This window comes from Coptis chinensis, chromosome 8 (genome assembly GCF_015680905.1).
Source record: "Coptis chinensis isolate HL-2020 chromosome 8, ASM1568090v1, whole genome shotgun sequence".
Classification (NCBI taxonomy): Eukaryota; Viridiplantae; Streptophyta; class Magnoliopsida; order Ranunculales; family Ranunculaceae; genus Coptis; species Coptis chinensis.
The window spans coordinates 19,444,055-19,516,143 of record NC_141463.1 but is presented as its reverse complement, the minus strand read 5'-3'; the positions used below and the strand labels follow the sequence as shown (position 1 = coordinate 19,516,143).

General features: G+C 38.9%; 2 protein-coding genes and 2 pseudogenes across 11 annotated transcripts; 3 read left to right on the top strand and 1 right to left on the bottom strand.

Moving 5' to 3' along the window:
* The first annotated feature begins 15,905 nt into the window (after positions 1 to 15,905).
* LOC147480387 (putative pentatricopeptide repeat-containing protein At3g15930 pseudogene) lies at positions 15,906 to 30,314 on the top strand (annotated as a pseudogene). Of its 2 annotated transcripts, none has more exons than XR_015203897.1 (3): positions 15,906 to 17,659; positions 18,835 to 19,060; positions 30,092 to 30,314. The product of XR_015203897.1 is annotated as a putative pentatricopeptide repeat-containing protein At3g15930 pseudogene, transcript variant X2 (transcript). The 2 variants fall into 2 exon arrangements; XR_015203896.1 differs by having other exon boundaries at positions 15,906 to 18,602.
* Positions 30,315 to 30,437: 123 nt separating this feature from the next.
* On the top strand, positions 30,438 to 35,692 carry LOC147480386 (protease Do-like 8, chloroplastic). 8 transcript variants are annotated; one of them, XR_015203899.1, is made up of 10 exons: positions 30,438 to 30,833; positions 31,157 to 31,686; positions 32,241 to 32,356; positions 33,337 to 33,407; positions 33,532 to 33,630; positions 33,803 to 33,869; positions 34,031 to 34,106; positions 34,240 to 34,306; positions 34,477 to 34,628; positions 34,833 to 35,692. XR_015203899.1 is itself a non-coding variant. In XM_086576113.1 (10 exons), the coding sequence occupies exons 2-9, from the start codon at positions 31,529 to 31,531 to the stop codon at positions 34,711 to 34,713; spliced, it is 738 nt and encodes a 245-aa protein (XP_086432239.1). In that variant the 5' UTR covers positions 30,438 to 30,833; positions 31,157 to 31,528; the 3' UTR covers positions 34,833 to 35,692. The 8 variants fall into 8 exon arrangements, 5 of the variants coding, with proteins under 5 accessions (XP_086432239.1, XP_086432237.1, XP_086432241.1 ...); XR_015203898.1 differs by having other exon boundaries at positions 34,774 to 34,904; XR_015203900.1 differs by having other exon boundaries at positions 34,518 to 34,628; positions 34,774 to 34,842.
* A 3,635-nt stretch (positions 35,693 to 39,327) lies between these two features.
* LINC1 (little nuclei1) lies at positions 39,328 to 48,973 on the top strand. The gene is made up of 8 exons (XM_086575553.1): positions 39,328 to 39,901; positions 41,703 to 41,912; positions 43,384 to 43,637; positions 43,733 to 44,003; positions 44,098 to 44,181; positions 45,294 to 47,398; positions 47,827 to 47,995; positions 48,363 to 48,973. Exons 1-8 carry the CDS (start codon positions 39,593 to 39,595, stop codon positions 48,597 to 48,599), a joined length of 3,639 nt encoding a protein of 1,212 aa, XP_086431679.1. The 5' UTR covers positions 39,328 to 39,592; the 3' UTR covers positions 48,600 to 48,973.
* Positions 48,974 to 49,847: 874 nt separating this feature from the next.
* LOC147480384 (carbon catabolite repressor protein 4 homolog 4 pseudogene) lies at positions 49,848 to 51,216 on the bottom strand (annotated as a pseudogene).
* Positions 51,217 to 72,089: the final 20,873 nt, after the last annotated feature.

The following is a 72,089-nucleotide window of genomic DNA, read 5'->3' as shown; positions in this document are numbered from 1 at the left end:
AACAACACGTTCACGATAATCATATGCCAAACATTCTTTCCTTTGGAAAGTCGGACTCAACATTTCCATTCCTACACTAGTCAATACACATATTAGTGATGAGGCCGGGATAGATGACTTTCTCAAAGATGTAGAGGACTACCATAGTAATGTGGATATGACCAATCTTGATGAGGAATTTGATGAGTTTCTTCGAGTAGGTGACAATTCACCCTATCAAGAACTAACTTGCACAACATCCACCTCGATTCCCCTCCTTCCACCCTTTCAAAGGAATCTCGAGTTTGCACTCGATCCTTTTGTTTCTCTGTGCTTCATAATTTTTTAAATCCTCCTAGCAAGCGGATACTTGGAAGGACAAACTACTTGACACCTTCATTTTCAGAATTGAGGAGTCCCTACACACACAATGAATGAGTTCAGTGCTAAAACCACATCCTCGATTATTATGCGGGCTGTCTTTCTACAACTTATCCATATCCACCATATTCTCCACACCCATTCATTTTTCCACACTTATTTACTAGAACACCCACTCATTCAAAAATTAAAAAGAAGGTGCATGATAGGTTACACAATAGGGTAATCCGACTTCCCTTTCATATCACTAGGTTGAGTCATAGGGAAAATTGGTGTTTGATTGTGTTTGGATATGTTTTTGTGATATTTATTTATGGAATGATCCACAACTATTTAGGTTGTTGATATATGATCAACTGCATGTTCATACATATGTTTTAGATAAAGTCTTGAGTATCGACTATAAACGACTCAAATTTCTGTGTTGGTGCATTTCCTTTCATTCCAATATATTGGTGAGTGCACCATTAAGGTAACCGGCCCTCCCTATGGAGTGTGTGGGCTGTAAGTACGGATCCTAAGTCCACGGTTCACATAGTTCACGTTTTCCACTCTTGCATGTTTTTTTCGGTTTTTTTGAGTCATGTTTCTCTATGGTGTGAATTATGTCTTTATTGCTTATTGTTTTTCTTTCTAAAAATAAATAAAAATAAAAATAAAAATAAACATAGTAATCTAGGAAGTCTCGAATCGACTCTAAAAGACCCATCGCTAAAACAAATTTTCTAAGCCGTTGTAAAAATTTGTTTGGGGGGGGGGGTGTTAAATATTTCGCATACTAAAATGTTTATGTGCCATTAGAGTTGCTTAGGCCGTTTTATTGTATTACGATTTGGATTGACATAATCTATTAATTTAGATTTCATTCGTTAAGCTTAACTTACGTCATGCGCGACTTCGAGGCGTTTTCCACTATCTCGTATGTCATCCGAAGTCGGAATAGAGTGTTTTATGGATCATTGGATAGGAAATTCTCTCCCGATCATTTCCATATCTCATTCGCAAAAATCGGACATGTAACTAAGCGGGGAATTTTGATTTGAAATTAGCGAAAAAATCAAAAATCAAAAATTTCGATTTTGGGCTTGGGCCCAACCACCAGCCCATGGGGCGCTTCAGCTCTTACATTCTCACGAACAGTTCATCGTTTTTTTTCTTCCACCGCCATTAACACCAAGCTTAAAGCTTAAACCTAAAACAAAATCAAAATAAAAGAAAACTAAAACAACCCACGCCAAAAATCAAATCCCAACCCCAATCGACTTCAAACACCAATCAAAACAAACTCCACCAATTTAACCCAAGAAAACCACCGAAAAAATCAAAAATTGGTCTTTGCGCCGCGCCACCACCACGCCACCACCACTGTTCTTTCAGTCGGTCAAGCTAAACCACCACCACCACATCATATTTAAACCCTCACTCCATTCCAAACACTAGATGGCTCAACGCCCGAATTATCCGAGCACAAGTTTTCGCTGCAGACCATTTTCGCCGTTTTTACGGTGTGACGAATGGCTAGTAGAGACTGGAATAGTCTCGGTACTTTCGACGAAGCCTTCTACCACGAAGACTTGGTCCGACGCGTTTCTACAACACCGGGGAGTTGAGGGGAGTAGGATTTTTGATGGTATGGGAAGAAGAGAAGGGAGTTGACTATCTGGTTGTTGGTCGAGATTCTAGGCATTCGCCTAGAATCCATCTGGATGTCACTCTACGGGAACCCCGGTTTGACGGGTGGAGCCATTGATGGGCGCACGTCATCAATGGGAGCTACAATACAAACTCCCATTGTGTTCGCCATGCATCCTCGGGACCAAACCGGGCTACTGACCCGTGGATTGGTCGGAATGTCCTAGGGAAGGACAAGGTCGGCGACATCGGTCTGACCTGCCTCCACGTCCTATGGATACTCCAGGAGCAGAAGTACGATTTCTGTATCCTGGAGTTTTTGCTGAGCATGATTAGGGGGGTCGGAAGGTCTTTGGCACCTCTTCCTGTGTTAATCACCAAGATCATGCTGAAGATGAAAGCAGCTCCAGCCAGCGTCTGAGAGGATTTACATTACCCTGCACCGGAACACGCGTATCTATAGGGAGTGTGTCCAACAAGTTTGGAGGAGGGCGGAGGATAGAGAGGAAGAAGAAGAGGATGGTGGGGCTGGGAATGAAGAGGAGGAGGATGAGGATGCCTCCGAGGATGAGGAGGACGTGACCTGCTTTGATGTAGATGCCTTCAGAGGTGTTGGTTACGATGCGTAACGCATGGCTATGCTTCATAGGGGCATCGTTCACTAAACACTATCTCGAGACAGACCTCGGACTCGACAGGCGACTATTCATCACAACCGAGATCCGCACCCGGAGGGGGAGGATGAGAGATGGGGAGCGAGGGGCTGAGATGGAAGCCAGCGCCGGTTTAGAGTGGATATATGCTAGACGCTTCCCACCTCATCTGGGACTCGCCTCGAGGACACAGCTTACGAGACATGGCGTCGTCGGCCGAAGGAAGGACGACTGCTTTGGACCTCTTCCGGAGCCCGAGGAGCCACCACTAGAGAGGTTGTGCCCCACCACCATCGGCGCGCAGGTGTTTAGAGAGGATGAGGAGTGATAGTAAGAAGTTATTTTGTTTTATAAGTTGTTGTTTTATTTATTTTTGTTGTTTTATTGTAATGTAATTTTTATTCTCGTAATTTGAATTTTGTAAGTGAAAGGACCTCCAGAATGAAAATTATAATATAAAGGGTTATTTTCGGTATGTGTGCTTGTTTCATATTGATCCCACCTTCCCAACTTGTTTGGGGGTGGTTTTATCATTTCAAAGTGTATTTTTATAAAACCCTAGTGTTAGAATTCTTTGCGTAGTAAGGTGAAAATATGGAGTTTAGGCCTATCTATGATTGAGAATCATTGTAGGATGAAATCTAGATTAAATAGGTACATTCAATCATAAAATCCAAATAAGAGATACTGGGTTTGAATCAGAATCCAGGATATGAGTTGTTTCCGTTTTCGAGTTTGGAAATTTTAGGATTTCCGGAAACTGCCGTAATTAGTTTTGGCAACTTTCCGATCCATTCTAGCAACTTTAAACCTATATAAACTTGATACAATCTACCCTCACAACTCACACTACACCTAAACCCCATCACTCACCCTTCACACCCGCGATTCCCACGTTTCGTCTCCATTTTCACAAAATCGCAACTTCGGGCGGCCTAGTTGAGCTTCTAGTTGAGCGCCCTACACTACACTGTCGGAAAAATTTGCTCAGCGGCCAGCCCGCTTCAAGTCAAAAGCGCAACCCGCTAAGTTACTGGAATTTAAAATACAAAAAGCGCGCTATTTGAGCGCTATTTGAGCACCAGCGCCGACTTCTCGGACCAGAAAAATTCCGGTTTTCGATGCGTTGTGCCGGTCGTTTTGCAACTATTCCGAGCGTAGTTTTGAGATGACATCTCCCATAATAATACCGAAACAGTCTTTCGAAGATTTGTTCCAAAGCACTACTTTACGGTGCTTGGTTGGTTTGTGAGGTGATCACATCACGTTGCTTTGGGAACCTCTTATGGTAAGACCGGTGAACTTTATTCTCCAACACTTGCATCTTATTTTTATAATAACTGCATTTTCTTTGAGAGACCGGATGGAGAACAAGTGTTCTCCATCATCACCATTGACGATGAACCAATGGAAATTACCGTGTTCTTGCTAGCATTTGTTCTTGGACTTGCTATGCCCATTTTGAGATACAAGACCCATGGTGCTATTAGGGTCGATAATATGCATGTCTATACTTATGAGTCTTTGCACGAGGCTTATGGGGCAGGCATTTTCCGTATTGAGGACCAAGGGGACTATAACGTTGCCCCTTGGTAGCCCTCGGTCCATGAACATAGAACTGTTATGTTTTGGATTATGCTAAACATTTTAGGGAATGGCGTTTTTTTTCTTTTGTGAATGGCGCCACTTGCAGCGTTTTCCTTGCTTTTAGCCAATGGGCGCCGGTTCTATGACCTTCGGGACTTTGATGTCTAGTTTAGCACGAGCCCATACCATGAGGCATAAGTACCTTCTTATGCCCGTTCTAATTTCACGTATTATGCTATGTTTCTTTCCTATTTTTTTGTACACGCGTTTCACGGATTGAATTAAGGTAGACACGGGTGCGACCCACCAATAGTATTATTCGATCTTTCCGTGCAATGACTTGGCATGGGTGGCGGATACAACCTCACCAAAGTTGCACCCTACACCCCATCGACCAAGTGGCACTTAATAGGTTAGCAACCATAGATGATAAATGGCGTGAAGCCCGGCAAATTATCATAGCATGGCAGATCGCGAAGGAACCTCACTTCTTTATAGAAGTAGAGGATGGCGAAGATGACGAATAACAACGGAGTGGAGGTAAGTTTTAGTTCGGTTAGTGTCCGCTTATGTCCCAAGCAATTTAATTATATTAACCCCATAATGGGTGGAACTCTTATAGAGTTGCGTCGGTTTTATTTCCTATATTACTACGTTTCTAACCTTGTTTTGCGGATGTTTTGAATTTCCACGCTTCAATGGTATTTTTCCTACCCTCTTTATTTACAATGCTTTGAGGACAAAGCATGCTTTTTGTTTGGGGGGGGGGGGGCATAGAAACACGTGTAATTAAGACATCTGCTAGGATATAAATATATAATATGCATTCGTTTTCTAGTTAAAATTTCAAAAATTTAAAAATATAAATAAATAAGTCATGCTATACACTTAGGAATATTGGTATTGTTTCTTTCTCCATGCTCTTAACAATCTAGAAGTCTCACATAGCTTTTGCATCAGAATAATTGTTAGAAACTTAGGTTAATACGTAGGTAATAATCTTTGCATCTATCTATAAATATATATTACATGAGTATCTATGATTGTTAGCAGTAAGTTTCTGAAATCTAGGCTAGAGTACTTATTCTACAAATCCTCGTGAAAATATAGCCTAAAGCCTTATATGAAATAAACATTTGAGAAATGACACAAGGGAGAAGTAAAAATCTGGATAGAGAAATCACACGTCCACTTGCTTGATCACTAAACCATATCCTAAGTGAGAATTTAGGCGCTCTTTGGATCGATATAGCCAGAAATTCAAACCTATGAATTATTTTCCGCTAGTCGCCACTCTCGAGCCTTTCATTAGCCCTTCCATAAACCACAATTCCTTTACCCTGTTACAAAACAAAAAAAAAAAAAAAAAAAAAAAAAAAAAATATATATATATATATATATATATATATATATATATATATATATATATATATATAATAAATCAACCTACCCAATGAAGATAAGTCCGAGAATAAAATGAGTGAAGAAAGAAGAAGAGAAAACACGTGTAAACAAAAATTAGTTAGTTGCTTGAGGAAAAAGAAAAGAAGTTTCCATCCAAGGAAAAAAAAAAAAAAAATAAAAAAATAAAAAAACTCCAAAAAAAAGGAAAAAAAAAAAAAGAAAAAAAAAAAAAATATATATATATATATATATATATATATATATATATAAAAAAATATATATATATATATATATATATATATAAATTGTGTAAGGAAAAAACAAAATAAACAAAAGGTAAATAACAAGGTTTTCTAGTTACATAATATGAAGACTCTATTATCTCGGACTTGTCCTTAGAATATCCATTTCCTTCCTTCTTAAACCATCTCCTAATCCCCGTAACACCTAATAAAGACCTCTAGCTCAATTAGGAATAGGTTAGTGTGATAGTAAGTGGCAGATGTGTGTTTGATCGACCCGGCTTCCTTGTTGTCATTGAGATTGTAAGGTAAAGTGTGCCCAATTGTACCTTTGGAGTAAATAAAACTGAGTGGAAAAATCAGTGTTGTTTCTTTACTATTATTGTGAGAACCTACTTAAGGGCGCTATTCCGAAGTTCTCTAAACAAACCCGCTAAACATTTGATAAGTACTACTCATTGTATATATGTTTATTGTAGATGATTGATTATTATGCATATATTAACTTAGGGTTTTGACTGGTTATTCTTATGTAATTACTAGAGAGATGTATAGATAGTTGAGCATGAATAAGGAAACAATAGTTTTATTTTCTTAGTCGTTGTAGTATAGATGAAGTTTGTGAGTACCTTCACTTTGGAAAACTCTCACGAGGTTATAACTCGTCCACTAGGGAATTCCTAGTGGTTTAAGGCCTTGTTGCATATGGTCAATGCAATTTCACTTTCAAAAAACGAGAGTAGTTAGAACTTCATTTTTGGTCACTTATTCTAATTTCTCATCTTTGCTTGAGGACAAGCAAAATCTTTGTTTGGGGGTGGTTTGATAAGAGCCCAAAACTGTAGTTTTAACCCCTTAATAATCATATCTTGTTAGACCAATTATGTGAATAATAAGTAAGAGTTAATACCGATTACGCGTTTTTATGCATTTCGGGCTTCAAAGTCCATTATGCGTAAATGTGCCACTTTAGCGAGATAAAGGAGCAAAAGTCGTGAGAACTTCGAATGCCATATCTTTGGACTCAGACCTCGGAATGAGGCCTACCTTATGTCAAAAGGACCGGCTCGGAAAGAGCTTTGCAATGGTCCAAGCCTTGACCCAATCAGAGGAGCAGAAGTGGACGAAAAGTCTGTGGAAGACAGCTGCAGCTGAAGAGGCCTTTTTGGACTGAAAGAATTGGGTTTTGGGCCTGATTCTCTGGCCCAAAACATGGCTCCAAGCCCAAGCACGATTTTTGGATCTGAATGTATAAGAACGAAAGCTTAACTCAGTGTTGATGGCAGTCAATGGCAGTAAATGGCAGTTAGGTTAGGTAGATAGCTTAGAATAGAAAGTAGCCATTAAAATAGCTTCTAGATCTAGATTTAATTGTTTTATTTAATTAGTTTCAAATCCTTTATTAGATTAAACCTTTGGATCTTGTTCTTCATTTGATTAAATCAATAAAGTAGTGTCCTTTATCAATTTCGTTTTTGTCATTTACAATTTATTAGATCTAAATTCAATTCTTGTTACCATTAAATTCTTAGTTATTAATTAGATTCCATTATTGTTTAATTAAGTAAATTTCAATGCTTTTTATTATGTTTAGTTTTAATCTCAATGGAAATGATTGGAATGATTCAAGGCTAAACCTCCATTAGAGGGGTTGAGAAGCCTTGATGAAAGCTTGATTCCGTTTATCGTAGAGTCGCCGTAATTTCTATTCCACTTTAAATAATTAGTTCACCATGAGAATGGGTTTAATTGTTCACATGCTAGTTATTAATTGGTAGAAATGCCATGTGTAATTAGGGATTAGGAAGAACCGCTTGTTCTGCGTGGCGATTCAATTCGGATTCTGACGACTTCGCCGTTAGTGGATTAAGTTGAGTTAAGGTGGAATCAATCCCCCTCTAACTCCTTATCATAGAATCACCGTAGCATTCCCATAGTTGTCTGATAATCGACTAGTTGCATCTTGTGGGTAGTTGCATCGTAGTCTAGTCCCCTTTTCGTAAAGCTCTCATTGACTTTAAGTAGAGTATTGAGACTAGAAAACAAGCATACGGAAGGACTAAGAGTGGAACGAATCACTCTACTCCACTATATCGTACTATTGATTGAGAGTAGAAGCTTTGATAATACATAGTAAAAAGTTAGTTGTTAGTTTACTTACGTTGTGAATTCATCACTCATTTCGTAGGTAGACTAATCATTTTAAATGAGTTATCACCTATCCCCGTCATGAATGTAAATTCAAATCCATGTAGTTTCTGTTGGAGTCCTGAGCATCCCGACTCCCACTGTCCTATAGCCTATGAACATTCTTGTTCCATTAATAGTGAACCTAACGCCCCTTGGAGATAAAATCCCAACTTCGGTTGGAGAAATAACCAACAAGTCACACCTACAGGGTACAATAATCAATATGTTAGGCCAACGCACAGTTATAACCAAGCTCCACCACAACAGAGACAGGATCAGGGTAATTATAATAATTATAACAACCAAGCGCAACCTCGACAATGTCAAGCACAAGGTCAATGTAGTTATAATAATTATAATGCTAATAGAGGTATCGTCCAGTAAATAATAACTATCATAATCCGCCCATAAATAATCAACGCGAGATAGTTCACACCCAATCACACCACCAACCCGGATCGACTTGAACTACACCCAACAACTTTTCCAAACCATGGCTCTTGACATTCTATAATCCGTTAATAATTGCCATCACCACCAAAAGGCGTGTTTCCGTGTCAGCGATACCAACCAACCCTAGAACAAAGGAAGAGTGGTTGATAGCGGTAAAAGTACGGAAACTATGCCTATAGTTACCCCATCGGGAAGAGTGGTTGATAACAAAGTAACTATGCCTATAGTTACCCCATACACCGGATATCGAACTAGATACCGAAATAAAAACTGAAGAACCTACCACTGTAGAGGTACCAGTTAAACCACAACCTAAGAAACAGAAAGTCAAGGTTACACATCAAGTCGAGCCATATTCTAAATATAGAGCGAAACCACCGTTCCCTCAGAAATTAGCCATGCTAACCAGGGATACTAACTTTGAGGAGATTAGAAACGTTTTCAAAAATCTAACGATAAACCTTTCTTTTCTCGAAGCTATCAAAAAGCTACCTAACCACGCTAAGTTTCTTAAGGAGTTGTGCACTGCTAGGCATAAGACCAACATACCTAAAGACGCCTTTCTAACTGAACAGTTCCCAACTTTATCCGAAAATAATGGAATTGTTAAGTACAAGGACCCTGGTCGTCCTACTGTACAATGCACCTTAGGAGATTCTCACACGATGACCGCGCTACTAGACCTGGGGGCTAGTGTTAACTTACTCCTGTTTTATTTGTATAAACAAATAGGTCTAGAGGAAATGCAACCTACTAAAATGACATTGCAATTAGCTGATCGGTCTATTAAGTATCCTAAGGGTGTGGTTGAAAACGTGCTGGTTAAAGTCCAAAATTTTTACTACCCAGCCGACTTCGTTATCCTCGACACAGAAGTCACTAACGACTCTATACCTATCATTTTAGGGCGTCTCTTCTTGGCTACTGCCAACGCGCTCATAAACTGCCGCGATGGTTCGATGTCCTTGTCCTTTGGCCATCTTTCTGTTGAGGTAAATGTTTTCAAAATGAGGACACAATATTCCGATTCATCTACAAATGGAGAGCTTAGCATGATCGAGAGCTTAGCTCAAGATTACTTCAAAAACATGTTTCTGGAGAAACAGATTAACAAATTCATTTCCTTCAGAAATTCCGACTTTAACAATGACTCCCTGGTAGTAGACGAAATCGAAGAAGAATTCCTGCAACTCTTTTGCACCGCTTCTTTACCACTTCGCGAGTCCCCCCTTGCCAACAACCATTCATCCCTTGATGCTATGACGGAAGATGAATTTTTCAATCTCTATCCCAGTGATCCTTTTGACCCACCTATTGAGGAATGTCTTGCATATATCAAGATTTCGATGATATGGACTTGAGAGCTCTAGCTGAGAATCATTCACCTTCCATCACCAATATTCCCCACCCTCCACCTTTTCAAAGGAACCTCGAAGTTTGCACTCGATCCTTTAGTTTTTCCCTGTGCTTCATGATTTTTTAAATCCACCTAGTAAACAAATACTTTCCAAGGATAAACCACTTGACACCTTCATTTTCGAGACTTGAGACGGTCCCTAACTACACCATGAATGAGTTTTGTGCTAAACCCACATCCTCATTTTTCCATGCTTTCCCTCTAAAACTTATCCCAATCCACCATATTTTCCACAACCATTCACTTTTCCACACTTATTCACTAGGACACCCTCTCGTTCAAAGATGAAACATAAGGTGTATGCTTTCGGTTATGTTATAGGTCTATCCGACTTGGCTTTCATTCCACTAGGGCGTCGTAGGGAAATCTTGGTGCTTGATTATGTTTGGATATATTTTCTGTGATATTTATTTATGGAACGATCCACAACTATTTCGGTTGTTGATATATGATAAACTGCATATTCATACATATATTTAGATAAAGTCTCGAGTATCTGACTATAAACGACTCAAATTTTGTGTTTGGTGCATTTCCTTTCATTTCCATATATTGGTGAATGCACCATTCAGGTAAACGGGCCCTCCCTATGGAGTGTGTGGTTGTAAGTACGGATCCTAAGTCCACGGTTCACATAATTCACGTTTTCCACTCTTGCATGTTTTCTTGGTTTTGAGTCATGTTTCTATGGTGTGAATTATGTCTTTATCGCTTTTTGTTTTCCTTTATATTAAACCTAATTCATAAAAAAGTAAAAAGTTTAAAGCTATAAAAATAGTAATCTAGCAAGTCTCGAATCGACCTTAAAAGACCCAAGTTTTTCAGACAATACCAACTTTTCGAGTATAGGCCAAACAAAAATTTCAAACTTAAAAAGAGTTTTCCAATTTTGTTTGGGGTGAATGTATTTTGGTATTCATTTCAAATCTTGTTGCCACCCTAAGCCTGTCATGTTTACTCCAAAGTAGAGTTTGTGTTAGTTAGTACGTGAATGAGTTTAATTGTGCTTCATATTATCATATCATCTTTACAATATTTACATGTGTATTGCCAATTTTTGCCACGCTTCTATGGTAAATTCTTTCCTTATCTCTTTACACTTTGAGGACAAAGCGTCGATTGTTTGGGGTGGGATAGAAACATTTGCAAAAATTAGACACTTTTAGGATGTAAATTATGCACTTTTATTTATAAAATGTTAAAAATTATAAAAATTGGTTAGTTACATAATTTAATTGTGCTATTGAATTGTTTCATGAACTCCCTTCTCCCAAATTGTTTGGGGGTGGTATAGAAACACGATGTAAATGTTAAGCACATATTAGGTTGTATATTACGTATTATTTGTCTTAAAAAATAAAAATAAAAATAAAAATAAAAATAAAAAGTTTATGCTATACATTTAGGAATATTGGTATTGTTTCTTTCTCTATGCTCTTAATAATCTAGAAGTCTCAATGTAGCTTTTTGCATTAGAATAGTTTTTAGAAACTTAGGTTAATATGTAGGTAATAATCTTTGCATCTATCTATAAATATATTACATGAGTATCTATGATTGTTTGGCAAGAAGTTTTCAAATCTAGGCTAGAGTACTTATTCTACAAATCCTGTGAGAATATAGCCTAAAGTCTTATATGAGTGAAACATTTGAGAAATGACACAAGGAGAAGTATATTCGAATAGAGAAATCACACGTCCACTTGCTTGACCACTATACCATGTCCTAAGAGAGAATTTAGGCCCTTTTGGATCGATATAGCTAGAAATTCGACCTAAGTATATTTTCCGCTAGTAAGCCTTAATCGAGCCTTTTATTAGCCCTTTCATAAACCACAAATCATTTACCCCTGTTACAAAACAAAACAAAAAAAAAAAAAAAAAAAAAAAAAAAAAAAAAAAAAAAAATCAACCTACCCAATTTAGATAAGTCTGAGAATAGAATAAGGAAGAAAGAAGAAGAGAAAAACCTGTGTAAAATTGCTTCAGAAAATAAAGAAAAGAAGTTTCCATCCAAAGAAAAAAAATATATAAATAAAATAAAATAAAAACTCCAAAAAAATAGAATAAAATGAGTCAAAAGCCAAAAAAAAAAAAAAAAATATGGCTAAGGATGGAAACAAAGTGTAGAAGCAAAGTAAATAACAAGGTTTTCTAGTTACATAATATGAAGACTCATTATTATCTCAGACTTGTCCTTTTGAATATCCATTTCCTTCCTTCTTAAACCATCTCCTAATCCCCCAACACCTAATAAAGACCTCTAGCTCAATTAGGAATAGGTTAGTGGGATAGTAAGTTGCAGTAGATGTGTTTGATCAACTTCGGCTTCCTTGTGTGTCATTGAGATTGTAAGGTAAAGTATGCCCATCGCATTACATCGGAGTAGCAAAACTTGAGTGGAAAAATCGAGTGATTTTTGTCTTGACTTTTATGTGAGAACCTACTTTAGGGACGCTTATTCCAAAGTTTTTAAACGGACTGTTCGCAGATTTCATAGCATTACTCATTGTATATATGTTTATTAAGTAGATGATTGATTATTATGCATATATTAGCTTAGGTTTTAACTTGATTACTCTATATGCATTGCTAGTGAGAGGTATAGTTAATTTAGAGCATGAATAAGGAAACAATAGTTTTATTTCTTAGTCGTTGTAGTATATATGAAGTTTGTGAGTACCTTCATCGAAAACTCTCACGAGACTATAACTCATCCACTAGGGAATTCCTAGTGGTTTAAGCGCCTTGTTGCATATAGTCAATGCAATCGCACTCTCAAACGAGAGTAGATAGATAGAACTCCATTTTTGGTCACTTATTCTAATTTCTCATCTTTGCTTGAGGACAAGCAAAATGCTGTTTGGGGTGGTTTGATAAGAGCCCAAAACTGTAGTTTTAACCCCTTAATAATCATACTTTTAGACCAATTATGTGAGTAATAATTAAGAGTTAACACCGACACGTGTTTTATGCATTCGGGCTTCAAAGTCCATTATGTGCAGAAATGTGCCACTTTAGCTTAGATAAAGGAGCAAAGGTCGGTTACTAAGGAGTTCCGTGATTAAAAGCCAAGATTCAAGAAGATAAAGTTTTTCTAAAGCCCTGGCCAAAAGCTGAAAAGTCGACGGGCGTAAAACAAGACACAAATCAGCACAGAACTTTCGAAGGTCGTATCTTTGGACTCGGGACCTGAATGGGGCCTACCTTATGTCAAAACGACCGCTCGGAAAGAGATTTCCAATGGTCCAAGCCTTGACCCAATTAGAGGAGCAGAAGTGGACAAAAGTGTGTTGAAGCCAACTGCAGCTGGAGAGGCCTTTTTGATTTGAAAAATTGGGGTTTTGGGCCCGATTCTTCGGCCCAAAACATGGCTCCAAGCCCATGCACGATTTTTGGATCTGAAAGTATAAAACAAAAGCTTAGCTCTTTGTTAATGGTAGATAGTTAGACCTAGATTAGAAATTAGATTAGTAGCCTCCATTAATTAGTTTTAGATCTCGTTTTAGAATTTCATTCCCTTTTTTTTAGATTAAAACTTTAAATCATTGTTCTTTATTGATTAGATAAATAAAATAGTTATTCTTGTCAATTTCGATTTTTGTCATTTACAATTTATTAGATCTAATTTCAATTCTTGTTATCATTCAATTCTTAGTTATTAATTAGATTTCGATTATTGTTTAGTTAAATTTCATAAAGTTAGAATCTTTGTTATATGTTGTATTCAATTTCAATGGGAAATGATGGTTTGATGAATCAAGGCTAAAACCTCCATTAGAGGGGTTGATGAAGCCTTGATGAAAACTTAGTTGTATAGTGTAGAAGCGTTGTAGTAGTCTATTCCATTCTAGAAGGTCGTGTTTTAGCCATGAGAATGGGTGGACGACCTCACATGCTAGTTATAATTGGTAGAAATGCCATGTTAATTAGGGATTAGAACGAGCAATTCTTACCGTAAGAACGTAAGAATTGGATTACAACAGTCTATTCTAGGTGATTAAGTTGGATTCGAGGTGGATTCAATTCTCCTCTAATTCTTTATCTAGATTCAAGAACATTAGTATTTCCATATATTTCGTAGTGACATTCAACATATTGCTTTTCATATTGCATCGTAGTATAATTCCCCTTCGTAAAGCTCTCATTAAACTTAAGACCGATTAGTTAACTATGAAATCATTCCATGCTAGAGAACTAGGAGTGGAACGAATTTGTTACTCCACTCTATTTCGATAGAATTGAGAGTAGAAACTTTGATAAATATAGACACGGTTCAAGTTTTAGTTTACTTACGTTTTGAGTTCATCGTTCATTTCGTAGGTAAACTACTATTTTTACATTTATCAATATATCAAATAAATTATGTTTGTTGAGCTATTTTTCCTTTAATTAATATTATAGCCCATGCAGGGTTGTAGAATTTGTGTTTTTATAAAAAAGAACAAACAAATTATTATAATATTCTATAGTTAAAACTTTATATTTAATTCAATTGCTTGACAACAGTCGATGTTGATATTTAGGATATAAACATGAAAACTTTATATCTCATCCACAATACAACCGGTTGTTCAACCAACTTTATTGATTTTTCATGTGATATTTTTATATGTAACCAAATGAACTTGGAGGAGTCCAATTAGTGGACGCGCATGATTTCTAATTTTGTATAAAACACAAACATGAGGGACTCATAAATACAGGATTGAGAATCTTCTATGATAAGTATTGTGCTAATTGTCATTGACACAAGAATTCATAAGGCAAGGTCACTCATTTTGACATACAAGAGTGCACATCATCACTCTCTAACCACTCCATGTTTTTCCATAATTTGCATTTATCAGTGGTTTGGTTATAAATCAAATTAATTATGTTTGTTGAGCTATTTTTTCTTTTATTAATACTATAGATATGCTATTTCAATACATTAGTTCTTCCCTAAATGATAGAGACCATTACTTTTAGTGTTTTCATCAAAATTTAACTTACTACAAAATTCTATAGTTAAAACTTTTTGGTACAAAATATTTCATGAAAATGATCCCCGTTCGTTGAACGGGCTCAAAAACTAGTGAATGAGTTAATACAACCTTAGCGATATGTAAAGCCCCCTCATAAAAAAAGACAACCAAGAACAATGAGTGTTGAATCTTTTGCAATCAATCTTGTGTCAGACCAATAATCAAAGTAACGTAGTCAGCTAAAGCTTGCTTTGAGCTCAAACACTCGAGCGTACTTGTGTTGCTATAGCCACTTTATTATAACCACCACAAAGAATTGTTTTGCCATCAATCCATCAACCTATGCTAGAAAACGTTAAAATTATACCGAAGATTGAAGACAGAGCAAAAACGGAAGACGAAGAAGGAGAACCACACACGGAGAGAAGAATATTCGAAAACGTAGAGATAATACCAAAAAGACCAAAATATCCCCCACAACAGAAAGAGAATTGACGGTTTTGCCTCTGTGACGGACACAAAGGTGACACCAAATCACTATTCCTCAACCCCCATATTTTTCTAATATAGTAAGATAATTATCTCCTATTTTGTTTTAAAAAAATAAATTGATGAGTCTATCTTATATAATTACAATTACCATTTACAATTAGAATCCAAAGAAACCATGCTAACTATCGATATCGAGGAACGAGTTTCAAGACTTAAAAAAACCGATGTTTAGCAAGGTTTGCATACTTGTAACTTTAGTATATAGAGAGTAAAATAGAGATAGAGAGTAAAATCCTTTGACTTTAGCTCTATTTTGTTGATTTTAGCTCTACTTTATTGACTTTAGTAAAATAGAGATAGAGAGTAAAATCCTTTGACTTTAGCTCTATTTTGTTGATTTTAGCTCTACTTTATTGACTTTTAGCTCTATTTTGTTGATTTTAGCTCTACTTTATTGACTTTAAAACTACTTTTAGAGGGATAGGGAGCCATTGGACTCAAGCCTAAGGCTCATCTTCACTCGTTAAACACTTGTTCAAATCTAGGTTTCTACTGATAATGCAAATTTTATAGCTTGTAATTCTTGTTTACATTCTCAACAGTTGATCCATTCTGTATAAATGAATAGAAAAAACAGCCACACGCTACTAAAAAATTGCACAAACTTATCACAACTAAAGAAACTTCATGCCCAAGTCATAACACAAGGACTCCACAATCTCCAACACTTGACTTGCAAAATCTTTAACAGTTACACTAAATTTAATAAACCCATTGAAGCCCAGAAGATGTTTAGTCAGATAACTGACCCTGACATTATTTCATGGACTAGTCTCATTACTCACCACTTGCACATTGATCAACCCTTTGAAGCACTTTGTGTTTTTTCAAAGTTTATATTGTTGGGTATTAGACCTGATAACTTTTCAGTTGTTGGGGCGCTTTCGGCTTGTGGTAGGAATGAGGATTTAAGGCATGGGAAAATGGTTCATGGGATGATTTATAGATATGAGTTAGGGTTGGAGATGATTGTTGGTAATGCGCTTGTTGATATGTATAGTAGGAATGGTGAGATTAGAGTAGCACAGTTGGTTTTTAGGGAGATGGGGATTATTAAAGATGTTGTTTCGTGGACTAGTTTGCTTCATGGTTTTATAAAGTGTAATGATTTGGTATCGGCTAGAGAGTTATTTGATAGAATGCCGAGGAGAAACACAGTTTCATGGACTGCTATGATTACTGGTTATGTCCAAGGGAGGAAACCTATTCAGGGTTTGGAAGTTTTTCAGGAAATGAAAAGTATAGGTAGTGACCTTCCAACTGCTATCACAATCGTGGCTGTTCTTTCGGGTTGTGCTGATATTGGTGCTCTCGATCTTGGCCGGTCTATTCATGGTTATGTTGAGAAAATGAATTTGTATTCAGATGCTACAATGTACAATGCTTTGATAAATATGTACGGAAAGAGCGGAAGCCTTGATACAGCTGAGAAGGTCTTTGCGGAGATTGAAATGAAAGATACATTTTCATGGACAACAATGATTTCAGGGTTCGCCGTTCATGGGAGTGGGATTCGTGCAATTCAGATTTTCTCTGAGATGTTGAGGTCAGGTATGGAACCAAATGAGGTGACATTTGTTGCAGTTCTTTCAGCTTGTAGTCATGCAGGGTTGGTTGATGAAGGTTGGAGATGGTTTGACAGAATGAGGCAATCCTATCATTTGGAACACAAGATTGCGCACTACGGATGTATGGTTGATCTGCTTGGACGTGCTGGGCTCATAGAAGAAGCAAAGGAATTTATTGGGAGAATGCAGATTAAACCGGATGCTGTGCTGTGGAGATCATTATTAAGTGCTAGTCTAGTTCATGGAAATTCAAGAATAGCTGAAACAGCAGGAAAGAAGATAATTGAATTAGAACCTGATGATGATGGAGTATATATACTTCTATGGAACATTTATTGCTCGGAACATCGATGGGTAGAAGCCTCAGAGACAAGAAGGATGATGAAAGATCGGAAAGTCAAGAAGAAACCTGGCTGTAGCTGGGTTGAGGTGAACGGGGTTGTCCATGAATTCGTTGCTGATGATAGGACTCATTGCCTCAGCAGGGAAGTTTACTCTATCTTAGATTGGTTGGCTGAACAGCTGAAGTCGGACTTTGTTCACTCTGGTCTTGAATAAATACCGTTGAAACCTTGATATAATGTTGATCAGTACAAGTTATGAGGTGATCTGAGGATGACTAGCAAGTGCCACAGGTCTGTATTTCGTTATAATTAGTAAGTTTGGTTCTTGTTAGTGGTGGTGGTGCTCATCAATGTGGTGAGTTCAAAGAACTTCTAAATCAGTCCGCAGGCATCGCGATAAACCCTGTGTCCTACTACAGGTGTTGCGACAACCTTTACCAAGTCCGAACGATTGTCAACCACCAGATCCACTCCGTGTTGACAGTATAAAGAAGCATTTAGGGGATATGTTGATGATCCATGATTACACACACAGGAGCACTTTGTCACTTACTTAATTAGAGAAGTGCGGACTAAGCCTCCATCTGAGTAAGTAGTTAGCGGTTGACCTTCCTAAATTATCCTTCCTAGGATACACTGATTATTTTGGTGGAGCTTCAGTCACAGTGGGCAATTCCAGGTTCCAGGAACCTAGTTAACTTCCATACAATCTACAATTTCTTTAATGGCAGTCATATAGGCAATAATGGCAAGTTTGCAAAAGCTAAAGTTTGGTCTTTTGCCTGTTTCAATACTCTCAGCAATGTGTCGCATTAATCGATCTTCAGTACTTGTGTTTTACATGATAGTTTGAATTTCATGTCAATAACGTGTAATTTGATTTTAATTATTCTATTTTCAAACTTAAACATAATATAGATATAATTCTCGTTATTGCTGGTGCTGCTATTTTTGGAAGTGAGGTCGTAAATTAAAGAGAAGCTGACAGAATACCAGTTATCGACTTCTCATTGTACTACAAAATGTTTTTACAGAATTAGTAAATTGGTTTGATCACTATCTTGCATCAGTGAGCCACAACAAGCTTCAATCTTTTTGTTGGTTTCTTAGAAAACCCATAAGCGCATCACCCACTGTGCCGCTATTCCTATCTGAACAGAAAAAAACTTCATTCATGTCTTTGAATGATATATGATAATGTCAATTATTCTCTTCCTGGGCAAGGTTCCTGAAGGTAATGGTTCTGGAGTTGCTTGGCATGGAGATATAGTGTGACTAGTTATCGTGATGATGTTATTTGACAATTTGGGTGAATTTGATAACCGTTGTTTGATGAGGTTTATTCCAATTGACTATGGTTAGAACTCAGATGGATATGGGTTATCTTGTTATGGTTGTTATATTGATGGTGGTACTAGAGTTTCTTACATTTTAAGTTTCTTATTCTATTTCTTCATTTTGTGTAGTTGTTGGTAATATGCTCTTCTAGAAATCCAAAGCCCTGCCAAGTAGTTGCACGCGTTAATATTCTAGCCTCTAAAGGTTGAGTGTATTGGTCATGAGCTGCATAGCTGATGGATGATGCGTCAAACGAAGGTATCTATGGGGATAATTTTCATTTGGTGCAAAGAAAACTTGCTTGAGGGTAGGTTGATTGGTGTAAATCGTGACGAAGACCTGGCAGTCTTGAAGGTATTTGTAGTTTATATACTCTTTATCGTTTCCTGTTTTTAAAGATCTGTTTATTTCTGTTTTACTATAAGCATAGTTATCAACTTTGTCTATATATTCACCAACACCTCACACCTTTTTTTTTACATGAGATTGTGCTAGGACCGTATAGTTTTTGTCTCACATCCTTGTACATATAGGTCCTTCTTATTCATACAGACTCATCTGGATTTTGCATTGTTATTATTTTTCTTTTGCGGAAAATGCACACTAGCTTATCACACACTAATTATAGGGTGTAAAACAGCAGGACTATGTAAAAAGTATAATGTCCAGGACAAGCTAACCCATCTCTTTTGTCATAGTTACATACAATATTTTGCTCAACAAGTACTCACTTGCTGGATCCTCTCTGGCAGTTTTCTGGCGTTCTTACTGTTGACAAGATATAGTAGAAATATTAAAAACATTCTTGTGTGAACAGTCGTTAAGACCAGAAAGCAGAAACCTACTAATTAACCAAATCTTAAGGTCTTTTGATTGCAATATTTTATGGTGATTTCATTTCAAAAATATTGTTCCTTAAAAGCTATAATACTTGTTTGGTATTGGTTGCAGAACTGCCTGAGATTTTTAGCCTTATAAGTCATAACTTGCCTAGTAGAACGAGAAGTACAGGCTGTACAACTAGTAAAGATAATGCAGTACAAGCTTGAAAGTTTATTAGTTGTTTGTAGCTAAGAAGAAACAAATCTGATAAGTTGATGTGGCATGTGTATTGATACTATAACACCCCGTCTTTTATTTTACTTTTCCTATAATAATAATAATGGAAATAGATAAAACAGAGATAGGATATCCAGCAGTTACGGATAAAAGCCCGTAAGTAAGTAGATAAGTTTCAACCCTTGTTTTTCGGGGAGGTTAAAAATAAAACTAGAAAATAAAGTTTTCTCACGAGAGTTTCTGGGGGGAAAACACAGGGAGAGTTTTAGAAAAAAAAAAAAGTTACTGAAAGATAAAATGTTTTGAACGAGGAAGATCGTCGTTTCAAGCGAACAAATGATCTTTCGGTCTTTTCGGTTTTCTCATTTGTTCGGGTTTATAAAAGGTGAGTAGTCTGAAGAGGTTTATTTTGGTTAATTATTTGTTTCTGCTAAACCTATCAATAATACTGTTTTACATATCCGAGATATTGTAAACTCTGTAATGGTGCCGACGGATACAAAACTTTGGAATACTTCTGTAAATAAAATTATGAAGAATTTAAGCATTTAAACTGTCGAAGTCTGGACACGGTGGTTAATGGCGTCGCCATCAGCACCAAACCGTCCCTTTTTTTTTTTGTGTTTGAAGTATGTTTTTATTTGATTTCTGGTGATGTTGAACTGTTGCGGTCATAATTGGTGATGTTTGGTTGTGTGGTGAAGTGTTGGGTTGTGAAGTGGAGGTTTGGTCGATTGGTGTTTGGGGTGGGTGCTGTTGCAGGGGTAGAAGGTCGTTAATGGCAGCGCCATCTAGTGTGGAGGAAGGGTCGATCAAATGTGTATGGTAGTTGTTTTTGGTGGTATGAGAATTGATTGTAGGGGGTATGGTTGAGAGGTGAGTGGTGTTCCTGGCGAGTGAAGCTTTAGCAGACCGTCAATGACGTCGATTTGGGATTTTTACAGTATGATGGAATCATGAATTGATGGTATAGGTAGGTGTGGTTTTTCGTGGGGATGAAAACTACTTGGTTCATTTTGGTTATAGATGGCCGGTGGTGGCTGCATAGGTGGTGGAGGCGCTGGTGGAGGTTTTGTGAGGAATGAGATGAACAGTAAAATTCGAATTTGGGCTTGGGCCAAATCGTGGGTTGGGCTTGTGTGTTAAACTTTAGATTTTATTTTTAACTTAAGTTTAGACTATGGGCCTTAGGCTTTGGGCTTTTGGGGTTAGAGGAGTTTAGGCCTGGTTGACTGTGGTGGACCATTGGCATGTTGACTTTGACTGTTGACCAGGGTTGACTTTGACCAGTTGACCCAAATTTGACTTTTACCTCGGATTATGATTCGGTCTATTAGGATAGGTCTAGGACTATTAGCATACTTGACTTTAGGCTAAGACCTTTCTAAATATACTTATGTACGTGTATTTACTACTCTGTGATATTACAGTCTTTTATGATACACAACGTTATGACACTTATACATTCATGAAATTAATAACGCGTAAACCAAAAATACTTGAATCAAGATATTTCCTTCGTTCTCTGAAATAATATATACAATAAATTTCAATAATGTGTAAACAAAAATTACCGCACCCTTTTAGAACTCTCAACGCCTCAAGTTTTGGAATTGAGTTTTATGACTGATGATGTCATATGTAGGTGAGCATTTATTGAATGTGTCATAAATGGCCCGTTAGCGTTATATATGGGTATTCATTGAATGTGCCATGAATGACCCGGGTATTCATTGAATGTGCCATGAATGACCCAATTGTTTGGACTGCCCAAGAGAGGAACTAAGGTATTCGCCTTGCGGGTTAGTTATATTCCTTAAGAGTACGGGAATGTAGGGTTGGATATTCCTTGAATGTTGCAGGAATGACCCAAGACATTTATTAAATGTGCCATGAATGGCCCGTTAGTGATATAATAGGTATTCTTTGAATGTGGCGGGAATGACCTAAGGTATTCATTGAATGTGTCATGAATGACCTGAGTTTTTGTGCCCAAAAAGGCTGTGAAATATGTGTATGAAAGCCCAGAGGTGGCTATGATATTGTGGTATCGGTGGGAGAGAGGCACACAGGAATGTGTGATTTGGCAAATGTGTGGAGTGCAAATCGTGGAGTAGGTACTAAAGGGTGGGTGTATAAGAAAAGTAATTGATTAATTGATAAGAGAAATTGATTTGATTATGCGAGTGTGTTTGGGCTTACTTTTGAATACATATAGGATATCTACATATGTTATATACAAGTTCTAACTTTCTTTTACAGGAAGGTAGGAATTAATAATATTTTGTGCAGGGACGCGGTCCTACCCTTATACAGCAGTGGATATCGGTAAGTTGTAATTCAATTATTTAGATATTAAAACGAGTTATTAGAATGAGTTAATATAATGGAAGTTTTGCTTGGGAAAAAACTATGCCGGTTGAGATGACGGAACTACCTTTCTTCCAAACTGAGAATGATTAGGTTATGATAGAGTTAAAGTGTTAGTTGGATAAGAAAAGATTTTAAATGTTTATATGTGGTTAGTCTACTCATACCAGCAAATTCCATTTTGCTGACCCATGTTTGCTTTGTTTTGGTAACGTGGGTGTGTTCTGGGAACATAGGTGGGTGGAAAAAGGATGGAACCGCGTGTGATCGGGATTCTTGCCCCGGTCCGTTAGTTTTCTTTTTAGGTCTGATTCTTATTGAAAGGATGTAATAACGTAGTTTACTTTCAGCATGACATGAGAACATGGTAGTAAGGACTATATTTCAGAGAGTCTGTTTGATGTTTTGTTTGGACGGGATGCTATCTTAATAAAGTAATGGAGATAATTATGGGGTTTGTGCAGTTTAAGTTGTTCTTTTATGGTATGGCTGTTAGGGTTTGTATGTGTAGTTTTCCTTGTCATAGTCTAGGTTTTTAAACAAGTGAACATAGTGATGTTTGAGATATTTATATTTCAAATATTCACTTTGTTTTTGTTTAGAAATTCGGGCTGTGACAATTTTGGTATCGGAGCTTAGGTTAGCTTAGATTTAGAAAGTCTAAGTGATCCTCGGATGTGGAATATGGGTTATAGTGTTGAGAGTTTTGGATATATGTGAATATTAATGGGAGTTTTGTTTGAATTGTAGATCATGGTTGAGACACGTAATGGTAATACTACTGGACCTGCAGTGAACACTCAAAGTCTGGATGTCGGGGAGGATAGTTGAATCGGTTGTTGCGCTATGCGAGAATAACCATCCCGTTTCAGGGGAGATCCTTTTGCTAAGCTTAATAAGGAGTTTGGTACTCTTTGGTGCGGGCCGATTTCATCGGTGTTGGGAATGCGATCGCAATGAGTCTTGATTCAAAGTTGTGAAAATGTATTTGAGGCGTATCGCATCGAGGTTGAAGCGAGGAGTTGGGTGCTTCACCAACTTGATGACAATCGCTAGGTTTTGGTGGCGAGCTCTCACCCCTAGTCCGACACTAGAACTTTGACTTGGGAGGACTTCAAGGTTAAATTTGAGAGTAAGTTCATTCCGAGGCAAATAAAATAGCAATTGGCTCAACAGTTCCTCGAGTTGACTCAAGGCGGGAAGTCCGTGGATCGGGTATGTGACCAAGTTTAATGAGTTATCGAGGTTTGCTCCCTATCTTGTAGATAATCGACAAGAAGAAAAAACCAAAAGTTCATAACGTAGGTTAGAGAGTCACTTGTCCAAAGAAGTTGATTCCTTTTGATGGGGACACTTTTGATCGTGTGTTGGACTTGGCCTTGAGATATGAGGAGTAGAATGCCCTAAGAGAGTCGGGCGGGGAAGAGGAAGTTTGGTGAGATACCGGTTGTTAGTCCTAGGCCTTTTGAGAGCACCACGTACCGAATAGGTTTAGGGCCTTATGATATACCTCGGAGGGTCCGTTTTTGAGACCACCATCCCGGGGGTTTCGGGGAGGATTTCATCGCCAGGGTGTATTCCGACCCCGGGAGGATTTTACCAGGTGGTGGTTTATAGACCACGGGCAGCCTAGAGGCTATAGACCTCGCGGAATCGATGATGCGAGGCGGGGTCCCCCCTCCCCTTCGTGGTCTCCCCGCTTCCAGATCGATCGACCAAAGATTACTTTTACCCGCGGCACAGCCTTCCAAGCCATAGCCATAGTTTGTTGAAAAGGCTTTTGGGAGTGTAAGCAGTGGGGCATTTATCTCGTTATTGCCCTACCAAGCGGTAATAATCCAGAACAGAGCACCAAAGACTACCACTCGTGCTAGAGCCTATGCAGCCTATGCCAGAACGGGAATGTTGAAGGTACCTTTAGTTCATCTCAGTTTACATTCAGAGTTTTGTTTGATTCGGGTGCTTCACATTCCTTTATATCTTGTCAGTATGTTGAGAAAGAAAGTTTTAAAACTACCCTTTTATCTAAGCCCTTGTGTGTTGAGACACCGTTAGGAGGTTCTGTTACTTTGTATGATGAGTGCAAAGGTTTTAAGTTGTGTTTCTTAGACCGTGTCTTTATGGTAGACTTGATCGTTTTGGGGTTTGAGGGTTTCCATTTCATACTTGGTATGGATTGGTTGACGCGTTATCATGTTACCTTGGATTGTGTGAGGAGGGAGGTTATAGTGAATACACCTAGCATGCCGAGGTTAATTCACACCTTGGATTGTGTGAGGAGGACTCGGTGATTGTGTGAGGAGGACTCGGTGATGTCTAGCTTCTTGTGCTCTATAGAGATACCCACGAGGGATATCAGCGATGTGGAAGTAGTGAGAGACTTCGAAGATGTTTTTCAGGAGATTCCAGGGTTGCCACCCAAGAGGGAGGTGGAGTTTCGTATAGACTTGTTACCGGGGACTGCACCAGTTTCAAAGTCGGCTTACAGGTTGGCACCTAAGCTATTGGACGAAATGAAAGTGCAAGTCGAGGAATTACTCAAGAAGGGGCAAGAGTTTAATGTTTAGTGATTTTGTTTTTGGCTTAACCATATCTTTTGAGTATATGGGTTTGAATCTTTTAAGGTGTGTATGACCAGGTTCATACGACCGAGCAACTCACCATGGGGTGCGCATGCTATTTTTGTTTCAAATAAGGATGGTACTTTGAGGATGTGTATTGACTTTAGGGATTTGAACCAGGTGACTATAAAAAATAAGTATCCGCTTCCTAGGATTGATGATTTGTTGGACCGGTTTGAAAGGGGGCTAAGATATTTTCAAAGTTTGATTTAAAATTTGGGTTATTATCGATGGGAGTTGAAGAGAAGAGTATTCCTTTGACTACATTTAGAACTTCGGTATGGGTTGTATGAGTTTTTCGTGATGCCTTTTGGGTTGTGAATGCACCCTGCATTCTTTATGGACTTGATGAATCGTATTTTCAGGCCCTTTTTGGATAAATTTGTGATTGTTTTCATTGATGACATTTTAGTGTATTCACAAAACACGTAAGAACATAAGATGCATTTGAAGATAGTGATGAGGCATCGCCCCGAACGAAGTTGTATGCTAAGTTTAGCAAGTGCCATTTTGGGAAGAAGAAATTCGTTTCTTGGGACACGTGGTATCTAGTGAAGGGATTTCTTGTAGACTCGGAGAAGGTTCTTTGCAGTTGAAAGAATGGAAACAACCAACCACTATCTGAGAGATTAGGAGTTTCTTGGGGTTATTTTTGGATATTATCGAGATTTATTGAGAAGTTCTCGCTTATTGCAACTCCGCCACGGTTAACTAGGAAGGATGTGAAGTTTATGTGGACTAATGATTGTGAGAAGGCTTTCTTAGAATTGAAACAGAGGTTGACTACAGCTCAATTCTAGTAATCCCGACTCAGAAGCGGAAAGCTAGTGGTTTCTGGATGCTAGTGGACTGGTTTGGGTTGTGTGTTAATGCAAGACCGAGAAGGTGGTGTCGTGATGCTTCACGACAGGTTGAAGATATACGAGGCGTTATCCTACTCATGACCGGAGTTAGCGGCAGTGGTTTTTGCTTTGAAGGTGTGGAGACATTATTTATATGGTGAGAAGTTCGAGCTTTACATAGATCACAAGAGTTTGAAGTATCTTTATTCACAGAAAGAGTTGAATATGAGACAACAGAGATGGATGGAGTTCATAAGTAGTTATGACTTCGAGATTCAGTATCACCCAGGCAAGGGCAATGTAGTTGCGGATGCACTTAGTCGATTGCCTGGTGTTTTGACCACTCTTATGGTGCAAGAGTGGAAGAGTTTAGAGATTATAGCGACTTATGATGTCCGGACTACACCGCATCTGAGATGAAGGGTATATATGCAGTTTGGAGGTTAGGCCGGTGATTTTCAGTAGAGTGATTGCCATGCAGCACAGAGACCGATTTATTTTGAGTCGGTTAGATGATCTGGTCATTGATATTTTAGATGATTGTCCGTCTGAGTGGGCAGTTGATTCTAAGGGAGGATTGAGATTTCATGAGAGATTGTGTGTACCAGATGATGCAGAGTTAAAGAAGGAGATATTATATGAAGCTCATCGTTCTCGGTTTACAATTCATCCTGGAGGAACGAAGATGTACCAAGACTTGAAGAGGACCTTTTGGTGGGAAGGAATGAAAAGAGATGTCGGAGAATATATTTCTCGGTGTTTAACTTGTCAGCAGGTTAAGGTTGAGCATCAGAGGCCTTCTGGATTATTGCAGCTATTAGAGATACCGATGTGGAAATGGGAGCACATTTCTATGGATTTCATTGATGGCTTGCCTAAGTCTCGGAAAGGTAATGAATCTATTTGGGTTATTGTTGATCGTCTAACGAAGTTTGCTCATTTCATTCCTATTGACGTGCGTAGAAATACAGATAAGTTAGTTTCCTTGTACATTCGGGAAGTGGTCAGGTTACATGGGATTCCAGTAAGTATTGTTTCAGATCGAGATCCTTTGTTCACTTCCGAGTTTTGGAAGAGTTTTCAGCGTGCTATGGGCACTAGTTTGGCGATAAGTACCGCTTATCATCCTCGCAACGGATGGACGCAAAAAGAGGGTGAATCAGATATTAGAAGATATGTTACGGTCTTGTGTAATGGATTTTGGTGGAGGCTGGGAGGAGCATTTACCTTTGGTGGAGTTTGCATATAATAACAGTTTCCAGTCGAGCATTGGTATGGCACCCTTTGAGGCTTTGTATGGGCGTCCATGTTGATCACCTGCTTGTTGGGCAGATGTGGGAGATCGAGTATTACTTGGGCCTGAGATAGTGAGAGAGACATCTGAACAGATTAAAGTCATTAGAGAAAGGATTAAGATAGCACAGAGTAGGCAGAAAAGTTATGCATATTTAAAGAGGAAACGGGTTGAGTTTTCTGTAGGCGATTTTGTGTTTTTGAAGGTTTCCCCTATGAGAGGAGTTATGAGGTTTGGCATGAAAGGAAAGTTGAGTCCACGATATATTGGACCATATGAGATAGTAGCCTCCGTTGGTAGTTTGGCGTACCGTCTTGCTTTGCCGCCTAACTTAGCGATGATTCACGATGTCTTCCACGTGTCTATGCTACGGAAATGTGTGAAAGATCCTACTGAGGTTGTTCAGCCAGCAAAGCTAAAGTTGAACGATGATGTAACTTTTACAGTGAGGCCTATCACGATAGTAGATAGGGATGTGAAACACCTTAGGAGGAGGATTGTAAACTTGGTAAAAGTGCAGTGGAGTGAAAGGGAAAATGACGTGACTTGGGAGCTTGAAGATAAGATACGGCAGATGCATCCTGAGCTCTTCTCTGACACTCTACCTTGAATCTCGGGACGAGATCCTTTTAAGGTGTGTATATTATAACACCCCGTCTTTTATTTTACTTTTCCTATAATAATAATAATAATAATAATAATAATGGAAATAGATAAAACAGAGATAGGATATCCAGCAGTTACGGATAAAAGCCCGTAAGTAAGTAGATAAGTTTCAACCCTTGTTTTTCGGGGAGGTTAAAAATAAAACTAGAAAATAGAGTTTTCTCACGAGAGTTTCTGGGGGAAAAACACAGCGAGAGTTTTAGAAAAAAAAAAAGGAAAGAAGAAAAGGTTTTGAACGAGGAAGATCATCGTTTTGCGCAACAGTCGACTTCGGTCTTTCGGGTTTTCTCGCTGTTCGGTTTATAAAAGGTGAGTAGTCTGAAGAGGTTTATTTTGGTTAATTATTTGTTTCTGCTAAACCTATCAATAATACTGTTTTACATATCCGAGATATTGTAAACTCTGTAATGGTGCCGACGGATACAAAACTTTGGAATACTTCTGTAAATAAAACTATGAAGAATTTTAGCATTTAAATTGTCGAAGTCTGGACACGGTGGTTAATGGCGTCGCCATCAGCACCAAACCGTCCCTTTTTTTTTTTGTGTTTGAAGTATGTTTTTATTTGATTTGTGGTGATGTTGAACTGTTGCGGCCATAATTGGTGATGTTTGGTTGTGTGGTGAAGTGTTGGGTTGTGAAGTGGAGGTTTGGTCGATTGGTGTTTGGGGTGGGTGCTGTTGCAGGGGTAGAAAGTCGTTAATGGCAGCGCCATCTAGTGTGGAGGAAGGGTCGATCAAATGTGTATGGTAGTTGTTTTTGGTGGTATGAGAATTGATTGTAGGGGGTATGGTTGAGAGGTGAGTGGTGTTAAGTGAGCGAAGTGCTTTTTAGCGCACCATCAATGGCGTCGATTTGGGATTTTTACAGTATGATGGAATCATGAATTGATGGTATAGGTAGGTGGGGTTTTTCGTGGGGATGAAAACTGCTGGGTTCATTTTGGTTATAGATGGCCAGTGGTGGCTGCATAGGTGGTGGAGGCGCTGGTGGATGTTTTGTGAGGAAGGAGATGAATAGTAAAATTTGAATTTGGGCTTGGGCCAAATCGTGGGTTGGGCTTGTGTGTTAAACTTTAGATTTTATTTTTGACTTAAGTTTAGACTATGGGCCTTAGGCTTTGGGCTTTTGGGGTTAGAGGAGTTTAGGCCTGGTTGACTGCGGTAGACCATTGGCATGTTGACTTTGACTGTTGACCAGGGTTGACTTTGATCAGTTGACCCAAATTTGACTTTTACCTCGAATTATGATTCGGTCTATTAGGATAGGTCTAGGACTATTAGCATGCTTGACTTTAGGCTAAGACCTTTCTAAATATACTTATGTACGTGTATTTACTACTCTGTGATATTACAGTCTTTTATGATACACAACGTTATGACACTTATACATTCATGAAATTAATAACGCGTAAACCAAAAATACTTGAATCAAGATATTTCCTTCGTTCTCTGAAATAATATATACAATAAATTTCAATAATGTGTAAACAAAAATTACCGCACCCTTTTAGAACTCTCAACGCCTCAAGTTTTGGAATTGATTTTATGATTGATGATGTCATATGTAGGTGGGCATTTATTGAATGTGTCATAAATGGCCTGTTAGCGTTAAATATGAGTATTCATTGAATGTGTCATGAATGAACCGGGTATTCATTGAATGTGTCATGAATGACCCGATTGTTTGGACTGCCCAAGAGAGGAACTAAGGTATTCGCCTTGCGGGTTAGTTGTATTCCTTGAGAGTACAGGAATGTAGGGTTGGGTATTTCTTTTATGTTTCAAGAATGACCCAGGGCATTTATTGAATGTGCCATGAATGGCCCGTTAGTGATATGATAGGTATTCTTTGAATGTGGCGGGAATGACCTAAGGTATTCATTGAATGTGTCATGAATGACCTGAGTTTTTGTGCCCAAAGAGGCTGTGAAATATGTGTATGAAAGCCCAGAGGTGGCTATAATATTGTGGTATTCGGTGGGAGAGAGGCACACAGGAATGTGTGATTTGGCAAATGTGTGGAGTGCAAATCGTGGAGTAGGTACTAAAGGGTGGGTGTATAAGAAAAGTAATTGATTAATTGATAAGAGAAATTGATTTGATTATGCGAGTGTGTTTGGGCTTACTTTTGAATACATATAGGATATCTACATATGTTATATACAAGTTCTAACTTTCTTTTGCAGGAGGGTAGGAATTAATAATATTTTGTGCAGGGACGCGGTCCTACCCTTATACAACAGTGGATATCGGTAAGTTGTAATTCAATTATTTAGATATTAAAACGAGTTATTAGAATGAGTTAATATAATGAAAGTTTTGCTTGGGAAGAAACTATGCCGGTTGAGATGACGGAACTACCTTTTTTCCAAGCTGAGAATGATTAGGTTATGATAAAGTTAAAGTGTTAGTTGGATAAGAAAAGATTTTAAATGTTTATATGTGGTTAGTCTACTCATACCAGTAAATTCCATTTTGCTGACCCATGTTTGCTTTGTTTTGGCAACGTGGGTGTGTTCTTGGGAACATAGGTGGAAAGCAGTGGAACCGCGGCGTGTGATTGGGATTCTTGCCTGGAGCAGTCCATTAGTTTTCTTTTAGGTCTGATTCTTATTGAAAGGATGTAATAACGTATTTTACTTTCAACATGACATGAGAACATGGTAGTAAGGACTATATTTCAGAGAGTCTGTTTGATGTTTTGTTTGGACGGGATGCTATCTTAATAAAGTAATGGCGGATAATTATGGGGTTTGTGCAGTTTAAGTTGTTCTTTTATGGTATGGCTGTTAGGGTTTGTATGTGTAGTTTTCCCCGTCATAGTCTGGGTTTTTAAACAAGTGAACATAGTGATGTTTGAGATATTTATATTTCAAATATTCACTTTGTTTTTGTTTAGAAATTCGGGCTGTGACAGATACCATTGGTCTTCTCACTACTTATTCCTTCCCTTTAAATCTCATTGTATTTGCATGCTTACAAGATTGCGATCATGGATGTGCAAATGGTGGGGGAGCCTTGTTAGCATTCTATCCTATAGTACTGTTTTTGTTAGATCCGTTTTTTATCATTAAGTTTTTATTGTTTATCAAGTCCAAGATTTGGAAATCGATCTGCAACTAAAGCAGGTCATTTGATGCTCAAAACTAGAAACATTAAAAAGGAAAGAAAAACAAAGTCGAACCGTTTTGGAGAGATGGGGAGAAGTTGATGGAGCAAGCATAATAATTCAATTATTTTCATGATTGACGATTCATCTTACAAGACATGCTTGTGAGTTAGTGCCTTCTTGTATCCTTATATTCTTCTTTCCCGTTATTCTTGCATGTGGTTACTGATTAATATTTGCAACTTCCTAACTCTAATTTATTGTTTTAAACAATTATAGAGAACTCATGAGACATAAGCATTGCACTGAACTATTCATGAGGTGCAATATAATGGAACTCGAAAATGTCATATGGAACTCTTCATTAACTCACTGTATAAAGGTTCTGATTAAACATTCGTGGAAGCAGAATTAGTTTAATGAATCAGTCAAGGTTGATTCAAAATGCATTGTGGAAGAAGATTCTCAGCTGCTGCCGCTTTGACAGGGCATCATTAAAATCAGTTAAAGAATGGGTTTGGATTAGAAGAAACATGTCGGTGGGGGGTTCTGGCAGCTGATATATTTTTAAGAGTAGCCTTTTGTGCTACAGTTTATGAGCTGTGGAGAGATAGGGAATGCATAGCAGTGATCTACTCGTGCCTATATAGAGACCCGAAACTAGCAATCCAGAATAGCACAAATGAGATCAAGCTCAGATTCAATGGAAGTCATCTGAGCAGAAACAGGCACTTGGACAAACGTCAAGATTACCTAGAGCATGCCTAGAAGGCTTCATGTTGCCAAACACTGATGACAGACTGAGTATTGACAACTGGTGGCACTGGCAGCTGTGCACGGATAATGAGAAGAAACCACAATGGAGAGATTGCTTTGGCTTTCACTTGTTGATGAGTGGAGCTATATCCAGCAGCTCCCTAGACAGTTGGGTCGGAGAGAAGTGTTCTTGGATGGAGTTTCTTCATTTTGTCCTCACAAAGACACTAATGGTTACCATCAACCTATCTCTGTTCAAAGGTTGGTTTTTGCTTTCTAGTTTCTGATAATTAGAATTCATGTTGTTTTTTGTTGGTGGCACTTGATATATGTGATGTTAATGAAGGCCATGCAGCCATGTCTTTTGGGCATTTCGCCCTCCCACGTGGGTATGCCTTCATAACAACATCTAGGTGCACAGGGACCAGAGTGGTCCGCCTGCGCAAGTAGAAACTAGAAGCAGAAAACCCTGTAGGAATGAGATCTTGGTATTAAGCTATATTCACCAATGTTTCACTGGTACTTTTGATGTAGCGGTTGTTTTTATTTTGTTATTAGGAAGACTTATTTCAGTTATTTGGACTTGATGCCCTGCTGATTTTTGTAAAAATGTGAATTAACTTCACACAAGTCTATTTATCATACGTCATGTACATAAGTATGTATGTTTAGTTCCTGTATATCAGCATGAGATTTGTCTACAAGGTTTTGAGTTTTCACCAAGTGAATGTATAGTTCGTATGTCCTTTCCACTTTGCTGTAGATTGACAATTAACTGTCCTTAAGAATTAATTTATGCCTATAACGACTTCTAGGCTGGTCAGGGATCATAGTGAAGATGTACGTGAAGTGATTTCTAATAAAATTCCTCTTACTACAAGACGAATGTTATTTGCGGGTTCGTTTGTTTGCTTGTGGTCAACTTCCCAAGGTACTTATCAGGTTCGTAACTTTTCCAAACTACTATTTTCCTTTTGGACCATCTATTAAAATTTTCATCCTTAATAGAAGTAAGAACTTTGAGTGCAATCAGTAGCTAATTGTGAAGACTGAGAAATTCTACTATATACACAACATGCACATGTTTTGCCTGAGGAATGTGGACATGTGACGAAAACATATAGGCATGTCTCTGAGCACTCTGCCATAATATCAGTTCGATACTATGGGTGAAATTCATAGGAGTATTTTTGTAGGGGGATGATTTACCAGACTAACTTTTGAGACAAGTCATAGAAGCTGGGTGACTGGGTCTCAAGGAGATGCTTAGGTGGGTGGGTATGTTCATCTCAGGTCATGCCTTTCCCTCAAGATGTTGTTTTATCTTGCAAATGTTTACTCATCTTAACATTTTAATTCCTTTTCTTTTTCGATTTGAAATACAGACTATTTGAGATTTCATAATCTCAATTTTTCAAAACGCATTTTACATATGTGGAATGACGTTATCTGTATCGATGTCCTGTCGCTCATGGAATGATGGAACCTTCTGCAGACTGGCTTGACAACACTGCATTCTCTGTACTGCGAACGTAATTCAGTGTTGATTCAGTCCTGCTAGACTTCTACTATTGGCTGTAGATATCCTGTTTTGAGTATTAAGGCTTTGACTTTGGTCGTAGTGAAATTGTATTTATGTTAATGGAGAAATAGTTTGGAGAAAAGGAGGATACAGCCTAATTAGGTTTGGTCTTGTATCACTTCAATATATATATATGAAAATCAGGGTTTACAACAATAGAAACTGCCTAAAATATTCGGGTCAGGGCCGTAGTCCGCCCCTCGGGAGATGTCCTCCTAGAACTCTGACAGTCGTCATTTTCTTAAGTTTGTGTCAAAAGATATGGCGTGAAACATACGTGATCGCTTCTAATTATGTTTGTAAATTTTGAATTACAACACTGGTTTTAGGGGATCCATCTGTGACAATTGAAGAAGTGACTCTGCCTGTCTATCCATCCAAAGGACTCTTCCCTTATGAGGTTTTTTTATCCTCAATTACTCAGTTCTATCTTCTTCATTTCTGGAATGCTTCTTTTTCGTGATTCACTCTGCTATATTGGGCTGTATGTTTATGGAAGGTGAATTTTTATTTCTATATGACAGGACAGAATTGTCAAAGTCTTTGAGACGAATACTTATTCTGTCGTCAACATCTTCGATGTAACATTACGCCCTCAATTCAATGTAACAGGTGTTGTCGAGGTACTTTCCACGACTTTCATGTGTATAAAGAAATATTTTACCAGGAATTTAAACTGGTCGGACCACAATGTTGCATTAGTAAACCACAACACGATTCAACTTTTTCCTTAATATGTTTCCTCCCATGTCCTTTGCATGATGATAATGTGAATTATTGTCTCACTTGGCCCAGATTTCCGAAGGTAATGGTTCTGGAGTCGTTTGGGATGAACAGGGGCATATTGTGACTAATTATCATGGTAATGAGCTCGGTTTAGTAAAACAACCAATATACATTTTCCTAATGAGCTATTTTTAAATGGACTATGGTCACCTCAGATGGCAGCTCTTTGTATCATAGAATGTCAGTACTGGAACTCTCTAAGTTTGTTTTACTTATTCTAATTGTTCTTTCTTGTAGTTGTTGGTAATGCACTTTCTAGAAATCCAAAGCCCGGAGAAGTGTTTGCACGCGTAAATATTCTTGCATCTGAAGGGTAAATCTTTCGGTAGAATCAGTGGCATGATCTGATTGCTGATGCATGCAACTATGATATTCTTTGGGATAATGTTTATTTAATGGTGTAAGAGTAGTATCCAGTTTGTCTGATTGTCATCTTTTGTTGGTAGGGTGCAAAAGAACTTTGAGGGTACGTTAATTGGTGCAGATCGTGACAAAGTTCTTGCTGTCCTGAAGGTATTTGCAAGTTTATCTAAACTGTTTTTTTCCTTTAAATGGGTATACAATTATACATTTTCCAACACTTCACTTTTTTTTTCCTGTCATTAGACTAGACTACTGGAGTAGCTGTCCTAGGACTGTATAGTTTTTTTATGGTCCTACTTATTTATACAGAGTAGTTACAGATACATCAGGGTTTTGTGTTCTTTCTCCTTTTCCCCCATAGAAATCATACTCTAGCTGATCAGTGCATACACAGTGACATGTGGTGCTAAAGAGCATGACTACAGAGAAACTATCCGGTTCAAGGACAAGCTAATCTTTCTCTTCTGTCACAGTTAAGTGTTATATTTGGCTCAACACTTCGTCACTTGCTGGATCACCTCTATTGTCTATCTGTTCTCTGGTGTTCTTTCTGTTGAGTAAGAATAAAATATAAAAACATTTACATTCGTGGAAGCTGAATTAGTTTAATGAATCAGTCAAGGTTGATTCAAAATGCATTGTGGAAGAAGATTCTCAGCTGCTGCCGCTTTGACAGGAATCAGTCAAAGAATGGGTTTGGATTAGACTAAACATGTCTGTGGGGGGGTTCTGGCAGCTGATATATTTTTAAGAGTAGCTTTTTGTGCTACAGTTTATGAGCTGTGGAGAGATAGGAAATACATAGCAGTGATCTACTCGTGCCTCTATAGAGACCCGAAACTAGCAATCCAGAATATCACAAATGTGATCAAGCTCAGATTCAATGGAAGTCATTTGAGCAGAAACAGGCACTTGGACAAACGTCAAGATTACCTAGAGCATGCCTAGAAGGCTTCATGTTGCCAAATACTGATGACAGACTGAGTATTGACAACTGGTGGCACTGGCAGCTGTGCACGGATAATGAGAAGAAACCACAATGGAGAGATTGCTTTGGCTTTCACTTGTTGATGACTGGAGTCACAGTTAGGCAGTTAGCTATCTGGAGCTAGAAGCAATGTCAACGAATAGCTATTTTGTAGATGTCAGAGCTAACAAACTGGTTCTATCGGAAGAAGCAGTGGATTGCATATTGAGGAAGACCAAGCCAGTATGGAGAACAAGCACATACCACATCATATCAATGCCCTTTCTACTTCACTGTATGGGTAATGCAATTGAGGAGCTGAATGATTCACAAAGAGTAGCAAGCCCTGTAGACTCGTGTATCCCTTCGAAGGGACCTGTATACTGATATCCCAAAAGATGGTGATGGAATTTTGTAGGAAATTTATTTTTTCAAACATCAATAAAACTGGTAGGGACTTGCCTCCCCTAATCCTAGATGGGAAAGGCTTATGAGGTCCATAGTTTCTATGGTTAGGTGTGGTCATAATAGGTATGCTCGTAAGCTCGTTTCCAAATATTTTTAGTTTTACAAAATAGTGGGACACAAAGTGATTCATCTCTACTCTCCTTTAAAGCCGTGTGGGCGAGCTAGCCGTTTCAGCTGTCTGTTGGTTCTATCCAGTGTTATCAGACTCAGCCCGGCCTGGCGGTTTGACCCGATAAACCAGCGAACCGGTCTCCTAACCGGGCTGGGTTTACTATTAGATCGTTTAAGCAGTTAGCCCGGTGCTGAACCAGTTAACTCGGGCGGTTCTCTGTTAAACCCGGCTAAACCGGACGGTTAACTAGTGGGCTGGGCCAATGCCAATCTGGCTAATTGTGTAATTCTTATAAATTCAAAAATAAATTTAGTTATTTATTTTTGAATTTATACATCACTTGTCGCACCACTATTCCAACGAAATATTACTGATATATGAATATATACATATATATTTAGTTATTTAGTTCAAGTAGTGAACCACTGGTCCAACCAGTAAACTACTGGTCCAACCACTAACCCAATGACCCAGTCCCTTCACCGGGTTGACCTCCGGGCTGGGTCTGATAACACTGGTTCTATCACCTCATACTTAGCCATTTGAGCCGGTTTTCCTTTTATTCTACTATATTTAAAGGCTAGTGTATACTTAAAGGTTTCGTCGTCTTTTGTGTCACACAATTTATCAAGCCAAAATTTGAGTTGACCATCCTGAAGACCTGAACAACGAACACCTGTAAGAATGTGATAAATGAAAGTATCTCGACCATGAATAACTCCTCTCAAACCCCATGAGATTCCATGCTTAATTTTGACAGCCATTTATTTCCCTTTCAAATCTTACTAGAATGGTGGTGCTACACTACTGCTACTCACGAATTTATACATGTGGAACCTTAGCTACGAAAAGAAAAGAAAATAAATTCTGAGTTTTTAATTCTTGAAACAAACACGCTTTTATGGTTTGTGAACAGATACAACTAGCGCACACGTGTAGCAAATATAGGAAGGGTTAGAACCAATACCGGCTCATTCGTCTAACCCCACTTATAAGCAAGGTTCAAAATATCCATATCGATGAATATATCGGTGTATCCAAAAATATATATCTATCTATTTTTTTGATGATTAGTCCAAACTATTTAAAATATCGGAAATATCATAAATATAATATCGGAAATATATTTGAAATATCAGATTTATATTAAAAAATGATCAAAAAGTCAAACAATATATATCGTAAAATATCGGATATATCGATTATATCGGCGATATAAACTTTTATATCGGAAATTCCGATATATATCGGAAAAAATGATACTATATTCGGTGGATATATGTCAGAAATATCGATATCGGTGTACCAAAATACCGATATATATCGGCAATATATCGGATATATCATCGATATTTTGGTCCATACTTATAAGCAGTAGAGATTTGTTATGAAGAGTGACATGTAGTGCAAATCTGAGTATGGCAAGATTGACCGCCCCTGTTCTAATAATCCGTCCTATAAAAAAATTTGGAGTGTTCACGAATCCCCCAATTCGCTAAGTGGAATATTCTTTTGTCCCAATCTGACCTCGATAAGACGTCTCTACTGTATTTTATCAAGGACTCGAGATCTCTACAATCGGTACAGAGATCATTTCTGTAACCGTATTATTTCGCCGTTGATCCGAATTCGAGATGTGTGTGTATGTCTCGATACCTGTGTGTGCTCCGAGATGCGTGTGTGTGCGTTGAGACATGAGATGTGTGTGTGGTACATAGATCTAGCCGGTTATAGAGAAACCGTCTCTTTTATCAAGTCCTTGATTTTATATTCTTTAGGGCTTTACCAAAAAGATCCAAAATCAAATTTTACTTTTCACTGGGCCCTGTAAGAGCGTGCCATGGAAATGGATTACTCAAAACTTCAAAAGAGCCGTTGAGGTTGGGTCTTCCCAGTCCCAAAAAAACGGTTCCTTTCCAAAGATTACATTCTCAATTCTATGTGAAGTATTTCTTAATCAAAAGCTTATCTAAAAAGGTTCATATATGATATATCTAAGTCCCATGCTCACAAAATAAGCTGCTCTCTTGCTTTAGAATCTATACACCTAGTTACTTCACATATCATTATGATGTGGACTATGTTCTCCACATGTAAAAAGCACATGCTCCCCACTAATTGCACTCCAAGTCACATGTGCATCATATCCATCATGTTCTAAACTTGAATAACTGTAACAATAAACATTTCAAGTTCGCGTCGATAAAATGTCCCGTTTAAGATTTTTAGCCCAATTCATTTTTCTGAATTTGGGTCTTATAAAATTTAACTTCATTTTGCACAAGTCAATCATTTTAAAAGGTGATTTAATCGGTCACTCATCAAATTGCATTGGTCAGTTTTCTGCCCAAGTCCGACAACTATACACTCCCCCCCCCACCTCAATGCATACCGGCTACTATTTTTTTCAAACATTTTTAACCGGTATTATCTCTCTCACGAGACTGAACAAAAAAAAAAAAAAAAAACTTCGAATTTTCTGTCGTGTTCATACTTCGAGTGTTGAGTTGTGAATCAACAATGAGAATTGAAGTTGGCAACTTCACCCAATTCGAGTCGTGTCTCGTTTGAGTATATACTCAAACTTGGTTGGGTTGATTAAACTTGATTAAGTTGATTAAACTTGATTGGGGTGGAAGATTGGGTTGATTAAACTTGAGTTCGAGTTTGCCCAAGCTTGATGAAGTCGTTTCGAAGTTTGAGTTCGAGTTTGGGTTGATTAAGGAGAAATTAATTTTTAAAATGAACATCGTGACAAACAAACTGAATTTTTTAAGTCCAAACGACCTAGTCATGTCGCCCAAGAGAGTCGCCAAACGATCTCGTCATGTTGTCCTGGAGACCTCTAAACCCCCGCCATATCGTTTAGCTATAAACCAAGAGTTTTGTTTCAAACGGCACATGCAGACTACTTGAGTGTACACTCAAAATACATGGTGAGATCGTTTTGAGTGTATACTCAAACTGCATGATGAGGTCGTTTGAGTGTACATTCAAATGACCCCAACATATCATTTAGCTAAAAACCAATAATTTTGTCTCAAACAACATGCGCATACCACTTAAGTGTACACTCAAACTATATGGTGAGGTTGTTTGAGTGCACATTCAAATGACATGGCGAGACCGTTTAAGTGTACACTCAAACGACTCGAGAGATTCGTTATGGCGAGACCAGTTGGATTGGTTGTTGGACTTGGACTTTGACAAACTTATAATATGATAAATTTGTAATATATTTTTTTTTGGGAGTTGCCCAATCTAATTTAATTTGATGAGTGCCCAATACAGAACCTTTTAAAATGAGTTGCTTATAAACATCCAGCAGACCCTCTCCTTGTTAACTTGTACACAACGTGGAAACGTGACGCTGACTAGCATTACCATCACAATCCACATTCTGAACTCCAAAGAATTTTCTCTTTCCTACAACCAACCAAAAACAACACATCAAAGAAGGAAGGTCATTACTGGAACTTCAAATAATATAATAACCGAAAGAAAAATAGCCCACGTGCTTATCCAAAAAGCAACACTCCAAATGACCGAAACACCCTCATCCAAAAACGCACGAAAAGCATAATCCACTTCAAAACAAGGACATCACAGTAATTGCACATCAACAAAGCTGAATAAAACTTAAAAATAAACACCAAAAAGAGGCTGCGGTCAGTTTCCCGGACTCGAAACTTCCAAATAATTAGAAAAAAGAAATTTAATTCCCATTTCAAATCCGATTTAGGTTATTTTTTTGCCTTTTCCCCAATTTCCAATTTCAAAAAAATTTCTTCTTAGGGTTTCTAGGAGAGTGAAAAAGTTGAAATCTTTTGATACGGTTTCACTCATATGAAGGTTGAATTCAAGATCTGTGTATTCAATTTTATGTAAAATGTTTACACCACAGAGAAAGATTTGGTCAGATTGGACACAAACACCACAACAAACAACAAAGAAGAACAAAAACAATGGTTCAAATTCGAGTAATGGGAAATCTTTGAAAGGAAAAGGAGTTGCTTTTATTGAAGGACCACCCCCACCTTTGAATTCTTTAAGTGTTGGGGGTGTGGAAATTGATGATGGGGGTGAAGATAAGGAGATTTGGCAAAGGTTTAGAGAGGGTGGTGGGTTAGATGATGCTGGGTATGAGAAGAAAGATCGTGAAGCACTTTTGGATAGGGTTTCTAAGCTTGAAAACGAGGTTAGTTTGGTTGTTTTGGTTAAAGAAATTGTTTTTTTTAGGCAATGAAACTAGTGTAATGCTTTACTATGTTGGTTAAAACAAATTATAAAGTAGTTTGCTGTTTAGGATTGATCTGTTGTGTTTGTGACTTAGTTAAGTAGATAAGCCACTTTACTCAAGTATTGGCCTAGCTACAAAATATGCCACTTTACTCGAGAGATGTAGGCACCATTTAGAAGATTTGCTATTTAGTCTTTCCTGCCTGAGAACATCCAATGGAGATGACAAATTCTGATACAGCATCGTTTCCAGTTCTCTTAGGAAGTGCCGAAATGGAGATGACTTGACGTTTAGTCGCGGTATACAAATTGTTTGGTATGAATTGCATAGTGGCTTTTGTACCTCTAATTGGTGTGAATAGGAGTGATCACTCTTAACAAATTCTTTTGTGTACTTTCTGTTTTCTGGGATTATACGAGGTTGGATTAATATCTTAAAGACATTGACTGAGGTTGTGAAAGAAGAAATGTGGACACAATAATTGACTTGTAATTGATAATGTGAATGTGTGTGGAAGTAGATGCGACTGGTTTTAAGTTAATAAGGGGTGTGGAGTTATTATTCTTTTTAAGTTAGGAGTAGAATTCATTAAATCAAAGCAGAGTAGGCCAAAAAAATCTACAAGTACAATAGCAAAAGGAGTAAAAGAGAAATACATTGAAAAAATTAGATAAAAAACGCACCTCGTTCGAGTCTCCCAATAGTAAATATAATCCCATGAGGCCACAGACCCCCATGAAAAGTCCTTTAATAGCCAGTTGGACCCCATGAATATTTGTATCCGTTTCCTCAAAGCGTCTCTTAGTAGGCTCTAACCCATTCAAGAAAAGGGAGCAATCACCTGCCTGTGGAAGAAGATAACCTAAAATGTCAATCAGTGAAAAAATGCACCACTCGTTCAGGACTAATCAGGGCTCTTCAAAAAAGTGAGATCAACAATTGCCGATGCATCTTTCCTTTTAGATCCTCTTTTCGATTTCCTTGTCAATGGCCGTGTTGTGTCCTCTCAGGTGTTGGAGTGGGGTGGGTTGGGAGTCGTAGTCCATCCTTTTCTTGTTGCCGGGATCTTTTTTCTTTTTGCGTATAGATAATCGATAAATTGGCAAGCTTTAGAAAATATAAGAAATTAAGTCTTAAGAAGTCCCCGGTATTTTTTGTTATTCAGCTAGTGGCTTGGCACCTTATGTGCTTATCCATTGGGTCTTATTCGTATGTTTTGAATATTATTTTGTATTGGGTGGGGTCGATTTGGGTTACCTAGTTCGTCATAGTTGGTTTTATTCCCTGCGGTTTTCCTAGCTTTTGGTTGAGTGAAGATGTATATTGGGGCTATTAATGCCTGTGCCACCCCCTTTTTGTATGGCAAGATAGAAACATGAAGCACTTTGAAAGTAAGACTTTTGAATTTTTGATTTTTAGCAGTTCTTTTGTGATTGGTAAAATGCACAGAAAATTGAATGTCTAAAAAGGAGAATGGAAAAGCTGTCTGTGGGGAAACAAACTCACGATCACATGGTTAATAGCCATGCACTCTCCTCTCCCAGTTGAGCTAAGACTGTTGGTTTAGCATAATATTTAAGAAAATAATCAGTAGTTGAATGTCATTTGTTCCCTCCATACTGAATTATTTAGCATAATTCCCCGGACATGCAATTTGTTAATGCATTTTGTTTAACCGGAGGGTGTTAGAGTCAGGTAAAGTCTTTTTTACTTTCTAATTTAATAGTTATTAATTTTTGTTGTTGTTCTGTCTGTGCAGCTTTTTGAATACCAATATAATATGGGGCTTCTTTTGATTGAGAAGAAAGAGTGGACTTCAAAATTTGAAGAACTAAGGCAAGCATTAGCAGAAGCCCAAGAGCTCCTCAAACGAGAACAGTTAGCGCACCTGAATGCAATATCTGAAGTAGAAAAGCGAGAGGAGAACTTTAGGAAGGGCTTGGGGGTGGAGAAGCAGTGTGTGGCTGATGTATGACTTCTCTTCCTGTTTGCATCATTTTTAGTATTATTTATACATTTTTTTTCTGGCCTGGTACCCTATACATTGAATGTAGTATTATTCCTTTTGTATTAACTCATGTAGTTCGCGATTTTGTTAAGTACTTTAAAGATATATTTAGCGCATGAATTGGGGTGGCAGTCTGAAATCTAATATATAGATATTTCCAAAGATGGGACTTGAAACGGTTTTTATGTGCCCTTTCTTGTCATCTTGTAAATTTTATTTTGAGAGCTGTGTTTGTGTGCTCCTCCCTGAAGTTTGAATTCAGTAACGTGGAACTTGACTTGAGTCACCTATCTAGATTGTTTTTCTAGTCAAGGCTGATAAGTAATAACATCAGTAGGGTTACTGATAAAATGATTTTAGGTGGGCGTGGTCACTAGAAATAAAGACTAGAAGAGATGGCTGCGTTTCTGGAAAGGCTGTAAAGTGAATTTATGTATTGGCAAATTATATTTGGTAGTTTATTTATTTATTCAGGAAAACAAGACAGAAGTAAACATATTTAAATAAAAGGTGAAAGTGAAAAGCTACATGGATGTCATGTCTATTAAAAAACCATTGTTAAGTTGAGTGGGAAATTGTAAGACCACTTTATGCAAGCTGGGATTGATGTTGCGAGACGGATGGTGTGTGTTTGTGTTTGTGTTTGTGTTTGTGTTTGTGTTTGTGTTTGGGGTGGGGGGTTTGTAAATCTAGGTTCACAGGTTCCAGCTATCAATACAAGCTTGACTATATTTTTTTCCCTAGAGCTCAATTGATCAACTGTATTGAGATCTGTCTCATTTATTTCATCTAAGCGGTGTTAGGTTTCAGTTGGCTAAGGTCTTAAGTCTTAATGACATTTTGGCCACTGTTGTGAAATACTTTTTACAATGTTTTGAATGGGAAGCAATTGATATTAATGAAAAAAAGCAGGGGCAAAGCTGTCCAACTTGCTGCAATACTTTTCACCCAGTTGTCTTTAAAGTACTTAAGATTTGGACTTGTGGTTTAGTTTGGAGTTAAGTTTAGAACTTTTACATTTCTAAACATAAAATAAGTAAATAAAGTACATAGATAATAAAAATGGTTTGACTGCTGAGCTATTAAATCAAAAGTTCCTGTCATGGCTGCATTCCGGCTTCCAGCACAAATAATATTGTTTTGGCATGATGTAGCCTGAAGTTTCAAATGTACTTTTAAATGATGGGTAAAGAAAAGAGAAACCAAACTAAAAATAGAGCAGATGCAAGATAAACTATTTTGGTGAGTTGATATATTCTATTTACATTTGAGATGAGTGTTCATCAATGCTGTCATCTTGTTTACTGCTTTATGAAAGGTCTGATTACATTGGATATTGTTTGAAGTAGTAATTTAGTTGTTATGCTAAGAAACATGCCCCTTGAAAAAGGTTTCTCAGTTTTATCTCTCTCTGTCTTGCTTGTCCCTGCAGCTGGAGAAGGCTCTGCGTGAGATGCGCACTGAAACTGCCGAAACCAAATATAATGCTGATTCAAAGATGGCTAAAGCTAATGCTCTAATTGCTAACATTGAGGAGAAATCTTTGGAAGTGGAATCAAAGTTGCATGCTGCTGATGCTAAGCTTGCTGAAGCTAGTAGAAAGAGTTCTGAGATGGAGAGAAACCTGAAAGAGGTTGAAGCGCGTGAAAGTTCACTGCGAAGTGAACGCCAGTCTTTTACAGCAGAGTATGCTTTAACACGTCCACCTACTCATACTTTTAAATCTTTTTCTGTTGATTACTTTTACAAGTTTTCCAACTTTTAATTGTTACTATGTTTAGGCGGGGAATGCATGAAGCAACTTTGTCTAAACAAAGAGAAGAACTGCGAGAGTGGGAAAGAACACTACAGGAGCGAGAAGAGAGGTTGAGTGAGGGACGAAGAATCCTCAACCAGAGAGAGAAGGAGGCAAATGAAAGCGATCTGAGTATTAAGCGGAAAGAGAAAGATCTTGAAGAGATGCAGAGGAAGATTGAAACCAGTAATGAAACTTTGAGAATGAAAGAGGATGATATAAATAGGAGACTGGTTGATTTAGTTGCAAAAGAGGGGGTAAGTTTCTTCTCTACTCTCTAGTATATTAATTTGTATGGATAATTAATTCAGGATACATTAACTCTTTTCTGGCTTCTGTCCTTGTATTCAGGAAGTTGAAGCAATTAGGAAGAATTTAGAGTTGAAAAATACTGAGCTTCTTGCATTAGAGGAAAATCTCAGCATTAGAGAAAGGGTGAGTTTCTGTTGCTTAGTAGAGAATATTTAGTACTTTTTGTTGAGTGGACATGATTGAACCATTGCTATTCATTTAGATATACATTTTTCTGGTGCATTTCTCTTGGTCTCTAACTTTGTTGGTGATTATAGTTTAACAATTTTCAAAAGTAAATCCGAATGCCTTTTGTTTGTCGCGTTATAGCTTTGTTTTGGAAATGATTTTCTAGGTCCATTTCTATAGTTTCTGTGCAGCAGGTGACGAAAGTATTTGAAGGAAATATAATTTGTTTTTATGGAAATATTGCATTATCTGTAATAGAAAAGTTGCTCTCCCCTTACTTTCTTGATCTGAATTTGCATCTTTTCAATGAATTTGATATAACAATAGGTCATGAAGTCGGATAATTTAAACGTTATATATCATGGTGGAATTTATAATAATTGAACTTGGATAATGGAATTGTGCAAATACTTTTCTTGTTTGTCAAAATTCTTCTGAATGTCGGTCACCCCCTAAAGGCAGTTGACAATGGGTGAACAATTACGTTATATTCAGTGTGCATCTGATGTTGATAGGTTAGTTGGAAGCAAGGACCAAAATATCGCCGATATATCCGATATATATCGGTATTTTGGTACACCGACATCGATATTTCTGACATATATCCACCAATATAGAACCCTTTTTTCCGATATATATCGGAATTTCCGATATAAAACTTTATATTGCCGATATAATCGATATATCTGATATTTATGATATATATCGGTTGACTTTTTGACCATTTTTTAATATAAATCTGATATTTCCAATATATTTCCGATATATTTCCGATATTATATTTCCGATATTTCTGATATTTCCGATATTTTAAATAGTTCGGACTGGTCACAAAAAAAAAGGATATATCCGATATATATCGGTTTTTGGGTACACCGATATATTCATCGATATCGATATTTTGGGCCTTGGTTGGAAGTACCAAGAGGTCACCGGTTGGGGCCTTTCCTATCTACTTATATGTTTTATATGCTCTTTGAAAGTTTCCAGTTTCCCATAATGTTTTTGCTTTGTGAACGGCTGTTAGCAGTTTGTCTAACAATTTTTTTTTCACTAATTTGCTGCAGGTGGGGATACAGAAGCTCGTAGACGAGCACAATGCCTTCCTCGAATCCAAAAAACACGAGTTTGAGCTGGAAATGGACCTCAAGAGAAAAGGCTTGGATGAGGAGATGAGAAGTAAGGAACTTAAAGTGGAGAAGAAGGAAACTGAAAACAATCACAGGGAGGAGAAGATAAACAAAAGGGAGCAGGCTTTGGAAAAGAAAACTGAGAAATTGAAGGAGAAAGAGAAAGAACTTGAATTGAAATCCAAAGCTTTGACGGAGATGAAGAAGAGTATAAAAGTTGAGGAAAAGAATTTGGAGATGGTGAGGACACAAAAGGTCATCGATGAAGAAAATTTGAAGAATCTTATTGCTGAACTTGAAAAGAGAAAGGCTGACATTGAACAGGAACAGCTGCGGTTGCACGAAGAGGAAGAAAAACTTAGAATAACTGAAGAACAGAGAGCCGAACATCTCCGTTTAAAATCTCATTTGAAGCAGGATATAGAGAATAACAAACGTCACGAAGAGCTGCTCTTGAAAGAGCGCGACAATTTAAAGCAGGATAGGGAGAACTTTGAGAAGGAGTGGGAAGTGCTGGATGAGAAAAGAGCTGAGATAACCAAAGATCTAAAACAAGTGAGCATGGAGAAGGAAAGTTTAGAAAAGATGAAACACTCGGAAGAGGAAAGATTGAAAAATGAGAAGCTGGTCACACAGGATTATGTTCAGAGGGAGTTGGAGGAGCTCAGACTGAATAAAGAATCTTTTGAGGCCATGATGGATCATGAAAGATCTGTTTTGTCCCAAAAAGCACAAAGTGAGCATGAAGATATGCTCCGGGCTTTGCAGCTGCAGAAAATGGAACTTGAGGCTGATATGCAGAATAAGCGGGAAGAAATGGAAAAAATTCTGAGTGAAAGAGAGAGGGCGTTTGAGGAGCAGAAGGAAAGGGATTTAAGTAATATCAATTACTTGAGCGAAGTAGCTGGAAGGGAAATGGAAGATATGAAGCTTCAAAGAGTTAAATTTGAGAAGGAAAAGCAGAAACTTGCTGCTGACAAGGAGCATCTTGCAGGGCAGCAACTTGACATGCGCACTGATATTGACAAGCTCGATGTCCTTATCAAGAACATCAGAAATCAGAGGGCACAATTCAAATTGTTTATCGAGAAGTACAAGAGCTGCAAGAGTTGTGGAGAGACAATCAGTGATTTCATTATATCTGATCTCAACTCTCTGCAGGATATGGAGGATTTTGGGGCCCTCCCTTCGCCCAGGCGGGCAGAACATTATTTAGAGAATATGCAGGGTAGTCTTCCTGCTTCTGTTACGCCAAATACTGATGAATCTCCATTGGGGTCAGGGTCTGGCTTTGCCACATCAGGTGGACGTGTGTCTTGGATTCTTAAAAAATGTGGTCCAAAGATATCAAAGATTCTAAACTTGTCGCCTCTTACGAAGTCTAGAGATGCTGTTGCGGAAGGTCTGACAGACGATTCACCTCAGCTGATCATGCAAGTTGAAACCGAAACATCAAACAGATTAGAGGGCACTGAAATTGCACAAGACCCATCATTTGGAATTCCAAGTGAATCTTTTGATGACCAGAGGATCCTGTTGGGTGAGAGTTTGAGGGATGTTAGAGCTCAATCTGCACAATCAATTGACGAACAGTTTGACATTGATAGTACATCAGTATTAGTTCCAGGAGATTCTCAACATTCAGAGCTGAAGAATGGCCGGGCTAAACGTGGTAAGAAGCGCACTGCTGGAGTTAAGCGAACACATTCTGTGAAAGACGTTGTTGAAGATGCGAAGCTTTTCCTTGGAGAATCCCTGGAGCCGAAAGAGGGAATGCAGCAAAATGGGAATGCTGAAGATTCTGTCTACGCAAATGAAGGTCGAGATGATTCTAGTTTTGCTGATAAACGAACTGTGGGTGCTGGGCGGAAGCGGAACCATGCTCATGCCTCTAGAAGTACTGTAAGTGAGCAAGAAGTTGATGAGAATGACACTCGTTCTGAAAGCGTTACAGCAGGAGTCCGGAAGAAGAGGCGGCCAAATGTTGCTTTAGGCTTACAAACTCCAGGAGAAAAGCGTTACAACCTCAGGCGACCTAGGCCGTAAGATCTTAAATTTTTGTGTTTATATGTGCTTATCTTTTATAGCTAAATTGAAAGGACGAATTATTCTTGTACCAACAGAAAAATAGAGTGATTATTTTAATCATTTTGAATATAAATTTTGGTGAACCACGCTTAACGTTAGGGTTTGGGGATGTCCAATAGGTGTGGATCCTGGGCCATGAGTTTTTTTTTTTTCAATTTTTTGTTCCACTAAGTGGCCCAAGTGGATAGGTTCATGTGACAGTTTGGAACATCATATTCTACCATTTAACGGTGGTCCATGTCCGAGGCTATGAGTTTCTATTTCTTTTTATTCCACTCAGACAGGAACAAACACGTAAACTTTGTTTTGGTGGTTATTTTTTGTTTTCTTGCAAGAAACAAACGCTTCAGCTGCTTACTGGTTTTATTTTCTTTGTTATCAGGTTGGGCACAACAGCAGCTACCCAAGCCTCATCTGACTTTGCTAAAGTGAAGCAAAAAGTTGCTGAGGGTGATCTAGATGCGAAAGAAGAGAGCAGACACTTGGGGCAGGTGACTGCAATGAAAGCTGTCGAAGAAGTCCACGAATTCACCTCAGACAGAATTGAAAGGGTAATTTAGTTTTGTTTGGTTGGCTTTAGTAAAAGTAAATATGTCACACGCATATGCATTTCCAGTTACATCCTTTGCTCCATAGGCTCTTTGTTCTGTGTGTGGTTCCTATTGAAGATTCATTCTGTACAATTGCACTGAAACATCGTGAATCTTTCGATTAGAGCCCCATTTTTTTTGTCTTGTATGTGTCTAAATATGATTTCTTTATATGACCATGAAACTCTGGATAATGAGCGGTTGGAGCGAAGTGGAAAAAGGGATGAATTTTTATTAAAATGTTTTTCTTCCACTAATTTGGTGTATGGGCCACTGTTCTGACTGAATTGTGTTTTGTGCTTCCTTTTTGAATCTATATTATGTACAGTTTGATACAGTCACTGAGAATGATGGTGGCATTGTTTGTGAAACAAAGTCAACTGGCAATATTGAATCAAGCGACGAGGTGAATGAGACAGAGGATCGCACTGCAGGTTATGTCGACGAAGATGGTTTTGAAAGCGATGTTGGTTTGGAAGATGGACATGGAGAGGAGGATGAGGATGAGTTGGAGCCTGGTGAAGCCTCCATTGGTAAAAAGTTATGGACCTTTTTCACGACATGATCCCGCAGCTCTTTTTCAATCCGGCTGCATCAGCTTTTGATTTCGGGGTGTCCTACTGCATCACAACAGTATTAACGTGTTAAATGTAGCAGATCAAGGATCTACACTATTCTTGTTTTATAAGCTGTTTATGAGCTGGGGAAGGCAGTGGTTAGGTGTGGCTCGTTTTCTTTTTGCCTTTACTGAAGTAGGTTCTTAGGCTTATTATTTACAGCACACCTGCTAGATTGGTAGTAAATAGGCTTTCCATTTTTTGAATGGCTTGTATTAACTTCTCCATTGTATTTTATGCCTTGTTTTCTAGTGTGAAGACGTGTAATTGTTGTTCACTTTGGTTGGAATACATATCAATCAAATTCATGTTCCATTTGCAATATTTATATTTTGGTTTTATAAACTACGTCACTCGGGTGTTCCAGAGTTCTTAATGTGCCACTGGTAAAGGGAGAGGGTGTGTTGAGATTTATATTAGGGTTAACTAGTATTACCCCCTAGATGAGCCAATTAGGATTTCCCTCTCCCCAAACAATTGAAAATTACATAAATGTTTTCATTTTTTTCGAAAAGAAAATGTTTAATTTTAATTAGGTGGGGGCTACTGAGTGACTGCTGCAGTTCTAACGCGCAGTGTGTGACAACAAAGACAGCTAAATAGTCACCAACACGTATATTCGTAGCTGTAATCCTGTTGCAATGAATACAAATGAGATGTGGAAAATGACGGCAATCTCTTTGAAAGATTAGGTGTTTTATCATCTTAGTAATTGTTTTATCATCTTAGAGCATCTTTAGGAGAGCTACCAAAAAAATACCAAAATTTTGAAGCAAAAAAATACCAAGCAACTTTAGGAGTAATATCAAAATTTCACCAAACAACTACGCGGTTTTGGCAAAACCGCCCCATATAGCCCACGCGGTTTTGCCAAAACCGCGCCACTAAAGCTCAATTGACAGCCCAAGCCTGCGCGGCATGTATCGCACATAAACTTTTTTCTTTTTTTTCTTTCCCAATATCTGGTGTGGTTTTAACCGTGCCATATAAGCCCAATTAGAAGCCCAAGTCCATGCGGTGTTGGGAAAACTGCGCGGTTTCCTAAAACCGCGTGAGTGATTTGATACAGCATCAAACATAGAACCAAATATTGGCCGATTTGGTGTTTAGTTTGGTGTTTTTTTGGTGTTTTCATCAACATGTAGCTCTCCTGAAGTTGAAAAAACACCAAATTGTTAGAAATTTAGTGTTTGGTGCTAGGTTGATATCACTCCTAAAGATGCTCTTAGACCGTGTAACACCAATAATACAACCAAATGACCACTAGGATGGTGTTTATTAAGCAATCCCACCAATAACCTCAGAAGACACTGGTCCAGGAAGTTTTAGGACGGCAACAGGCTCCAGCTGCTCAGATGGCGAAAATAATATGTAGTCAATAATGGTGGTAAAGTCGGGTTTGCAGCTTATGAATGGTGGCTCTTTTCCAGTAATATAAGCATAAACACTGCTCAAAGGAATTTGTACTTTTGTAGACCTTCAGCATTGTCGTGGGGGAATTGCTGATGAGTAGCCAGAAACAAGGTACTGGTATACCTGATCTCCAGGGACCAGAAGTAGAATTGAAGCCACCACAAACAAGGATAGATGCATTGCAACCAAATTTGTCTGAAACTCTTGCCTTAAACTGAGCCATATGCGGAAGTAGATATTTAGCTTGTGCAAGCTTCACATCAGCCCATTCTGGATCCCAAAAAAGGTGTGTGCAAGAAGATTCTTTAGACCTTAACACAAAAAGATGAAGATCCATAAGTTCAAAGGCTCCCATTATTCCGACGCAATCACATTTCAGTCTCACGCGAGGATCATTAGGATCTCCATGATCACGTTTATCCTTTTGAGGAGATGCATCTTCGATGGTTACACCCTCTTTATTCAGCGACTTGCGTAATACCATGTTCACTCACCAGTCACCACACATGAAGAAACTCCATCAACTAGATCGTGGTATTCCATTTTCTCCTCTAAGAGCAATTCTGCATTACTAGGCTTGTAAAATTATTCCTCATACATACAACACCGTTCCCGCTTCTCTAAACATTTACTTGCATAGCTGGTCATTGGTCTTAGAAATCAGACTCGAGGCCAGGGCCGGCTCAAGGCTGGATGTGGCCTTAGGCGAGGATCACAAATACAAAAGTATTAGAGACCAATTTGTGAGAATGTGAGTTTAAGATGATCAATGGTTGGGAGTGAAACATGGAAGGGGCAGTGAGAGAGAGACCTTTAGAAAGAGATGATTGATATAGAAATTGATAAATTTGTCTTTAATTAACTTGAGAAGAAGTGGAAAGGCGCCATCCAATATGGAGATTTTGCTTTAAATGTGGGATTTCCATTTTCATTTAATCTTTCCAATTAAGAGATTTAACTAGATGAGGACACTCCCACAAAAAAATGAGACTAGTTCGCCTTTGTAACCATTAGATTTGTCATATAGTTTTGAGATGCAAATAATGTAGTGGACTATTGGATATTATTTCTTTTAAACCAATTCAATTTCCGAAATTTAGTGTGGTGGGAGAGAATTGGAGAAAACAAATTGACCACATTATCTTTTTGTGTTTTGTTAATATCAAATATGTGCAAGGACAAATTTGAGGCCTAAAATTCATGTAACGATGAATTTTGGACTCGAATCAACAGAAATTCATGTTGTTGTTAGTCGTTAGCGATATGGATAATAGATTATTCTATCAAAACAGAATTCTGCCATTAGTATGGTCAGGGCATTTTGATCAAGTTTTGTCAGATGTTACTTACAATTCCTATATCATCTTCAGTTCCAGATTTTCAATGATAAATATATACATAAATAAAATTGACTGATAAAATTGTGTCATTTGTATCTCATGGTATGTAAATTTTCATGACTAAATCAGATCATTAAATCAATTTTGAAAGTGGCTTTTATTATTAGTTGTGACAATCAAATTTGTTGAAATTTGAAAACACGAAGTGATAATTACACATTTTAGACTAATATCTACTTCGTTCATTTCATATTTTCATGACTATACGCCCCATCTGAATGACCGGGTATATCATATATTGAGAGTCATGCATTTTGGATGACAATTTGTACATTCAAATTTGATTTTGCATAATTTTATTATGAAGCTTACATTGGTAACATATTTTCTTGAGGAGTCAAGTGTGTAAACGATTCGGCTTATAAGGTAGGACGTTTTTGTGTACTCTCGTTCTGATTTTCCAAATATTTTCATTGTGTTCTTGGAGAGCCCCTAATCTTTTACATAACTAAGATATGTTGGAATCATGTTTATCGAGATATTGGAGAAAACCATATTTAATTATCCATATCGAGAGACTAATCCTTTACATAACTAAGATCTTTTACATATTAATTCTTGTATTTTATAGTATTTATGAGAAACATATTGTTGTCATATAGCCTCAAGCTAGTATTCTTTTTTCTTTTTGTTTTTGATAAAAACCTAGCTAGTATTTTTTTTTGTTGGTAACTACCTACTTAGTATTCTTTTAAGGCTAAATCTATGGTGCGCGAGATGTATGGTGCGCCATTACATCTCGGCCACTCATACCAAAGGGTGCGTGTGTATTTAATGGCAAAAGTACTTATCCAAAGGCCCATATTACCTGCGCACCATACGACCTGCGCACTTAAGACATGCTCTTCTTTTAACTTGCTTTTATGCCTCTTTTCATAATCAAATTTCCCTTTTTATTTCTAACGAATTTCCCTTTTCATAATCGAATTTCCCTTTTTATTTCTAACAAATAGTCCACCAACTTAAAAAAAATTTGAAATGTTCACATATTTTTCTCTAGCGAAAAAGAATACTTTGTCAGTGAGAGTTGTGGATTCGGGCGAAGTCCATCCCTTTTAACACGAAAACAAATCAAAGCAACATCCTTTTACACTTGGTCTCTTTCGCTATTGAAAATAAGGAGGTGCAGAACCAATTTTTTTTTGGTTAACGATGTATTTGTTGTAAATAAATTTGGTACTAGTGAAAAGTGAAAACCAAACTTGAAGTATATTGGGTGGGACGTTTCATAAGCATGTTAATGAAAATGACCGTTAGTTAATCATTTCATTTAACAGTCCAGTGCTGATATATAGGATTCTTTTCAGCAAGTATTTGACTGAGAAACAAGAGAGACTGCTAGAGTATACGAGGGGCAGACTTCTTAAACGGCGATGCCTTAGATTTTCAGAAATTCTTACGCTAATAGTCATATGAAATTCATAGGAGTTTGTAAATGGGTGTTTTGGTTTTCTTTTAGAGATAATGAAGAAAGGAGAATGGGTTGAGGTTTTATGGAGAGACCGAATTTGCTGATGAGCGAGCTGCCTACGTATTTTCTCTTGGTTTTTTAAGGGGAGAGAAGAATCAGGTCTCACGTAGTTCAAGTAGGTGGTATTTATAGGTCTATGAAAGTGTCGATCCTAGAGACACGTGTACCTCTTGCACACATGTAGGGTGGAGATTGTGTATGAGTGTTGGGCTGGTTTTAGTATAAGTCGTGTGCTGATTGGGAGTTGGCGCGGTAGTCCCTATTTTCCGGTGGTGGGAAATACAAATAAGATTTTAGTAATGATTACACCTGATGGTGACTTTATCTGAGGCGTTCTGTCTCTAGCCGTTTGTTCTCTTGGTTTTTTAAGGGGAGAGAAGAATCAGGTCTCACGTAGTTCAAGTAGGTGGTATTTATAGGCCTATGGAAGTGTCGATCCTAGAGACACGTGTACCTCTTGCACACATGTAGGGTGGAGATTGTGTATGAGTGTTGGGCTGGTTTTAGTATAAATTGTGTGCTGATTGGGAGTTGGCGCGGTAGTCCCTATTTCCTGGTGGTGGGAAATACAAGTAAGATTTTGGTAATGATTACACCTGGTGGTGACTTTATCTGAGGCGTTCTGTCTCTGGCCGTTTGTTCGTACTGAGACATCCTTGATCGAGCTTAAATGTACCACCTACATGAAGGGAGCTGCTCACAGATCGGTCTTGGAGGTCGATGTCTTGGGTTCGCCTATGCTGCGCGCGTGTGCAATATTCCTTGATGAGGATATTACTCTTCTTCACAAGGGAGCTACTCACAGATCGGTCTTGGAGGTCGATGTCCTGAGTTCGCTTATGCTTCACGCATGTGTGATATTCCTTAATGAGGATATTACTTCCCTACACAGCCCCCTCTCAGTAGATTGTTTATGTCCCTGGAAACGATCTGCTGAGAAAAAAATGGAAGAACGTGTGGAGTATGAGCGACCTGTGGTGGACGATCGGACTGGGATGCCGTAAATTTTGAATCATGTGGCATAATGATTTGGCGGGAAAGGGAAGTTGGTCCGTGATTGGCACTTGACAGAATCGTAGCAGTTGGTAAAGAAACGTGTCGCCGCGTTATTCGGAACTCTTGAAAAGACAGGTCCTTGGAACACGTGTCCGGGCTAGGGCATAGGCTGTAATCATAACTTCTTGGTAACTGAACGGGCGGTTTGTACAAAATCAAATTTGGGACAATCAAAAAGGTATTTCCTATTTCCTTCTTCCGCAAAAACGCAAGCTAGGGTTTCTTAGGTGAGTGCTTCTGTTGCTGTTACCTTTTCATTTTCAATTTGCTTTCCTCTCGTTCAAGTGTGATTTGTTAAGTAGGTAGGTCAGTGTTAGGTTGTAGGGTTTAAGCTTGAGTAATTGATAAAAAGGAAACGTTATAATGTCTGATTCTGATGATACTCGATCGGAAGAGGTTCGTGAGATTTCATTAAGTTGTGGAGAGTATGAGGATGATAATGAAGAATCGGTGAGTGTTGGCATTCAGACTGAGTTGGATGAGGAAGTTAGGGTAGATGAGGGCAATACTCGATCTGGGTCAGAAGGTGCCGTGGCTAGTACGTCAGGTCGAGGGGAGATGTCGTCATCAAGTGAGTTGCCCCTTAGAGCGGTAAATCGTCGTGCTGCGAGCTCGTTCCCCGAACTGAGGGCAGCTTATGAGATCAACATTCCCGACCTGGAGATATACGAGCCACGGTTGAGTGAAAATGTGCGTAGTGAAGAGTACAATCCGCCGAATGGGGGGTAATCATCTGTGAGGGCCAGTTGAGAGCGCATATGCAAATACCGTTCTCGAAACTGGTGTGTGACTTCTTGGCTCATTGTTGGAAGTCTCCTTGTCAGTTTGTTGGGAACACCTGGCGATTGTTTAAGGTGTTTGACCTGTTGAATGCGAGTGGGGAATACGACATAGGGGTATCCGACATAGTTGAGCATTATGTTGTGAGGCGATCTGGTAATTTGAACTTTAGTTTGCAAACGATGACAACGCATTCTGCTATGATCGACGATGTAAGCAACGAGGCCTGGACAAAGAGGCCGTTGCTGCTAGTTGGCAACTACTGTGCTAGCGGATGTAGGTTGCAAACTAGGATTTGTAACATATCCGGTGGGTAGGAATGTTTTTCTTTTGTCGCTTTACTTAATGATTGACAGTTGTTCTAACAGGCCCATGTCTTTGCTTTGTCTGTAGATTTTTCTGTGAAGACGCGAATTGATCGTGGGGAGATAGAGAGGTTCGCGCGGCTGACTTGAGCAGAAAAACAAGTGAAGTTGCCCGAAGTTGCTCATTTCTTTGTGGAAAGGGGTGGGCTTGCGATTCGGAAAAAAAGAAATGCTCAAAAGGACAGAGTTCGAGGTCAGACAAGGCGAGAGGTGATGGAGACGCGTACGAGTGACTTGGTAACGCGGGAAGATAGGAATCGGGCTTGTGGTGCGTGGCTCGAGACGACCCGCTAGAGGTGGTGCCTCAGGGGCTGGTGGGTCGAGCGCCCGACCTAAAGGGGGGTCGATCGATGCTCCTGTAGAGTTGGAGACAGTGGTCTTCAACCCTCGTGCAAGGAGCAGGTCGGAGAAGAGACAACGTGACACCTCTGAGCAAGACGTTGCCCGAGTTGCCAAAGTAGCGCGGCACGCTCTTGGGGAAAGCTCTAGCGCGGGGGACGGTTCTGGTGGTGGTCCGGCTGGTGCTACAGTTGCTCGCCGGAGTCGGGTGCGACCGGAGCAGGTCATGGACTTGGCCACTTTTGGGGCGGGGTCTAGTCCGTCTCGACTGGGGCGTGAACCCAGTCCGCTGGCGAAAGCGAAGGCTCCCCGCAAAGCGAGTGGAAAAGCGGTTATGGTTGCTGATGACTTAGAGTCACAGTTTGTGTATTTGGACGACAATGGGGCGCAACGAACTGTGAAGCGAAGTGATTGTAGCTTCAGGTCGAGTAAGGTATCGGCCTGTCTGCTAGAACAGATAGCTCTTGACGGCAACCATAAGGAGTTGGATGAGAGATGGCTGGCTGATAACCTGAAGCGAATGGAAGTCGGGCAATGTCTGGTACGTGATTTTGTCTCCTTTTGATGTATCTGTTCACCTATGCACGCTGTTGTGACTTGGTTATTAACATATGTGTGTAATTGCAGCTGGTAAGTGGGTTTTAGAAGTTGAAGGAGATTGCTCAGTTTGTGGAGGCAGATAGAGAAGCTGTGGTGAAGCTGTCCGACGAGCTAAGAAATGTTCAGGACGCTGCGAAGATGGAACGTAAGGAGCTGGAAGACCTGAAGAAAGCACATCAAGCTCACGAGTCCGCCAAGATCTTTGAAAGATATCGGGCGTAAGATCCGAGGCAAAAACTTCTGAGGGTTTGAAGAGAATGTTCGCGCAAATGATGTGGAAATTGGTAGGCTGAACGAGTATGCCTGACACTGCAAGAAGGTTGCTCAGGACGCTACAAAGGCCTATGATGACCTGGATGCTGACTTTGTTGAGCTAGAAGTGGACTATAAGGCTCTGAAGGAGGAGCAAGCATATTTGGATGTCATTACCTCGATGGAACAGTGGAAGGAGATGTTGGTGGCGTTCTTGCTTCTCCGATGGTCATGCCAGGCCGTGATACCATGGCCAGAAGCCGCCTGCGTCGATGTGCTCATGAGTTTGAACTTGGATGGAGTGTCTGTTGTGGTGGATGGGAGGGATGCTGAAATTGATGAGTCGCTCGTGCCTGGAGAGTTAACTGTTATGCCTAGAGATGGCGAGTTGTAAGTTTGTTTTGTTATGCTGTCAGCTTATAAGCTGTGATACAATAAATTTGGTTTCACAGGGTAACACAGGCGATTCGTCTTTCTTGCGTTTATGTGCTATTACTTTGAACGAGCTGGTATCCCGTACTAGTTTGGGGTAACCATGTGATGACGAATATTGTTTAGCCGGGTTGGATTTCCTGAGTAGTCTCAGCAACTCGGCTAAAGAACGAACGGTGGTTCAGGTCTGTTGGAGCAGGTCGTTGTTTGCTTATATGCTATGCTTGTTGTTTGTTTCCCAACTGTGTGTGTGTCGCTTGCTTAATTGTGTTTACGAATGATGATATTGCTATAACTATGCATAGCGGTTGTACTGTGGTGATAACTGCCCTGCAAATGACCAGTAAGCTTGTATGAGCATCCTGTCGTTAACTTGTCTTTAGTTGTTTGGTGTCGCTCGTAATGATGCCACCAGATCGCTGGGCTCTCGGACATAAAGCAAGATGAATTGTGTTGTGTTCAGTGCCGCAAATGGCAGTATTCCCTCATGTGCGTGACACGTGTAGGAAAACGAGCGGTTCAAGGAACATAATGATGGCGGGCAGATGGCGTTTGGCGTCTCAAGGTAATTATGACGCGCTTAGGGAAAAGACGTTTCATATTAACTAAACTGTTCGTAGAATACCAAAAGGTATTTGCTTGGCTTCTTGTCTTAGCTTTTCTCTGCCCTATCGCTGTGCACTGCCTTCGTCGCTACTTCTACAGGTACGTTTATTTTCATTTGTGAATGCTACTCCGTTGAGAAGGATTTGGTGTATAACTTTAGCTCATGCAATAGTATCTCTGTTCATAGGTTTGACCATGGTAAGGTGTCGCCCATATGTGAGAGGAGAAGGGAGTATGAGGGAGATGTCGCCTCTGATAATAGAGGAGATGGAGTTCGATCCTCATGTGCATGGTGATCGTTGTAAGAGGAAGGCTGTTTCTGTAGGAGCCAAAAGCAACAAGCGACTTAGGAGAGTTAGTCGTCCGGCTGGTGGCATTGTGTTTAGGTCGCCACAGCAGGTAGGTGAAACTGCTCATCATGCTGCAGAGCGTAGCGACCTGAGGCAAGGTCGCCAAGTCGCTGGTGAAAGTTCGTCCTTGCGATGTGGGGATGTGGGGAGCGAATTCTACTACTTGGGGAAGACGGGGAAGAAGCGTATGGTGAAATGCTTGGACTGTAGCTTCCACTCGGCACCCATAGCGACTAGTGTTCTGAAGGGGATCTTGTTGGATGGTGACAAGGCAGAGGTGAAAGATGAGGACATGGAAACGCTGTTGGGGACGATGGATATGGCCGCTTGTTTGGTGAGTTCCTGACACGCTAATTTGTTGTGTCTGTTTCCAGGGCAATCTGGCTCTTTAACTTCGTTCGTGCAGTTTCTTGCAGGGTATGATAAACTAAAAGATGTTGTGCAAAACACTGAGACTGATGATAATCCTCACGTCGAGCTGGGGTGTATGCGAGCTGCGTGGGGGGCTGACAAGAGGAGGCGTATACCAAGGCCTGTGTCGCATATGCCGCCTCACGGGCCGAAGTATGGCATACTAAAAAGCGACTGCAGCGAGGAACGAGGGACAAGGTATCGCGGCGTGATCTTTGAGATCTGCTGCACACCGCTTCTACCGGTAGCGGCCCCAGAAGATAAGCATGTCTTGACTGATATTTGATGATGCGATCTACCTTTGTCCATTTCAGCGAAACATTGTAAGTGTTGTTTACATTCTCCTATCTTATATGAGAGTTAACAATAGAGCTGTGTCTTCAGGCTTGCCTGAGCAGTTCGCTATTTTGGTATAGAGAACTGGTTTCCACGGAAGTGGCAGTTCGATGCTTTGTTAAATTTGTAATAGACACCGATCTGGATTTCCTAGGTAATTCCAGCAGATCGGTGGATCTAATTGTTGTGGCTGTGGTCAAGTATTGCTACGGATTGTGCTCAGAATGCATGTTTCTGCTTAATTGTTTGTAGCTAGCATCCTGCTTATTATGCATGTGGCTTGAAATAACTGAGGAGCTTGAGACTTAGATTAGAAACATGATTTGCCTGTGATTAGCGCTTTCTTCCTTGTTTAGCATGTTATAAGAGAAGAAATGTTAGGAGTATTCTAGATAATATGAGTCTAGAATTAAGAGTAGTTCTCCACTAAGTGCATTGCTCTGAGCTTAGAAGTAAAACTCAAAGGAATGCTCTGTTCAGGCAAAGCGTGTGGGCTTATAGAAGCGTGACGCTCATGGAGAACGTTCTCGTATGGTCGACTCTAGGAGTATAGGTTCTTCGACGAACGAGGTTCGGGGAGGCTGTAGAGCCTGCAAGCTCCAGAGACATGCGCTCCGCGGAGGCGTTCTCGTTTGGTCGATCCTAGAAATATAGGTCCTCGACTTGACAAGAATTGGAGAGGCTGTGGAGCCTGTAAGCTCCAGAGAGCTGTCTGCTCACGGAGAGCGTTCTCGTTTGGTCTATCCTAGAAATATAGGTCATCGACTTGACAAGAATTGAGAATTTTGTGGAGCCTGTAAGCTCGAGGAAGAGTTGTGCGCTCACGAGAGGCGTTCTCGTTTGGTCGATCCTAGAAATATAGGTCCTCGACTTGACAAAATTGGAGAGGCTGTGGAGCCTGTAAGCTCAGAGAGTCGCTATGCGCTCCACCGGAGGCGTTCTCGTTTGTGATAAGCGTATGGCTCGGCGTGTTGGATCGTGTAAGTGGACTGGTAGGTTAGCCCGATCTGCGAACTGTATGACTTTTTGATGCAAGTAAATGGAGTACCTTGTAATAGGTAACATAAGAAATTTAACATTGAACTTACACTAAATGAAAAACGGAATATACAACAACAATGGTTTTATTGATAAAATCTTTTCAGCAGATAAGTATTCCAAGGGCGAGGTAACGATTTCCCCTCTTGGGTTTTTATCCAGTATGCTCCGTTGCTTACAGCGCGTTCTACGATGTATGGGCCTTCCCATGTAGGGGCTAATTTGGAGTCGTCTTGCGTCTTTTTTAGCACTAGATCGCCAGGCTGGAAAGATTGAGGATGCACACGTTTATTGTAGGAGTTCTTCAGAGTTTGCTGATAGGATGCGACTCTGATGGCGGCTAAGTCACGCCGTTCTTCTTGTAAATCGACCTCTCGTGCTAAAACAGAATCATTGTGTCCCGTCTCGACGAGCTCGGACCGAGTCGTAGTGACTGTCAGTTCGGTGGGAATGACGGCTTCCGTACCATAACACAAGGAGAATGGAGATTCGCCTGTACTTGACCGAGCTGTGGTGCGATGAGCCTACAAAATGTTCTCCAACTGATTTGGCCATTGGCTCTTGTTCCTTTCAATATTTTTCTTCAAATTTTCTAAGATGGCCTTGTTGCTGGTGATAAGCACCCAAAAGTGTATTATGAAACCCCATTGAGACATATAAATTTGGTTCATTATGTGTTTAATAATCATGAAATAAATATGTTTTCCTACTTTTGCGGTATTTTGCGGTAAACATGGAAATATTGGTTAAACTGAAATAAAGCCACGAGGGCAGTATATATGAATTCTCCAAATCCGCGTTGAAGCATCAAACTTTCAAAGCTCCTATTTCTCGAACCAGGGACTCGAATCGACAAAGAGAAATTGCTCGGACAATCAGGCGATGAACTCTACTGCCATAAGGAAGTTGTAAAACTGCCCCAAAATACGGTGCCATCTGGACTACAAATGGACCACTATGAGGGGCCACAAGATTGGATGAGTCATCAATCATGGAGCATGTCAAGACAAAGATAACAAATTATTGGTGCAAAGTTGACACCTTGCATGTAATAAATTAGATTAGGTGTTAATAGTGAAAAAAAGGCAAGGTGTCACTTTGTTTTAATGTGGTAGATAAAAATGAATCAATGTGGTTTGATAATTCACGTGGGAGGAAATGAGATTTCTCTCAAATGGAGAAGAAATTAGACAAAGGTGGGGGATACTCCATTTACTCCCTTGACTTATTTTCCTCACATGGCATTATTTTAGTTCCTTAGTGAAAATGAGAAGTTAGTTTTATTTTATTTGCAAAAAAACTTGTAATAGTTTTAATGGAGGAACACTTGTTCTTCTAGTTCTTCTAAGAAATAATAGAAGTGAGTTTGGTTGTGGATTTTCTTCTCTCTCTCTCTCTCTCTCTCTCTCTCTCTTTCTCTTTTGAGTTTTTAGTAGTTCATAAGTCCTTGTCCCAAGGATCATGAGCTAACTTCCCTTTTGGGGAGTTAATCCAACTCATGTGAGGGAAAAACATTGGTTGTGAGTTTGGTAGGTTTTTAGGATAAACAACTAACACTACATCCTATCCCAAAATGATAGTTGGTGTAGTGTCTAGTTAGAAATCAAACAATGAGCTTAGAGATAAGTCATTGTTTGGTTTCACTTGCTAGCATGTATGAGCTCTTAAGTGAGCCATGCATGCTAGGGATCAATTATATTTTTCCGTTAGGGACTTGTCTATGAGTTTAGGAAGAATAAAACCTATTTCAAATCAACACTAATGGTAGCTCACATGAGGAGGATTAACTCTCAACTTCTCTTCCAAATTTCTATTTTTTAGTATCAAGTGCATGTTTTCAACTTAATGTTTTCTTAATGTTTAAGTAGGAATGATAAAAATCTAACATTTATAATAGACCCTTACTCCTTAGTTCCTTATTGTAACATCCAATTTGTAGTTGTTCTATACTTTAGGTAGTCGAATCCTTATTCTAACTCTTTCAGCGAAGATCGTGAGTAAGGAACCTTGATTTCTTTTGCTTCAATTTAGAGTTCTAAACTCTAAGTGGTAAGTAAAAGCTAATATCAAATGCGGCCGCTTTGTTCTAAAGCAATAGAACTTGGGCTACAAAGCGAAAGTTGCATCAAGGGGAACCCCCATTCTCTTTCTTTCTTTCCTTCTAGTTAGGTATTCGTTTTTTCTTCATTTTTTTAGTATTTTTGCCCTCATGATTGACACGTAATCCAAAAAATTTTGGTTCCACTTTCGGTACCAAAAGTTAGACCGGGAAACATCATTTCAGCAAATTATAAGACACGAGAAAAATTGAACTCACTTTGTGGATTATTTGACCAGCGTCTTGGGTGTGTATTAAGCGTCTTGTGAGTGGGACCAGCGTCCATGATCAATTTTCTTTTATCTTTGCTCATCTTCGCCATTTTTGGCATCTCCTGCTCCACCTTGATCCATTTCAGGCCTAAATATTTTGTACATACCTGAAACATTCAATATTCCTTTGGGATTAATCGCGTTATTGGTCGAAGCGTTAGTTTTCAATTCTTTTGCGAAAATGCGGGGAAGCTCTGAGGTTCAATTTTTCAGTATTATTGTAATTTATTTATATTATTATTAGTATGTTTTCTGCATGAATGCCATGTATATAGTATTAGGAAAAATTTATGGATTATTATTTAAGCTTTAGCCTCGAATTATGCATGAATCAAATTCATTATATGCGGTAAATATTTATATCACGATTACACGGACATGAATTGCATATGAATGTATATTTACATATTAATGGTATTGTATTGCATGGGTATATGTCTTTTCATTATAAATGTTGCTTGTTAAATGTTTGATATTTCTCTCATTATCATTACGGTATTGTATATTAAATTCGATTTTGTCAAGAAAAGGAGAACATTCCAACGAGGGTTAAAATCTTAGTTGGGTAAGTTGTTTCTAAACCCCTACGGGGTAAAAGCGCTCTCTATAGGACATTCGCAATCTCAATGAGTATTGTCGAAATCGATTTATTATGCAATACAAAAGTAAGTATTTTAGTTTGGGTATAATACTTTGCATGTTTAGTTTTGTCATCTATTCTGCTGATGTATCTTGTATTAGGTATGCTAAGGTATTTAGATCGTATGAGTGATTCAAATTCACCATTCTTTGTTGATATACATTTCACGTAATATCGATTTACAAATTAAGCGATACATATCACATTATTCTTGATGTATATTTGCACATGCATTATGGAAATATTTTATCGATGACACAAGCTTGCCTATTAGGTATGGCTATATCATTATGAGTAGAGTATCTTCACATGCTCTGCACCTAGTATTGTATGAGTAGATCGTATTTGTATGTTTGTATTTTAAACCTTGCATAAATCTTAAAAAAAAAAAAAAAAAAAAAAATAAAATTAAATTAAAATTAATTTAATACCACCTTTGCATAAATTTAATTCCATAAATCTTAATCATATTCCAATGGTGTCTAGGAAACTTGAAAGATTGAGGTTACTTAATTAGAACCGTGCTTGCACGGAAATCCTCCCTCATATCTCTCTTGTGACTAAGCTTCCACTCGTTTGGTTTATGCACCGCGTATTCCTCAAGCTTCCCTCATCGTTAAGTTAGATGAAAATTTTAGGCATATGTTGTTCAACCCTAATGCTTAAGATAATGCTTAAGATAATAATTCCTTAAAATTCAAGTCCTCATAAATTCCGTAGTTAATTGTTTAATTATGCTTGCATGAAAAGATTAAACCAGTTCCACTAAAGAAATGAACAAACCCTATCGTTTAAAAAAAAGATAAGCAATTCGTAAGTTCTCACATAAAATTTGTTCTTCTTCCGCTAATTACCTTGATCACAATCCTTTCAGCCATCAACTTCTGTCATTATGGCCGACGATCCTCCATCCAGCCAGAGAAGCCCTCACCGGACTTCTATCTTTGCATTACGGGGAAGGACCTTCTTCCGCGATCAAACTTGAGGACATTGTCGGTGATTTTCGTATCCCACCAAAGCGTTTCCAGTTTGTTACCAATATATCATGGGTTGGAGCACGAAAAACCGTACAATCATCTTCGTGAACTTCAACAAGTGGCAACAACATTTCATCATCCAACAGTCTAAGGAACAACTCTTGCTTCATTTTGTTTCCATTCACTTTAGCGGAAAAAGCATCAATCCGGCTAGCGGGGACAACAATCACAATCCATAGACACATGGAATAAACTAGTTCAAGCTTTCATGCTTCAGTTTTACACTTTCGAGAAGAAAACAAGCGAAATGCTTGAGAAAATTCAATTCTTCCGGTCAAAATCCTCATGAATCCTTTACGGAAGCGTAAGCATGCTTTTCTCGATCTTACGTTAGAATGTCCTCACCACCAACTAGAAAAAGTGTCCTTGTTCGATTCATTCTTTAATGGTGCAATGCGATCATCAAAAAGAAACTCTTGATATAATGAGCGGAGGTTGCTTCATGGACAAAGGAGCTACTGAAGCTTATACTTTTCTGAAAAACAAAGCGAAAAAAGGTACTGTTGGGGTAACAGCGAACCATCTAGATCATCAAAGGATCTTTATTACAAAAGCCACATCTATTTTTGAGGTAAAACCCGATCCCGAAATAAAAAATTTGATAGAATCCCTAACTAAAAAGTAGATGCCCTTGCGGTTCAAGTAAGCGATCAACTACCAAAACCGGTCATGAGCGTTGACACCACTCCTTGTGTCCTTTGTCTTAGTCACGATCATCGATGCATATTGTCCCTTGTTATATGCTTCCCTACTCAACAAGCGGAGGAGGCATGTGCATTCAACATTCCCGATGCACCGTGGAGACAACATCGAATTTTCGGCAGCGTCAAAATAACCAACAAATGGGGGCTCCTCCCGGTTTAAGCTAATCAACCCATTCGACCTACCGATAATTTTATTCCATACCGCCAAGGAAATAATCAACAATACCAACAAGGTCAATTTCAAAATAATGCTAATTATCGGACCAACCCAGACCTTGTTCCAGTAATCCAAATCCCAACTATAATCAACAACTTCTAAGCAATAATCGAGAACTACTACCTGTTGCACAACTGCGCCAACCATTACGGATAGGACAAATGAGACTTTCCCGGCTTACATGAACCAACGATCTCAAATTTTAGCGTCTATCCAACAATCACTTAAAACAATTGGCAAAGAAAAGTCGAGAAAGTGTTTCTGCCTGCAAGCGGTTCCAAACCCTAAACCCGGCAAACACGACCTTTGAACTCACCAATACCCTGGTACAAGCACCCCAACCAAGGTGAGGTGCATGCAATCACTACTTTACGATCTGGAAAAACTGCCGACAATCGGATCATTATGCCAAATAATCAACCAAAAAGGGAGGGTTCAAAGGAATCTATTTCTAATAATGAACCTCACGGAAGATTCCCAGATTCAATGAGTCAACACCTCCAGATGTATGTAGGAAAACAAGCAAGTAGACCCCTTTGCCAAATTCCGCCCTAACTAACGCGGATTTCCGATACGCTTAGCAAAGAATAAACGATGACAATTTTTTGAAATTAGAGACTTTTCAAAATTTAACAATAAACTTACCTTTTTCGATGCCTTAAAATTACTACCAAAACATGCAAAATTTCTAAAAGATATGTGCACCACAAAAGGAGAACTAATGTTCCCGACAAAAGCGTTCCTCACCGAGCGGTTTCCCTCCATCACGAACACAATGGTATTGTAAAATACAAAGGATACTGATCGACCAGCGGTTCCATGCACCTTAGGTGACAAATACACGGCCTTCTTGGCTATTAGACCTGGGAGCTAAGCGTGAACTTACTTCCATATTATTTATTTAAACAATTAGGTCTTCATGAACTCAAACCTACCACCATGACTCTACGGTTAGCGGATCGTTCCATAAAGTATCAAAGGAATTGTGGAAAGCGTCCTTGTAAAAGTCAAGATTTCTTCTATCCACGTAGACTTTGTTATTTTGGATCTGAAGTTGCTTGTGATTCCATTTTCCTATCATTTTAGGGCGTCCGTTCCTTGCCCACTGCTAATGCTCTTATTAATTGTCGAGATGGTTCCATGACCATGTCCCGGAAATCTTTTCGGTCGAGGTGAATGTGTTCAAGTTGATGAAACAACTTCGAGCGACATTGATGGTGAGGTTAGCGGGGTTGTGACATTCCGCAAAGAGTATTTTACAAACTCTTTTCACGAAGATGAAGTGTACCGATTTCTTTCCTTTAGCGACTCGAGTTTGAGGGCGATGATTATACCGCAAGTAAAATGAGTTATTAGAGTCGATTACCATTATTTGACCTAGCCCGGTGATGTCAAAGTAGCGGATGATCATCAATCATTTACTACATGGATGATGATCTTCCTCAAGAATCTTTAATACCCTCCGCCCACCCTGAATTAAAACCACTTCTTTGAATTAAAATCGTCTGACTTGATGCTGATGGTCGTCACCGGTTATTATTTCTTCCACAATTAAGCGGATGTCGAGCTTCGTTTAATTAATGTCATTCAACAACATCGTTACGCTGTGGATGGTCCACCGATGACATTAAAGGCATTGAACCTAATGTGTGCACCCATCGCGTACACGGAAGAAAATGCTAAGGCGTCGCGTGAACCACATCGTCGCCTAAACCTTACCATGAAAGATGTAGATGCGAGAAGAAGTGTTAAAATTACTAGATCGCGGGTATTATTTACCTATCTCGATAGTGTTTGGGTGAATGTTTGTACCGCGTGAGTTCAAAGAAATCGGCATTCTGATTTTGCGAAATGATAAAGATGAATGCATTTCATTTCCGTATCGATAAAATGGCGAATATGCATTGACTATCGCAAACTTAATGCGATCACTTTCGTAGGATCACTTTCCACTTCCATTCATCGATCCGGATGCTTTCGAGCGTTTAGCCCGGTCATGCCTATTCTTGTTTTCTTGATGGTTATTCAGGTTATTTTCAGGATAGTCATAGATCCTGGCGATCAAAAGAAAAACAACGTTCCATCCATTTGGAACATTTGCATATAGGCGAATGCCTTTTGGCCTTTGCAATGCACTGGTACTTTCCAAGCTGCATGCTTCATATTTTCAATTGATATGGTTGAGCGGTTTATGGAGGTATTCATGGGCGACTTCTCAATTTATGGAGATTCTTCGATATTTGTTTATCAAATCTTGAAAAAGGTCTTTTGGCGTTGTGAAGAGAAAAACCTTGTTCTTAATTGGGAAAAATGCAATTTCATGGTTACTAAAGGAATAGTTTTAGGACATATCGTTTCAAAGGGCCGGAATCGAAGTAGACAAAGCTAAGATAGAAAAAATTGCTTCACTTCCTATACCAAAACTGTTCGAGACATTGGCATTCTTAGGACATGCAGGGTTTCTATAGGAGATTTATTCAAGATTTCTCTAAGGTTGCTAGACCTTTAACCAATCTCCTGCTTAAAGATGCGGCTTTTGATTTCAATTTCAGTTGCAAACAAGCCTTTGAGGTATTAAAACCGCATTAACTACGGCTCTATAATTGACCACGATTGGTCTAAACCTTTTGAATTAATGTGTGGCCTTAGCTGACTATGCTATTGGAGCTGTACTAGGGGTAGCGCCGAGAGATAAATAAGTTGTCATTTACTATGCGAGTAAAACCCTTAATGAAGCTCAGCGTAACTATACCACCACTGAGAAAGTTTCAGTTTTGTATCACAGCGTTAGATAAGTTTAAGCCCTTACCTAGTGGGTTCTCAACTATTGTCTACAGCCCGACCATCGCGACGCCGTTATCTATTAGCGAAAAAAGATGCAAAACAAAGGTTGATCCGATGGATTCTCCTTTTGCAAGAGTTTACTCGAAATTAGAGATAAAAAAGGTAAGCGAAAATGTGGTTCCCGGAGACCATTTATCAAGACTTGGCCGATTGATGTTGATCACGATCGCGAACCTATCGTGATTCCTTTCGGATGAACACTTGTACTCTATTTTTGCGTCCCTTGATGCGGCTGACATAGTAAATTACTTAGTTACCGAGGAAGTTCCTTTATCTTGGTCACCGTAATGCCAGGAAAAAGTTTTTATCCTTTGTGAAATTCTATTTCTGGGATGATCCCTACCTCTTCAAGTATTGTTCGGACCAACTAATCGCCGTTGCATTCGGTAGGGGAACACAGCGATGTGTTATCCTTACGCCATGAACAATCTTGTGGTGGTCATTTTAGTGGTAAGAAACTGCGGCCCAAGGTTCTACAATGTGGTTTTATTGGCTGACACTGTTTAGAGATACACATGAGCATTGCAAAGCATGCAATCGTCGTTGCCAGATTAGTCGGCATTACTTTCAGCCTTGATGATGCCCTTAAATCCCATTCTAATTGTGGAAATCTTTGATGTATGGGGCGCCGACTTCATGGGTCCATTTCAAATTCTCATGGCTTCCTATACATACTTGTAGCGGTTGACTATGTGTCAAATGGATTGAGGCATTGGCGTGTCGTGCTAACGATCATAAAGCAGTAGTTTTGTTTGTAAAAGAAAATATTTTCTCGATTTGGTGTTCCAAAAGCTATAATTAGTGATGGGGAAAACATTTTCTGCAATAAAATTTTTGAATCATTAGTAAAAGAAATGGAGTCAGCACAAATTCCGTATCATCCTCAAACCAGTGGTCAATTGAGTAGAGTCTAATCGAGAAATAAAATCCATTTTGGAAAAAACTGTCAATCCATCTAGGAAAGACTGGTCTCTACGATTATCGATGCCTTGTGGGCATCTGGAGCGACTTTTAAGACACTATGGGGATGTCTCGTATAAGCGCTTTTGGAAAACCTTGTCATCGCGGTTTAACGGGAGCGCAGTGCCCCATGGGCCATCAAAGCCTCGATTATAATAACACTAGCATTGGCTTAAAAAGAGAAAATGCGGTTAAATGAGCTTGAGGAAATTGAGATGATGCATGATCTCGAAATCCTATAAAGCCCGACATGAAAAGAGTGCATGACAAGCACATATTTGCGAAAGAGTTCAAAATCGGTCAAAAGTTTTGATGTACAACTTCAGATTACACATTTTTTTCCGGGAAAATTAAAACTTCGATGAAGTGCGGTCCTTTCTTGTCTGCTTGTCACCCTTATGGGGCTATCTCTTGTGAAAAACGTAAATGATGGTAGCGAATTCCAAGTAAATGGCGGCCTTAAACATTATCATGAGTTGCGCTCTCCGGATGTCGAAGAGACTTCTTCTCGATGATCGATCTACCGGACTAATAGATTGGTGTACTTCTTTCCATGTATTTAAACAAGGAAAAGTATGCCATTAGTGGTAGCCGGGCCCTCTTCTATTTTCTTTTCTAAAATTCCCTAAATTAGTTTGCAAAGCGCGGAACCTTAGTCCACAAAAACTCTAATTGAGCCGAATATAAATGTCTTACGATAATGAGCAAAGCGTGCCTCGGGAAAACAATGGGTACCAAAATTTCAACTCCTTCTTTCTCTTCCCTTTTCTATTCTCTTCTCGCGAGACTCCAACTCATCATTTGGTCCAAATCTCACCCATCTCGAATTGGTAATGGTCGTAGTACTTTTGCTCAGCGGCGGCCCGAAAGGATGGGGTGGTGTATGGTATCAAACTCCTTTCTGTCAGGTCTTGATCTTTTATCGAGAGATGGCGGTATAAAAGGTATATTATTATCGACACCCATTTCAGCGGGGATAAACCCGTCGTCGTCCGTTGCTCCCACGGGTTGGGATCCGTCTTGAGAATCGGCGTTAAAAAGACTCACATTCGTCTTGAGGATCGGCGTTAAAGACTCACTTTCGTCTTGAGGATCGGCGTTAAAAGACTCCGCGTTAGTCTTGAGGATCGGCGTTAAAGACTCAACATGTATATATACGTTTTGTGTTATTAGCACCTGACATGGTGCGAAAAAGTAAGTGATATGCACATTCCGGATATTTCATGGTTAAATGCGGGCAATGGATTCCCAAGGTGACCCCATTCAGTTTTCTATGTATTTGTTGGAGGCGGTTTGAGGCTATACCATATGTACTAAAGGGTAATATTATTATTAGACCATTGCATTGGTCAGGATGAAATACCGTCCTAAACCACAGGCCCCCAAAAACATAAAGGATAAGCCCGCGATGCGGTCTGGTGGATTAGGTTCACCGAGCCGACATGAAAGTTGCACGAGTTAAAGGCTTTTTTGTGATGTGTTGTTTTATTTGGATTTCGTGTTGTTGACCGCGTTCTTCGACTTGTACATTTGTATATAAAGGATAAATAAATAAAACCAAAGATTGTTAAAAAAAAAAAAAATTGATGTTTGAATGTGATTTTCATATTCTAGTAGATAGCATTTTAATCTTGTCGTTTTGATATCTCATCCGTTAAATTGAGGTTAAGGTTGAAGCGAATCAAATTTCCGCGTTTGAAATTTGAACTTTTAGGGACATAAGAGGAATTTCTGTAATTCATTTTATACTTGGGCCAAAATTTTGACGCGGCACTTCGCTATCTATTAGCGAAAAAGATGCAAAACAAAGGTTGATCCCATGGATTCTCCTTTTGCAAGAGTTTACTCAAATTAGAGATAAAAAGGTAGCTTAAAATGTGGTTGCGCACCATTTATCAAGACTTGTCGATGTTGATGTTGAATCGATACTTAACCTATCTGCGGATTCCTTTCCGGATGAACACTTGTACTTATTATTTTTCGTCCCCTTGGTACCGACATAGTAAATTACTTAGTTACCGAGGAAGTTCCTTTATCTTGGTCTCAGAATGACCGGAAAAAGTTTTTATCCATCGCGGAAATTCTATTTCGGGATGATCCCTACCTCTTCAAGTATTGTTCAGCACCAACTAATCCGCCAGATTCCTCGACGGGAACACAACGATGTGTTATCCTTCTGCCATGAACAATCTTGTGGTGGTCATTTTAGTGGTAAGAAAAATCGGCGCCAAGGTTCTACAATGTGGTTTTTATTGGCCAACACTGTTAGAGATACACATGAGCATTGCAAAGCATGCAATCGTTGCCAGCGGATTTAGGTCGCATTACTCAACGCAATATGATGCCCTTAAATCCCATTCTAATTGTGGAAATCTTTGATGTATGGGGCATCGACTTCACGGGTCCATTTCCAAATTCTCATGGCTTCCTATACATACTTTGTAGCAGTTGACTATGTGTCAAAATGGATCGAGGCATTGGCATGTCGCGGCTAACGATCATAAAACGGTAGTTTTGTTTGTAAAAGAAAATATTTTTCTCGATTTGGTGTTCCAAAAGCTATAATTAGTGATGGGGAAAACATTTCTGCAATAAAATTTTGAATCATTAGTAAAGAAATATGGAGTCACGACAAAGTGGCAACTCCGTATCATCCTCAAACCAGTGGTCAAGTAGAAGTCTCTAATCGAGAAATAAAATCCATTTTGGAAAAAACTGTCAATCCATCTAGGAAAGACTGGTCTCTACGATTATCTGATGCCTTGTGGGCATTCTGTAACTGCCTTTTAAGACACCTATAGGGATGTCTCCAGATCGCCTCGTTTTTGGAAAACCTTGTCATCTCACGGTTTAACTTGAGCACCGCGGCCCTATGGGCCATCAAAAGCCTCAATTATAACACTAACGTGGCGGGCGAAAAGAGAAAATTGCAGTTAAATGAGCTTGAGGAAATTCGGAGTGATGCCTATGATCTCTCGAAATCCTATAAAGCCAACATGAAAAGAGTGCATGACAAGCACATATCGCGAAAAGAGTTCAAAATCGGTCAAAAGTTTTGATGTACAACTCAAGATTACACATTTTCGGGGAAAATTAAAAACTCGATGGTCCCGGGTCCTTTCATCTTTCTCTCTTTGTCACCCCTTATGGGGCTATCTCGCAAGAAAACGTAAATGATGGTAATAATTCCAAGTAAATGGCCGCTTTAAACATTATCATGAGTCAAGCGCTCTCCAGATGTCGAAGAGACTCTTCAATGATCCTCTACAGACTAATAGATTATTTGGTGTACTTCTTTCCATGTATTTAAACAAGGAAAAGTATGCCATTAAGGTAGCCGGCCCTCTCTTCTATTTTCTTTTTCTAAAATTCCTAGAGTGTGTGGTTGCAAAGCCCCGGAACCTTAGTCCACAAAACTCTAATTCGTGAATCGAAAGTATAAATGTCTTCTCTCGATAATCGAGCAAACGTGCCTCCAGGAAAACAATGGGTACCAAAAATTTCAACTCCTTCTTTCTCTTCCCTTTCTATTCTCTTCCTCGCGAACTCCAACTCATCATTTGGTCCAAATCTCACCCATCTCGAATTGGTAATGGTCGAGTAGTCTTTTTGCTCAAAGCGGCGGTTTAAAAGGATGGGGTGGTGTATGAACTATCAAACTCTTTCTCGTCTGTGTCTTGATCTTTTATCCGAGATGAGCGGTATAAGGTATATTATTGTCCGACACCAGCTCAACAGATAAACTTCGTCGTCGTCCCCGTTGCTCTGAACTGAGGTTGGGATTCGCCTTGAGAATCCGACGTTAAAAGACTCACAT

Bases quoted from the DNA above. Each gene is read 5' to 3' on its own strand.
- LINC1 (XM_086575553.1), top strand. From the start codon at position 39,593: ATGTTTACACCACAGAGAAAGATTTGGTCAGATTGGACACAAACACCA. The intron at 41,913-43,383 runs GTATGACTTCTC...TTGTCCCTGCAG, and splicing joins AGAAGCAGTGTGTGGCTGAT to CTGGAGAAGGCTCTGCGTGA. The intron at 43,638-43,732 runs GTATGCTTTAAC...TACTATGTTTAG, and splicing joins CGCCAGTCTTTTACAGCAGA to GCGGGGAATGCATGAAGCAA.
- LOC147480386 (XM_086576111.1), top strand. From the start codon at position 31,529: ATGGAGAGATTGCTTTGGCTTTCACTTGTTGATGAGTGGAGCTATATC. The intron at 32,357-33,336 runs GTACTTATCAGG...CACTGGTTTTAG, and splicing joins CTTGTGGTCAACTTCCCAAG to GGGATCCATCTGTGACAATT. The intron at 34,307-34,773 runs GTATTTGCAAGT...TTAATGAATCAG, and splicing joins AAGTTCTTGCTGTCCTGAAG to TCAAGGTTGATTCAAAATGC.